Source organism: Cannabis sativa, chromosome 8 (genome assembly GCF_029168945.1).
Source record: "Cannabis sativa cultivar Pink pepper isolate KNU-18-1 chromosome 8, ASM2916894v1, whole genome shotgun sequence".
NCBI lineage: Eukaryota > Viridiplantae > Streptophyta > Magnoliopsida > Rosales > Cannabaceae > Cannabis > Cannabis sativa.
Window position 1 is genome coordinate 13,820,376 of NC_083608.1, and position 72,089 is coordinate 13,892,464.

At 35.0% G+C, this 72,089-nt stretch overlaps 4 protein-coding genes across 4 annotated transcripts; 3 read left to right on the forward strand and 1 right to left on the reverse strand.

Annotated features, from left to right (window-relative positions):
* Positions 1-10,366: 10,366 nt before the first annotated feature.
* Positions 10,367-13,114, forward strand: LOC115720994 (uncharacterized). Its single transcript, XM_030650217.2, has 2 exons — positions 10,367-12,578; positions 12,701-13,114. The coding sequence occupies exons 1-2, from the start codon at positions 12,165-12,167 to the stop codon at positions 13,112-13,114; spliced, it is 828 nt and encodes a 275-aa protein (XP_030506077.2). The 5' UTR covers positions 10,367-12,164.
* LOC133030155 (uncharacterized) lies at positions 13,020-15,373 on the forward strand. The gene is made up of 3 exons (XM_061102404.1): positions 13,020-13,950; positions 14,049-14,175; positions 14,319-15,373. Exons 1-3 carry the CDS (start codon positions 13,778-13,780, stop codon positions 14,835-14,837), a joined length of 819 nt encoding a protein of 272 aa, XP_060958387.1. The 5' UTR covers positions 13,020-13,777; the 3' UTR covers positions 14,838-15,373.
* A 168-nt stretch (positions 15,374-15,541) lies between these two features.
* LOC133030156 (uncharacterized) lies at positions 15,542-16,353 on the reverse strand. Its single transcript, XM_061102406.1, has 2 exons — positions 16,204-16,353; positions 15,542-16,108 (listed from the first exon to the last, which is right to left on the reverse strand). The coding sequence occupies exons 1-2, from the start codon at positions 16,336-16,338 to the stop codon at positions 15,680-15,682; spliced, it is 564 nt and encodes a 187-aa protein (XP_060958389.1). The 5' UTR covers positions 16,339-16,353; the 3' UTR covers positions 15,542-15,679.
* An 8,979-nt stretch (positions 16,354-25,332) lies between these two features.
* LOC115700639 (transmembrane emp24 domain-containing protein p24delta9) lies at positions 25,333-27,508 on the forward strand. Its single transcript, XM_030628251.2, has 4 exons — positions 25,333-25,749; positions 25,865-26,074; positions 26,998-27,074; positions 27,198-27,508. Exons 1-4 carry the CDS (start codon positions 25,543-25,545, stop codon positions 27,340-27,342), a joined length of 639 nt encoding a protein of 212 aa, XP_030484111.1. The 5' UTR covers positions 25,333-25,542; the 3' UTR covers positions 27,343-27,508.
* The last annotated feature ends 44,581 nt before the right edge of the window (positions 27,509-72,089 follow it).

The following is a 72,089-nucleotide window of genomic DNA, read 5'->3' on the forward strand; positions in this document are numbered from 1 at the left end:
GATCACATAGAACATATTCAAAACAACAAAACACTTCAACAAGCTCAAAATCAAGACTTGCCATTAAAGCTCCAAGTTTGAGTTCTAAAACTCAAAACTTGGTTAAACTAATCAACAACCACTAAAACAAGCTCAATTCAACATAACCAAACATAATTTAACTACAGAGAACACAATTTAACTCCAGCAGCAAGAACAACAACTAAATCCCAAAAACATGCATGACTCACTAACTTTAAAATTAAGAAACTAAAAGGGAGTTGCTTGAAACCTTACCTAGAGCTTAAGACCACCAATTTCTTGCAAAAAACAGCTTGAATTTCACAAAGAAACACCAACCCTAGCTGCCCTAGGATTTTTGAGAGAGAGAGAGAGAGAGAGAGAGAGAGAGAGAGAGAGAGAGAGAGAGAGAGAGAGAGAGAGAGAGAGAGAGAGAGAGAGAGAGAGAGAGAGAGAGAGAGAGAGAGAGAGAGAGAGAGAGAGAGAGAGAGAGAGAGAGAGTGAAAGAGAGAGAGAGAGAGCTTCTTTTCAATTTTTTCTTATTTTTAGAAAATGGGTGAAATGAAATAAAAGAATGGTTTTATTAAATTCTTTTTCAGCCAAATACTAATTAATAAAATCAGATTATTAAGTTAAATTAAAAACCACTAAAGACAAAGCATAAATGGGCAAAATGACCATTTGCCCCTTTTCCCACAAAACAACATAAAAGAGCACTTAGGGGTATTTTGGGAAATTATAAAATCCCGACCATACTCGATATTCTCAATATCTAACTATATCGCCCCACTATACTAAAAATACTAGGATGTGATTCTAATAGCCAAACACCGCGTTCCAATGTTGTCGGGCACTGAAAATGTAAAATTATAAAATTTCTATATATGACATATAAAATGCATTTTGAATTCAAATAAATCACCATAAATTAATAATTCAATACTAATAAATAATTTTCATAATTAAATCCTATTTATCTGCCAATTTCCAAATTTATGCTAAGAGGTCTTTACATGAAAGCTTGCAGTCTTACCTCAGGATGACTCTAGGAACTTTGGACAAGTGGATGTTTTTGAAAATGTGATATGTTCATCTTCCATATCATGGAATACGAAAAAGGTGAAAACTTTTTGCACGTGTTGTCATTTTGTTGACTCATAAATTTTACACATCTTTGCAAAGTGTGTGTGGCCTGGGATATCGCAATGACGACTATTTGATGAAAGCGTAAATGTTGAGGAGAATATTAATAATGAGAAAATTCCTTGAATAGCATATGGTACATTTAATGTTGTCCTTTCGGTTCCCTATCCGTTGGATTGGCATTATGCTAACGTAGATAAGATCTGATCCCTTGATTCAAAAGCACACAGATCACTAGCCCATAACCTAAATACAAGAGGGGGAAAACCTTTCATCACTTTTTCCTTCTCAACATTTTGAATTCAAGTTTTGAGAGAAAATAGAGAAAAACCAGAGAACTCCATTTTCATTTTCAGTGGATGTCTGATTTCTTTGACATTGCAATCCACCACTTTTTACGCATTAGAGAACGAGAGTACCCTAACGCACCTCCTTTAAACCCAATAGTAAATGACCCCCATTCACTGGAGCCTTTAGATGTTAAAGCAAACATCAACAGGATCCTAGACTTGTCATTTGCGTACTTCACCGACCATCGCAACTTTTGGTTACCCTCACTTCCTCTTACAAGTAAGTTTCCTTCTGTTGGGGATTATTTTACCAGGATCTAGATTTACTACCATGTATCTTATTTAACATCCTAAATATGAATTTTTTAAAACAATGGAATTTAAACACATATAAAGTTTAAGAAACCTTACATTGGTTGTAGCGGAATTAAATGACTCCTTCCACTCAGATTTCTAACCCTTGTATCCTTTCTGTAGCAAAGTATCACCAAGATATGAGCCCAATTCTCCTTCATTTGATTGGATTCTTCACAGTCTTACACACTATGATTGAGTACTAACTTGCTATGTGTGGGCATGTACTCTATCACTATAAGGGGTTCGAGAAAGAGAGAGAAGGATTCGAAAATTGAGAGAGAAAGAGAAGCTCAAATCTGACTGAAAGGCTTAAGTGCATCAACTGTTATCATCTTTCAATTTGAGTCTATCACTATCTATTTATAGGAATCTTTCTAGGTTTAGGTTTGAATAATTTGGCATTAAAAATTGATAAATAATTAGTAAAATCAAGCATTAGTGGCCGACCATAGTATGTGGGCCCACCACTTGCAATTTTTCCATTAATCAACTATTTATCCTATTCTTTCACAAATGTCATATTTTCTGATTCAACCACTTAAATGTGAAAACTATTTATTTAATAATTAAAATAATTATCAAATAAAATTGACATTTAATATATTTATTAATTTGACTTAATAAAGTCTCTTAATTTACAAATAAACTATTAAATCTCTTTTCTTCACAATTAAGCTTTAGCTTAGTGAAAATTCATAAATAGGACATAGTCTAATTTATAATTATAATTGATTAATTAAAATCAATTAACTGTCTTACAAGCAGTATTGTCTCAACTAGTATGGGGACCATAGGCCTATATAACTGAGCTTCGAATAAGCAGACCTAGAATTTAGCAAGTAAATTCCATAACTTATTAAGTTCTCCTTGCACCACTATAGATTTGGAATTACACTCTCAATTATATAGAACACTCTATATGTTCTAAGATATAGATACGCTATAAAAATTTAACCATCGTTCTAATCCCAATAATCAAAGATCCTTTATAGATGATTTACACCGAGTAAGGACAAATTTATCGTTTCACCCCTTAATGTATTTTATCCTTAAAACACTTAGCTTCCTGTAAATGATTATTCAGTAAACTAATATAATCACTGAAATAAGAGCTCTTCCATTTATCTCTATTAAGCCAAGCTCGAAGAAAATCATCATTTCACTTCTATGTCCAGATAGAAGCTATAGATTCCATATCTATGTTTAGCGTTCCCACTCAATTATACTATCATGTTCCCAAGCTGCACGTGTGACCCGAACCAAATGGTAGGCTTTAACTAACAACTTTAAGAACACTCTTGAGATCGAACCTAACCATGTCAAGATTAAGATCTTTTGATCTAAGATCAACCAGTGATATTGACTTAGAAAGATATAACAATAAGATTATAATATCTTTACCAAGATCAATATAGATTTTAGTCCAATGTATACTCCATACATCTGATACTAGCATATTTTGCCAATGTTTTAGAAAGAACATAACACTTATCTAAGGTGTAAGTAAGCTTTATCGCTGACTATCACATCAGTGTAAATCCAGTGCACTGATAATCATGGGACATTATCTTTTGAAGCATATAATCACAATTACCTTCCACTGTGTTGACATCACTGTAATTGTTAATAACTATATGTTCTAGACTTAACAAAAATTGTATACATTAAACCATAAACATGAAAACTACATGTAAAAATAAATGACTTCTAATCTTCTATTGATAACAAATCAGATTATATTGAAATGGGTTTTATTTAGGGCATAAAATCCCAACAAACTCCCACTTGCACTAACATAAAACAAGTAGTGCATTTCAATCAATCTATTGTCTTGATATCTAAATCAAGTGTAGTGTATTTGACGTAACCCAAATTACAGAAACTGTAAATCTATGGTAAGCAACTGCTTTCTCCACCATTACTTCCTTCGTGTTCATAAAACATTATGCAACATCATTTTTCTATATGTATTACTCCTCTAGGGATACTGAATTCTTCACTGCTTATTAAGTGCATCTAAATAAATAGAAGACATATCTCTAATTCTATCCAAAAATGGAATAGAGATAACACAGTTAAGAACTTTCTTCAGTTTGAATAACTTTTCTAGTGCTTTTCAAAAACAACTAAGTTATTTAGCTTTACTGATGGAACTAAATTATTACAGATAGGTTTTTACATCCTTCTAGAATAATTTCTCCACCCGTGGAGTAACTACAATCTTTAATATGAGTACTGAGTTGGTTTAGATATAAGAATTCTAATATACACTCTTATCATCTAACATATAGGTCACTTTCTTAGATATTTTCTTGATTGTCTCCTAATGTTCTTTGTTTGATTACATCTTAGATGACTCCCACTCAACAGTAGGAGTCTGGTTAAAGTAATACACAAGTGTACACTTAACCTCTTACTATTGGTTCTCAGGCACATCTTATAATGATATATATCTTATTCTGTTAGAAATTATTTTACCAGGATCTTAGATCTACTCACAAGTATGTTGATTAACACCCTAAATATGAACTTTCTAAAACGATGAAATAAACACATATAAAGTTTAGGAAACCTTACATTGGGTGCAGCGGAATAATATGACTCCTTCCGTTCAGATATCTAGCCCTTGATTCCTTTCTGTAGCAGAGCATTATCAATATCTGAGCCTGGATCTCTTTCTCTGATTCTTTGGTGCTGAAACTCCTTCTTGCTGAAAGTCTTTCTTCACGATCTTCCTCACTATAATTGAGGTATCACTTGCTGTGTGTGGACACTATTATCACACTAAGAATTTCGAAATTGAAGAGGGAAGAAGAAAGAGAAGGGTCGACCAAAGATAGGGAGAGAGAGAGGCTCAGTTTTTTCTGAATCAGAAGTGTAATTTTCTTGAAGCCTTCACTATCTATTTATAGCATTCCACTAGGGTTAGGTTTGAATTATTTGGCATTAAAATAATGAAAATATCAGTTTAAATTCCCTACAAAAGTGGCCGACCATGCATAGTGGATTTGGGCCTCACTTTTTGCAATTTTGCAGTTTTATCTTTCTGCATCTGATTTTCTCAAAAACGCCAATTTTCAAATTCAACCATTTAAATGCCAATTCTAACTATGTAATAACTATAAATAATTATTAAATAATATTTTCGTTTATCATATTTATTAATTGAACCATATAAAGTATCATAATTAACAAATATGCACCTAAAACTCTTTCTTTACAATTTCACCCTTACTTAGTGAAAAATTCACAAATAGACATAGTCTAATTTGAGAATTATAATTGATTAATCAAAACCAATTATATGAGTCTTACAAGCAATATTATCTCAACTAGTGCGGGGACCATGGGTCTATATAACCGAGCTTCCAATAAGTAGATCAAGAATTTATTACTAAAATTCACTAACTTATTAATTCTTCGTTGAATCCACGCATAGAACTTAGAATTGCACTCTCAGTATATAGAATGCTCTATATGTTCCACCATATAGACACATCATTAGTTATCCATTATTATAATCCTAATTTGATCAATGATCCTCTATATGAATGATCTACACTGTAAAGGGATTAGATTACCGTTACACCCTACAATGTATTTGATCCTTAAAACACTTAACCCCGTATAAATGATATTTCAGCTTATGTGAAATGAGATCTCCACCATTTATTTTCGTTTGGTCAAGCTCGAAGGAGATCATCCTTTACTTACTATTCGCCAGATAGAAGCTATAGATTCTATGTTTATGTTAGCGCTCCCACTTAATTGCACTACCGTGTTCCCAAAATGTACGTATCACCCTGACCTAAAAGTAGGCTTAACTAACAAATCAAAGAATACGAATAGCCTCTTGAGATTGAACCTAATCATAACAGGATTATGATCATTTGATCTAGGATCAACTAAGCGATATTGACTTGAATAGATATTACGGTAAGTTTAATAAATCTAAGTCAAAGTTCAATATCGGTCCCTTCCGACACATACTCCATGCATCCAACCTGAGCTTTACTTTAACCAATGCTCTGGAAAGAACATAGGATTTCTCCAAATGCAAGTAAACTCTGTTGTAGATTATCATATCAGTAAAACCCTATGTCTGATAAATCTAGGAATCTTTATTCACATAGTCATGTTTACTTTCCAATGTGTTGACAGCACAATAAACAGGATCAAGTATGTGAAAAGGGTTTCAGATGAATTTATACATTATGTACATATAATCATGAAATAAATCATGTGAACCATGCAACATTAAATGTTATTTCTGATCTATATTAATAAGTAAATCTGATTATATTGAAATGAGTTTTATTTATGGCATAAAACCCAACAAACTCCTACTTGCACTAATATAAAACAAAAAGTGCGTTTCAAATAATCTCAACACCCTGATATACAAATCAAGTGTAGTAGTAGTAAACTCCTCGTAATAGGATCTGAAAGGTTGAATTAAACACAACCTTTTCTCCACCATTACTCTTCCTTTAATCACAAAATCATTGATAATGTGAAATTCCTCTCTATATGTCTACTCTCTTGGGATACTGGATTCTATACTTTTGGCAACTACTTTTGGTTAATAGGGAAATAACACTAGTAGTTTAGGCAATTTTGAATGGTGCCAAAAATGTATAGAACTTTCCTTAGACTGAATAAGTACCTTTCCTGCAACTTTAACATTCAGTCCCTTCCTGGTAGACCTAGAGACTTCAGATAGGTTTTTACACTTCTCCAAAATCACTATTCCACCCCCAGAGTAATCACCATCTTATCAGAAAGATTTTCTAGCACAAAGGCAAATTTCGAAATCTGATATGGTGTAGTCTAAGAGTTTTAAACACACCCTTATAGACTAACATATAGTTCCTCTTCTTAATCTTAAGATTTACTTGATTGTCTTCCAATGTTCTTCTCCTGGATTAATCTGATACCTACTCATTACTCCCACTCAACAGTAGGTGTCTGGTCTAAGGCATACTAAAGCATATCTGAGACCTCTCACTGCTGATATAAGAAATTCTTTCATGGCTTTATCTTTTTTGGAATAGTTGAGACTTTTCCTTAGATAAATAAAATCTATGCCTAAGAAGTTGTGAAGCTTCTATAGATTTCCATTAGAAAGAAAATGCTTCAGCATCTTACTAAAGTAAGTTGCTTGCATTAGAGTAAGTAATTACCAGGTATACCATAAGCCATAGGTTTAGATAAACTCAAACCTATAATACTAGGAACAGGAAGTTTTGTTAAGTCCATTGAATAGACATACACGAAATTTCCTTTTATGTCCTTGTAATAGAAAACTTTAGGTTACTCCATGTGAATGGATCAAACTATAGTTCTCTTGGCTTTTCTTCTTAGTTTCTTATCTTGACAATCCATTACTTGTTTAAACTCACAATGGATTTTAATCACTAGTGTCTCCCAAGTCATAAGAAGGTGAGTTCCTAGAAACTCTCCCACTACGACAAGGTACCGTGAATTATGTCTAAGAAAACTAAATGGTATTGATCTCTTCGGTTGTGACAAGACAACAGAGGCAGTGGGATCATCATATGTCAAATAAGATGATAGAACACTTTTGGAATCAAGAAATAAATATCTCCTTTATTTGCTACTTTATTTTCAGACTTAGTCATTTTCTTAGAAAAGTAGTATTTGTTTGAACAAACACTTTCTTATCTATTGACAATGGGATGGTCCACCCCTAATCACTTAGAATAGCTAACAAACCATGGTTAACAGTTCTAGCTTTTCTTAAGATTTTGATTAGGTCATCCATGAATCTAGTAATGATTTACATTAAGTATACAACCATTACATCATTCTGAAATTGTATTACCATAGAAGGTATTAGGCAACGACTAGTAACTAATCATCAATATGCAACTCGAAATTTCTGGGGAGGTAAGTTTGGATATAATTCAAAAATCAATTTAATGATCTTTGAACTGCATATCTACTAACTATTTCTCCACCCCTATCAGTTCGCAAGATCTTTAACCACTTACCTTAATGGATTTAACCATTAATGAAATTTTTCAAACATTTCAAATTTCTTGCTAAAAGGTATAATCTAGAGTTATCGTTTTAAGAATACAACGAAAAACTCATATCCACCCCTGAATGTACATCCATCTGCGAATGAGATGAACTACTTTCAGTGGATATAGGCATATTAACTCTTTGCAGAGATTGATCTTGTCAAATCCACTATGAACAAGATACAAATGCCATAGATTAAAAAAAATGTGGTAGTGTCTTTTGATGACTTAGGTTTAGTTACATCAAAGAATTCTTAGAATAGTGCAAGTGGATTCTTGTCACAGAATACCTAACTCATATTCCATACAGTTTGAATCCATTAATAGAAGATGGATATAAAACCCTTGTGAAGGTGTAACTGTATTGCATCCTGGAATTAGAAATATAAGAAAATTTCTGTTTGGAATCTAAAATTAAAGTCAAAGACTTAAATTTATACCAAATATAATGAGTAATTCTATCTTGGACCACCACTACTAATTTAATTCTAAGTCTGATTTGCCCATACAAGTAGGAGATTTCTAAGATTGAGGATTTATATCAATTGGGAATAGAATTTCGGGTTTATAATCATATTCGTCATTTAATTTCTTAAGAGAAAATATAGAATGACATGAAATGATTTATAGACCATTCATCCAATGATATGTTATTGAGCTTTTCGAAATGAATAAGCTAAGAGGAATTAGGATAATTTCGTTGAATAAATAAGAATCCAACGATGCTTCGATTAGCGAAAGTCAAAGTAATCTTATTTATACAATCTTCTTGTTTCATATCGTAAAAATACTAGTCTAAGGTGTCATCAATTGATGAACAGCTAGATGTCGCATATACAATATTTATCTTTCGAGATCTAACACTATTATGAATGTCTAATGGTGAAAATCCACTAGGGATTTATCTCATTAGATAAACAAGCCAAGTTAGACCAACAATGAAGATTTGAAATTAAACTACAACTTAATAACAGAAAATAACATGGTTCAATATAAATTCATACACAATTCAGAAATTACAAAACATATAGCAAGTAGGAATGACTAGTGAAAATACTAAAACATACAATCCTAAATAATTTCTAAGGTTTTCAACAAACTGATATCAGTGTCCCGTTTAGGCGAGAGTCAAAGCTACCATCCATTGAATAGAGTTGTCAGCTCATCTAAAATGTTAAACATTCTAGCAACCTTTTATTCGATCAAGATTGGAATTCAGCGTTGTCCCGTTTAGGCGAGAGTCAAGGCAATTCTATCTTATGAGCTTCCACCATTGTTTCGCAATTTGCAAGTCAAATATGGTCGTCACCATTAGGGTGATCCATACCATATAAAACACTTACAAACTACTTATCTTTCGAGATTAAACGGTGCGAAATTGATAATGAACGTTCCTCCATTAGGGAGGATTACTCACTAAAACAAACGCGATGTAAAACCAACAATGGAGATCGAATATCTTAATGATAAAGTTCATTATTTAAAGAGAGTTGTATTTTCTTTGATTCTCTTTATTTAATATATTTATTTTAAATATATATTTATTTAATTAAAATTTCCAATTTAGAATGAAAAATTCTAAATATAAATTTTAATTTAATATTTATAAATTTTACTTAGATGGATATGAAAATAACATGAATTATTTCCATCTCAGTAATAATTTCCAATAAATATTTAGAAATATTCAATTTAAGTTGTTACAAAATTAATTTAAATTAATTTACAACTCAAATTTAATTTTCTATAAATATATATTGCATTTCGAAAAATTAAAGTATTCAAGGATACAATTTTCGAAAATGCATGTTAAAATAAAAAAATTAATCCTGGAAAAAATTATTCTAATTTAATGTTGGCCCAAAATTAATTAATAAAATTAATTTACAACAAAAAATATAATTTTTCTATTTAATTAAATATATAAGAAAAATTTAAAATTCAAAATTCCAGCATTTAAGAAATGCAATTTCGAAATTTGATTAACAAAATAAAGAAAAAAATATATTTTGAAAATTATTTAAATTTAGTTGAAAAAAAAAATCAACTAAAATTATTTTCTATTTAATTAAGTGTCATGAAAAAGAAATATTTAAGTATCATGATGAAAATCAACTTAGATATTTAATTTTCAAATTAATTAAATGTATTAAATTCAAGAAATAAATAATTAAGTGTAGAGAAGGCTTAATTATTAATCTCTAGTTTAATACTAGGAAAAATATACTTAAAATAAATTGTACCAAAATTAATTATTTAAATAATTAATTTCACAATTTATAATATTTTCCTATTTTAATATTAGAAATAATAAGTAGTCTAGAGATTACTATCTAGAAAATATCTTATTTGACTAAGTATCTTTTCCACAAAATTAGAAAAAATATCTAATTTAAGTTGTATTAAAAAAAAAACTTAAATATTTTCAAATTTAAATTTAATTAAATATCAAAAATTAAGTTGTAACCACTTAATTTGAAAATATTCCATTTTAAGTTAATATTCGAAAAGATATCAACTTAAAAAATAGAAATTTTTACATGAAAAATCCATTTTACACACTTTATTACAAAATTACCATCACACGCCTATTACTACATTTCTACTTACAAAGTTATTTTTATTACACATTTACCACTTACTCATCATACCATGCATACACGTGTGCTCTCCCCATGCATCATCAATCAAATCATACTCTCTTCCCTCTCTTTTTTCATTTTCTTTTCATTTCATTTTCGATTCTTCATTTCTGTTTTCTAAGTTCATTTGAATTCAAGTAACCTCCATTAACCACCCATAATTTATCACGTTTTTCCCTCTTCTTTTTGGTTCATCCACGAATTTTCAACTTCCTCTTAGCCCACGATTTAGCAACTGTTTTTCCCTCTCTGTTTCAGTTTTTTTCAATCTTATTTATAGGATGGCAATCACTCGTTCATCTTCATCCCCTTCTCCAGTTCTCAAAAAGAAATCAAAAATGGGCAAGAAATCGTTGGCCAACAAATCCAAGGGTAAACGCCCAATCATTGAAGATTTTGATTCTGATTTTGAAGCTCCAATGCCCAAGCGTGTGAGACCCCATTCTTCGAAGAAAACGAAGCTCAACTTGGAGGAGCACACGGTTCCAGAAATTTCTGGGAAAAAATTTCAAAAATCTATTACACATGCTGAAGATCGGACTCAGGTTGGTTTTTAGTTTTATTTTCGTTTCCCCCTTTCCTTCATTTATACTTTACCCAGATTTTGGCGTTTTTATGTTCATTATGCTTTGTGTAATTTTAGGGTTTCATTTGCGCATTTTGTTTCATGTTTTAAAATTTTTTAGCTATTTATTGTTGGTTTTGAACATTTCATTTGATTCTGGTCTGGGTGTTGTTATTTAATTTGGTTTTGTTTTCTTTATTTTCAGTGTTTTTTTGTGCTTACAGGTTATGTGTGTTGTTTTCGTTTTTAGTGTTTTTAATCAGTCGTCTGTAGTTTCTTTTCAGTTTTTTAATAGTTTGTTAATGGTATGTTTTGATGTGTTTTCGATTTTCATTAGGTTTAGTTGTTTGCTGTTATATTTTAGATTTCAAAACGATTTTCAAATCTTTGCTCTATATTTTTCTATAGTTGTATATGTTTTGTAGTTTGTTTGTTGTTTTAATATAGTTTTATTGTTCTTTTTATACTGCATTTTTCGATTTCCTTTAGGGTTAGTTGTTTACTGTTTTTTTTATGTTTCCAAACGATTTCAGGTCTTTACTGTTTTTGTCTGTGTAGTTGTTTGTCATTGACAGTTTGTTTTAGTTTGTTTGTAGTTGTATTACAGTTTTTATACTGTTTCATTTAGGATTTATAATTTATTTTGGCCTTTTTCGTTATGTTGCAGGTTTGGGACTGTAAATTTAGTCCTTCTGATTTTTACAGATCTAAGTGTGTTTGCACCAGTGTTTATTCTGTGATAGATAATATTAAGAACACTTTATCTGTTAATTTGCTTTCTTTGTTTCGTCAAACTCAGTTTGGGCATTTTCTGGATATGCCTGAGTTTGTTTTTCATCCGCAAGTCGTACATAGTTTATTACTAAGGGAAGTTTTACAGCCCAATCCTAAAGAGTTTTGGGCTAAGGTTGCTGGCCGTTGCATACGGTTTAGTGCCGAAGAATTTTATTTGATTTCTGGTTTAGATTGTTTCGGTGATTGCAACAAGTTGTTATTTTAACAGGAAACAAATCAATTGGTAGAAACATGTTTCCGTGGTGTAAAAACTATTGACCACAAAGCCATCGAGGATGCTTTTTTGGGTAGTCGGTGGTGTTTGGATGAGTCTATTGGTTTGAAAATGGCTGTTTTGTATTTCATTCAGTGTTTTCTTCTTAGCAATACTCCTGACAAAGAAGTGTCTAGGTTTGTTCTAGATGTAGTTGATAGCGGTCGGTGGGATGAGTATTGTTGGGGTAGGGAATCATTTGAATTGACAATTGACTCATTCAAAGGTAGGATCGAGCATGGGATCATTATGAAAAATAGAAAGGCAGAGAAGGGAGGCCAATATGATGGCTGGTATAGGGCATTGGGATGTCCTTGGGTTTTCACGGTTTGGTTTTATGAATGCTGTCCTGCAATGGTGAACTCTTTCTATAAGAGAGTTTTATCTTCTATTCCCAGGATTCTGAACTGGAGCAACACCATCGTCACCAAAAATCCAACCCTTCGAGACTTGAAGGGCAAGATTTTTGATTTACCTTTGGAGAAGGTAATTTACAGTTTCTTTACTGTTTTTTTACTGTTTCTTTTCAGTTTTATTTATGTTGTTATTTTTTGGTTTTTCCAATTGTTTTAATTTTTTTTCATATTATGTTTGATTATGCTGTTCAGTTGAAGATAAAAAACATGCGTCCTACTGATGAAGAGAGGCAGCAGCTTCAACTTGACGGTTTATTTCTCGATGAATCTATTGATGAACGTGGTGTAGCGAAGCAATCCTTCGAGGGTGGGTCATCTTCAAAGAAGTCTGATTCAGCAGATATTGATTGGATGAAATCTAAGCTGGAGATGCTCATTTCGAATCAATCATCATTGGCCGAGGACTTCATTTCATGGAGGTGTTTTGTTGATTTTAATTTCAAATCCGTAATGACTGTAATTAAGGATATCCAAGAGAAGGTTAATGCCATTCATTGTCGTCCTTCTGATGAGGTATTTATTCTTATTTTATTGTTTAGGTTTTTTTATATTTTTTTTTGTATAGTTTCTTTACTGTTTTATTTAAGTTTCATTTATGTTGGTTGATACAGGGAAAGTCATCGGATGAATTAGTAACTCAAGATTCTGATGATGATGCTGATGATGATGATGATGATGATGATGCCAAGGATGATGAGAAGCAATTGCCTGATCCAGAAAATATTGATTCCGACTCCGACGATGGTGGTGAGTTGGTTAAAGTTGGTGGGGATGCTGATGATGCTGACAAGGCTGTTACTGTTGTTCCTTCTGCTGATGTGAATCCATCTGAGGATGTTGGAGGGAGTGATAAAAATGTTAAGGATGTTGAGAAGCCGAAGGGCGATGAGTCTCGATTGAAGGGGGACGATTTCTTTGATGGGTTGAGCCAGCTTGAAATAGATGATGATCAAGTTGTGTTGGCTGGCTTGGAGGCTGTTGCTAAAATCCATGTAAGTTTACTTTTAATTGTTTTCAAAAAAAACTAGGTTTCTTTTTGGTTGCTCATTAGTTTCTAGTATGTTTTGCAACTGTTTTAATGCATTCTTTATTTTTTAGGTCCCCGCACCCAATCCAGATGTTGTTGGTGAAAAGTCAGATGCCCTTCATACTGATGAAGAAACTGAGGACACTGTCTCTGATACACCTCTGTTGGATAAGAGGAAGCGTGCTCCGGCCTTGAAATCTCCATTTGTTGATTTCGGGTCTGCTGATGTCGGGAGCACTCCAATGGAGCTTATGTCCTCAGGTTCTCAATCAGCTGGGGATGATAGGGATTTCAAAATGGTGACTTATGTGAAGGGCCTTTATGCTCTTAATGATGCTTTTGCTGATCCCGTATCTACCGAGATTGAGGCAAAATTTGACGCTTGGATTGGTGAAGGATTGCTTAAACATCCTAGGTGACTGTTTTTATTAAATCTGTTTTTGTATTATGTTTTTTTTTTTCAGTTTTATTCCTGTTTTAATGCTATTTTTTGCTGTTTTTTTGTTGTTGTAGGCATTATAATTGTTATGAAGACGGCGCAAAGAAATTTACCCCGGGTTTTAGGCTAGGTGTTGATTATGTTGAGGATAAAACTTGGTTTTACCATTTGGCCACATGCGACATGTTTATGAACGACTCGGTAAAGTTTCCAATTTATATTGTAGTTATGGTAGTTTGTTTTCAGTTGCTTTATAAATGTTTTTTAGTTTTGATACTGCATTTCAGTTTTTTTACAGTTGTTCAACCTTTTCATTTGTGTTTCTGTGTTGTTTTTTTTCTCAGCATATGAACACCATATTCTATTACCTTCGGAAAAAAGGTAAGTATTCTTCCGCTGTGACGTTGAATTTCGCAACTACTGATTGTCTTTTTGATGATTCCATCCAAGCATTGTACCACAAATTTAACAAGGCCAAGTCAATGAAGACTAAGATGTCACACATTCACGCTGCCCACCCAATTGCGCATTACATCCGAGGTATGCGCATTCCCTGTTCCAAGCCTTGGTATGAAGCCGATCATGTGCTTTTCATCATCAATTTAAGAAGGGAAAGTCATTGGGTTTTTGGGCGTCTTGACTTGAACGAAGGGACGTTGTTTCTGTACAATTCTTTGAGGACCGCGAAGATGAATGCCGCAGCTAGGAATGCGATGAAGGCTTATTCCGTGTTGCTGCCTTTGTTTTTCGATTTACTTGGGTTCTGGAAGAATAGAGCACAAGCTCCTGCCTCAGTTTCTGACCCTACAGCTCCATTCAGAATCATGGAGCTTAGTGGTCTTGCGTCTCAGCAGAAGAAGTGAGTGTTTTTTTTAAGTTTCTTTTATGTTGTTTTTTAGTTTCTAAACTGTTTACTTTTTCTCTCTGTTTTTTTATAGTGATTGCGGGGCATATGTTGCTGCCTTTGCTGAATTCTTTATCCACGGAAAGGATGTCCCTGCAGACTTTGACATCGAAGTTTATCGTACCCGACTTGCTTCACTTTTCTTCTCGTACGGACAAAGGAAAATTGACGAAAGTATTGACAGCGAGGATGAGAAGCAAACCAAGTCTTCTAAGGCATATAAATTGAAGAAATAGGATCTTTTAATTTGGTGGCTCTTTTCTGTTATTTGTTGAATCTATTTCCAGACAATTTTTAGTGTTGTTGTTTCAATGTAGGTATTATATTTGATTTTATACTATGTACCTGGTTTAAAACTTTTAGGATATTTGACATTTACTCCTTATAATATCTTTATTGTATAGGTTTGTATTTCCCAAAGTTGTTTGTTTTTTTTAATTGTTCAAGTTCTTATATACGGTCGCACAACTATGGAGAAACTATTAACCAACTGAATACAAACTATGTTTTCATTTTTCCTAAATTGTGCTATGAATGTATTTTTATTCTTCGTATTCCTTTTCCCTTTATTCAAGTTATGTTTTATCAATTATTGACTGACTGCCTTTAAAACTGTAAAGAAGAAGTCATTCCGGTACTTAATATTTTACAAAGGGTCGCAACTGTAACAAAACGATTTTGAAACTATTAAAAAACTGTTTCAAATTTCATAAAAATGAAATCCCATGTATTTAGAACATCACAGATCAACCTGTTTGAATTTGCACACAAAATTAAACAATTCAAATATTTCATATGTATCTATTTTATTGCTTGATTGTTGCATGTCTTTCGATTGTGTCCGTGTTTTCCACATTTGCCGCACCTGTTATGTTTTTTTGTATCCCATTCAGATAAAAACTTTCGTTTCCTTGGTCTTCCAGATCTTATTTTTTGGTTTGGTGGTAGAACAATGATATCTTTTATATTTTGTGGCACATCCCAAGTTGTGTGATTGTGTACCGGATATGTTGAGCCGCTGTATGTTTCAAGCCATGTTCGCGTGGTGTAATAACCCGAACAGTAGTTGTAAACATTCAAGTTCATCTCTTTTATAACAACAAACGCATGAGCACACGGTAACTCATCAAGTTGGAATCTGTTGCAACTGCATGTTTTCTCCTTGAGGTTGATGACCCATGATCTGGTTAGTTCAATGACTTCGAACATGGTCTCGTTTATTGGTTTTACCTGCGGATTAAGTGTAAAACTGTTAATATGTATAACAACGAAAAACAAACTATAAAGAAACTATAATGCAACTAAAATATTAAACATGTCATTACATTTTCTGTCAATGATTCCACAAAGTTGTCGACTAATTTCTTTTCTGCTGTAGGTGTTAAAAATGTTGTTGTTTTCTGTGCTTTTTTCCTGTTTGTGTATGTCCATTGTTGAATCAATGCTCTCAATGACTCCATCAGTGTTGTGATTGGTAGCTCTCTGTTGCCAATTTCTTTGCATTTAGAGATTCGGCAATGTTTGAAGTCATAGTTGAATACTGTTGTTTTTGCGGTGGTATCTTGACCATTTGTGGTATCCAACTTGTTGTAAATATGGTCTTACACGGATGTCCAAGCTGTCCAACTCGCTCATATGGTATTCAAATTTCCTCTCTGTGTATGCTCTGGCTGCAGCGAAGAATGGTTTATCCAGCTTGCTTGCATTCTTCTTGAAGGTTGCTTTTAGGTTGCTTAACAGGTGGTATACACAATAGCAATGTGTGATTTCTGGAAATACTTGACAAGCTGCCTTACTTATGCTCTCATGTCTATCTGAGATCAAGCACTGTTCCTCTCTAATCTCATATGTTTCTCTCACTTTTGTGAAAAACCATTGCCATGAGTTGTTGTTTTCTGAATCCACAACAGAAAAAGCTAGTGGAAAAATGTGCCCATTTGCATCCTGTGTACAAGCAGAGAGCAGTGTACCTCCATATGTTGATTTAAGGAAAGTTCCGTCAACAACTATTATAGGTTTGCATTTCTTCCATCCTTTTATTGATGCATCCAGTGCGACAAACAAGTACTTGAAGCTGTTGTCATCCTCTGTTTCCATGTGCACTATTGTTCCGGGATTAGTTTTTTGCAACATGTGCAAAAAACCGGGCAACAACCTGTATGATTCGTTCGCTTTTCCTCGTAATTCTTCTTGCGCGTGCTCTTTGCTTCTCCATGCTTTCATGTAGTTCATTCTGACCCCATACTTGTGTTTCATTTCTCCTCTGATGTCTTGTGGCGTTTGAGTTGTTTTTATGTTGGTGAACCGTGGCTTGATGTAGTTTCCAATCAATTTCGTTGTAGCTTGTCTCTTGTCGGCAAATCTGATGTTTAGATCACAAGTGTGTATCATCTTTCTGTCGTACTTTCGAATGATGAATGACTTTGTTGGCCCGTTTCTGGATGCTGTTAGTGCCCACTTGCATTTTGGATCCAAACAACAAATCTTGTATGTTCTTGCACATGATTTTTTAACTGTGAATTGGAAGTTGTTCCTAATTGCATAGAAACCAAGCACACTCTGCAGTGTTTCTTTGTCTTTGTATATTTGTGCTTCTTCTATTTCTGGATGATGCGGATCTGTGATTAGTAGTTCGTCATAATCTGTGATTTCGGTTCCTTTTTGTTGTTTTCCAGTTGCTCAACCATTTCCTCTGCCACAAGTTTTGCATAGTCCATGAAGTCAAAACTTTCTTCCCCAAATTCCGGTACTGTTGCTTCAATTATATGTTGTTGATTTGTTGAGTCTTCTGTTGTTGCTGCATTGTATTCGATTGGTTGCAAGGCGCTTCTATGTGTAATTAATGAATTGTCATTTCCAAAGAATGATGCATCGATGGTTGTTGTTGGGTTGTTGATGACATTCACACACATTGGGTATGTTGTGAAGTCGGGGTCTTTCAGTTTGAGTTGTATGTAGAAATGCAGGCTTTGATCATCCTTTATCCTCAATGGTTGGTATCCTTCCTTCACTTGATATTTCAGTTGCAAAACAGTGTTTTCTTGGTTGCACTCCAGGGCATCTTTGAGTTTCTGTTGCAAATCTTCATAGTTACAATTGGCAGAAATGTAGTGTCCACTGGCTTCATAATTTTCATAATTCATTCGATCATCGAATTGTCCATTGTAGAAGACTAGGAATGGAATGTCTTTCCTTTCCTGTGTTTTTGCAATGGTTATTAGTCCGAGCCAACGAATTTTAAAACTGGTTTGATTATGTTATGAAATAGAGTACAAACTTACTTCTATCTCTGTTCCTTTGTTCAAGCATTGTATTTCCTGTCCTGATTCCTGATTTTGCTATTTTTTGGTTGTTAATAAACTACAAAGAAACGAGAATAAAACTATTAAGAAACTTCATTTAAATTTTGGGAAACTAACCATTTCTCAAACTGTTCTGTCCTCTATCTTTTCCACAATAAATTCCTGCAACAACACAGGATGAAACTATTATTAAATGATTATGCAACTGTAAACCAACTTAAAAACCACAATTCTATCCCCAAAATTACATAGTTCTTACTCATTGTCATTTTTCATCATCTTTATTCGAATCAGAACGATTTACAACTATTATAAAACTAATTTGCTACCATTAACATAAATCTTACCTTGTATATATGCTAGCTCTTGGTACTTGTCATTTAACACTTCTTCATGATTTCTAAACCATTTTCAAACGATAATGCAACTGTAAGCCAACGCAAAAAAAATTAAAAAAAAGTTATTAGTATCCCTTGGTTCCTTAATCAGAATCAGTTCTTGTTTATTGGTTTTACCATATGAATTTCCTGTTGCACACCATTGAATCAACCAGAATGCAACTAAAAATACCGTGTATCATTGTTGAAAAAAAATTTCAGTTCATACCTTTTTTTTTGGATTTGAGGGGGAGCTCCAGATCTGTTCAATACAGATTTACATTGCTTCAATCTAAATTTTCGACGCTCGTTTGAGTGATATTGCACTATAAAAACCGAAATCAAATGTTGAATTTCAGTTTCTCCACGGTTGTCCTGCTCTTTTTTTTTAAAAATTTATGTTTAGATCGTTGGATTTGTTCGTTTCCTATTGAAATTCGACGGGATTTACAGTTGTTTTACGTTCGATCTGGTTTCATTCTGGTTGCGTGGTCGACTGCATCGATGGAGCTTCATTCATCCTCTCCGTTTGTGACGTGCGGCTGAAGGTAAGGGCAAGTGGTATTTTTGTAATATTTTCCTTTTGGGCTGTACAAATGTTCATTGGGCCGGCCCACAGTATTGTTGTAATATTTTTCCCTTTTTAGAATATTCCTGTTTTTTTCCCTAAAAAATATCTAAAATATTCCATTTTAAGTTAATATTCGAAAAGATATTAACTTAAAAAATATCTAAAGAATCTTAACAACAAATGCCTAAAATTCCTCAACTTAATTTTGAAATTTTAAATCCAAAAGATATTCAGATTTAAGTTGATTAGTTAGAGATAACTAAATATCAACTTAAATAGGAATATTTAATGAAAAATTTAAATTAAGCTTCAGAAAGAATCTAGATGGTTATGATTCTGTATTTAATTAAATACAAGAAAATACATATAGTTTAGCTTAGAATAAAAAATTCTTTAAACTATAATTTTCTTAAATTAATTTCAAAAATAAATGAAATTAATTATGTTGCTAATCAATTTTATTAGGTTAAACTAGTTTAATTTACCTAGTACAGTTATTCAAATCAGGCAAATGGGCCTTCACAATTGGGGTGGTTCATGTGAGGGGGTGCTGGGTTCAGTATGTCGTACCCACTACTATGGCTCCCAACTCTCACACAAGGCCCAAAATAGAGGAATTTAACCTTAAAATGAACAACTGTTATTAATTGAATAAGCCCAAAAACTAAATGGGCCTAAATAAAATCTATCAAGAACAATGATATTTTATTTAGCAACAACAACCTATATGCATCTATAATGAAATTAAACACATAGGCTCACACAGGCACACTTTGGATGGGTCCTATCATGTTGCTAGGTCATGCACAGATGAAAGAAGATTGTAAATATACCTGTTACAAATTATTTACTTGACCAAGGGAACCATCAGATCATTAGATCTGGCAAAAAGTAACCATGGCTATTTGCAATCAAGCAATAATAGGTTTTAAAAAACTTACAAACAAGCTAAAACACATACTCCTGCAACAAGGTTAGCTGGATAGTTGGATGTGGGATTTATTTAATTTTAAATAAATAATTTCGAAAAATTAAATAATTAAATAAAAAAAAATTTAAAAAAAATTCGAAATTTCAAAAAAAAATTAAATTTAAAATTAAACCTACAATTTTGAAAAATTAGGTTTCAACCAACCTAAATATCATTTCAAAATTTGCTAACTACTTTTAAAAATTAAATGTTATTTTATAAATAAAAATTAAATAAAAAATTAAAAAAGATAAATGAATATCTTTTTCAGATTTTAAATGTAATTTAAATAAATAAAATAACAAAATTTAAAAGTTAGCAAAATATCTTACATCTATTTAAAATTACATGATTATAGTTATCTTATTTTAAATTTAAATAAGGTCAAATTATTTAAAAAAAAAAATTAATTTAAAAATTTAAAATCTGACCTTAAATTTAAAAATAGGATAAGATATAATCAAATTTAAAAATAAGATAGATAATTAAGCAAAAAAGATAGATATTTACTATTTTTAAATTCAAATTACACTAATATCATGAATTAAATTTAAACAATATTAAATAAATTAATTATGATAATTAGAATTGAATTAGGAATAGTAAATGTATAAATAAAGAACTACACAAAAAATCGGAAGTTAATTCCATGAAAAAACATGAAAAAACAAAGAAAAACGAAAAAATTGCGAGCTGTACGGAAGCATACTGTCCATGGGCGCGCATGGGCTGGCTTGGGCGTGAAACCTAGGTGCAGGGGGCTGCTAGCATCCTCTTCGCGCGCACAGGTGGGATTCAGCTCAACCCCGATTTTTTCGAAACTTCAAAAAATCATAACTAATTCAAATTAAATCGAAATTGAGTTCTGTAAAAAAGTAACTTGCTTAATTTTTTCCATACTATCCAATAAAAATAATTCCAGAAACAGATATTCAATTTTTTTTTGCGAAAAAATTCACAAACATCAATCAATCATCAAATAACACTCAATACAACATGATACCATCCAAAACATCAAACAATCGTTTTAAAGTCCAAATTTCTTGCAAGCAAATCAATTACCATGGCTCTGATACCAGTTGTTGGAAATTATTTTACCAGGATCTTAGATCTACTCGTAAGTATGTTGATTAACACCCTAAATATGAACTTTCTAAAACGATGAAATAAACACATATAAAGTTAGGAAACCTTACATTGGGTGCAGGTGAATAATATGACTCCTTCCGTTCAGATATCTAGCCCTTGATTCCTTTCTGTAGCAGAGCATTATCAATATCTGAACCTGGATCTCTTTCTCTGATTCTTTAGTGCTGAAACTCCTTCTTGTTGAAAGTCTTTCTTCACGATTTTCCTCACTATGGTTGAGGTATCACTTGTTGTGTGTGGGCACTACTCTAACACTAAGGATTTCGAAATCTCAATGAGGAAGAGAAAGATGGAGTGGTCGGCCAAAGATAGGAAGAGAGAGAGGCTCAGTTTTTCTGAATGAAAAAGTAGAAAATTTAAGTGTAATTTTCCTGAAGCCTTCACTATCTATTTATAGCATTCCACTAGGGTTAGGTTTGAATTATTTGGCATTAAAATAATGAAAATATCAGTTTAAATTCCCTACAAAAGTGGCCGGCCATGCATAGTGGATTTGGGCCTCAATTTTTGCAATTTTGCAGTTTTATCTTTTCTGCATCTGATTTTCTCAAAAACGCCAATTTTCTAATTCAACCATTTAAATGCCAATTCTAACTATTTAATAACTATAAATAATTATTAAATAATATTGTCATTTATCATATTTATTAATTGAACCATACAAAGTATCATAATTAACAAATATGCCCCTAAAACTCTTTCTTTACAATTTCGCCCTTACTTAGTGAAAAATTCACAAATAGACATAGTCTAATTTGAGAATTATAATTGATTAATCAAAAGCAATTATATGAGTCTTACAAGCAATATTATCTCAACTAGTGCGGGGACCATGGGTCTATATAACCGAGCTTCCAATAAGTAGATCAAGAATTTATTACTAAAATTCACTAACTTATCAATTCTTCGTTGAATCCACGCATAGAACTTAGAATTGCACTCTCAGTATATAGAATGCTCTATATGTTCCACCATATAGACACATCATTAGTTATCCATTGTTATAATCCTAATTTGATCAATGATCCTCTATATGAATGATCTACACTGTAAAGGGATTAGATTACCGTTACACCCTACAATGTATTTAATCCTTAAAACACTTAGCCCCGTATAAATGATATTTCAACTTATGTGAAATGAGATCTCCACCATTTATTTTCTTTTGGTCAAGCTCGAAGGAGATCATCCTTTACTTACTATTCGCCAGATAGAAGCTATAGATTCTATGTTTATGTTAGCGCTCCCACTCAATTGCACTACCGTGTTCCCAAAATGTACGTATCACCCTGACCTAAAAGTAGGCTTAACTAACAAATCAAAGAACACGAATAGCCTCTTGAGATTGAACCTAATCATAACAGGATTAAGATCATTTGATCTAGGATCAACTAGGCGATATTGACTTGAATAGATATTACGGTAAGTTTAATAAATCTAAGTCAAAGTTCAATATCGGTCCCTTCCGATGCATACTCCATGCATCCAACCTGAACTTTACTTTAACCAATGCTCTGGAAAGAACATAGCATTTCTCCAAATGCAAGTAAAGTCTGTTGTAGATTATCATATCAGTAAAACCCTATGTCTGATAAATCTAGGAATCTTTATTCACATAGTCATGTTTACTTTCCAATGTGTTGACAGCACAATAAACAGGATCAAGTATGTGAAAAGGGTTTCAGATGAATTTATACATTATGTACATATAATCATGAAATAAATCATGTGAACCATGCAACATTAAATGTGATTTCTGATCTATATTAATAAGTAAATCTGATTATATTGAAATGAGTTTTATTTAGGGCATAAAACCCAACAGTGTACACTTAACCTCTTACTATTGGTTCTCAGGCACATCTTGTAATGATATATATCTTATTCTGAAACTATTAGTTTCTTCTAGACTAAGTCATCGACATAGCATTTTAGTATTAACATTAATGTAAAATACTTGCTTAAGAATAAGTAATCATTAAAGATACCATAAAACTTTTCATAAGGACTAGGGGTTTTGCCTGTGTCATTCGAATAGACTTTGCGAAATTCTCCTATCTTATCCTCAAAATGTTGATAAGTTAATTATATTCATATGAATGATTAGATTTACTTTCTTAGTTTTATTCTAAAGTTTCTATTCATTTGTAAGAAGAATCTTCTACAGATGAAGAAGATTCTTGGGTGTAAGTGTGAGAGTTGAAACACTTTGTGAGAACTTAACAGAGAATCTCGTCTCGACTGTATTGTACCTATTCTTGCTTAATAATTAAAAAAGATTTTCTGGTGTTCCAAAACTAGAGTAGAGCTATAGATCACATCAATCTATTGGACTTGAACCAATATATTTCTTGGTGTTGATTTTTTTATTTTCTGCAATTACTATTTTCTGGTTTTGTTTACTCTGTTTGCCCTTGTTTTCCCCGATCTCTGCTTAGTGTTTGTAAATTTTATCATTGCTAGTTCTTTGATTGTTAAAAGTTAAGTTGATTTGGCTCTTCACCACTAGTCGAAAATTTTCCCACATATAATAACCCAAAAAGAAGAAAGCATAGGTAGTGAATTTTTAATAGTTTGGACTGCTATCTAACAATCTGACTCTAACTCTACTTTTTGCTATGATATCCAACTTAGCATTAACAAACTGCCTAAGAGCATCTCCAATGGTAGAATTTTAGAAGATATTTGGTGAGGTGGATATTTTATGTGGCAAAATATTGATATGCTATACCATAGGAGAGAAAATGATGTCATTCTAGAAATTTACATTGATACTATGTTGTAGCAGTGATTAGGGGTGTTCAATAAAATTTACAAACCGCCCAACCCGAATAAACCGCCCAAACCAAACCGAATAAACCGACAAAAAATACAAGCCGAAATAATACAATGAAAATCCAAACCGCCCAATGAATATATTGGGTGGTTTACAAATTATTTTTAACCGCCTAATTAACCGAATAAACCGAATTAAACCGATTTATATATTTTTTTAATAAAAGTGTATATCTTATATTATATAAATTACATTTATTAGTTAAACAATTTTGTATTTAAAGTTTGGATATTTTAATTTTTAACTTAAAACTTAGATTTTATAGTTAATAAGTTTTAGTGTATTTGGATATTGAAGTTAAAGTTTAAAATTTATACCATATTATCACTTTTTTTTTTTTAATTATTTTATATATACTCAATTATATTTTTCTTATATGAAAGTTCTTAAAATTAATTTAAACTATAACATTTTTTAGCTTGAAATATAAATAATATATTTTTATTTTTTTAAATTTAATTACTTGAATTTTAGAAACTAACAATAACAATTATAAAAAAAAAAAAAGAACGGTTTGGATGGGTTAACCTGACCAAACCGACAAAATCATTAGGCGGATTGAACTTTTTCGAAATTTTCATTGAGCGGGTTACGATTAAATATTTACAACCCGATATTTATATTGGGTTAATAAAAATATGCTATAACCCGACCAAACCGACCGACGTACACCCCTAGCAGTGATGCTAATTCATTTGTTTAATAAAAAATTGAAGATAAAAAGTTATTATAGCTAAAAATTAGGATATATTAAATAATAGTGTGTGAGATCATAATTATAATATTTTTAAATAGTGCTATACATTGAAGTGTTTTTAGGAGTAAGAGTACAAAAAATAATGTGGAAGAAAAAGAAAATAAAATAGGGGAATTACCACATATATTATTTTTTAAACTTTTTTTTTTTTTTTCAAATTAAGGGTTTGGGTTTCTTGAGTGATTGCAGCGCTAGTTGCAGTAAGAGTTTATATACGATTTTTTGTTGCAATTTAGGTTGCATCGCTAGTTGCAATAGGAATTTCGATATAGAATTCCGTAAAAATACAAAAAAAAAAAAACTGTCTTGAAGTGTAAAAATAAAAAAACTCCAATAAAATTTTATATTTTTAAATAATGTATAAATTTTTAACATTCTTAAATAATGTTACTATTGGAGATGGTCTAATGTGCTAGAATAGAAATTAGAAATAAATAAGAATAAATATTATTGGCTTGAAAAAGAAAGAAGAAAAATGGGAAAAAGCATTACGTGTCTAATCAAATAAGATACAACCACGTGGCGAATTAAACTTTTATATCGGCGCAATTAGATGGCGAAGTTGGGTTTTAATTGGATACGGCCCAGAACGTGAATCTCTATCGTTCTTCTCTCAGATTTGTCTCCGAGAACAACGAGCAAACTCGAACCCCTTTTCTGGGTACGACTTGAGTCTCACCCTTTTTCTCCGCTTCAACAGAAATGACTCAATCAAGTCTCCTTTCCCTCCTTCTAATACTAGGGATTTTATTGTCTACATCCGAGGCTCTCCAATTCGAGCTCCAATCGGGTCATACCAAATGCATCGCCGAAGATATAAAGAGCAATTCCATGACCGTCGGCAAGTACAGCGTCGTAAACCCTAGCGAGGGCCATCCTTTACCAGATACACACAAGATCACCGTTCGGGTCTGTCCTTTTTTTTTTTTTTTTTATTCGGACCCTTGATTTCATTTCGATTTTGAGAACTGGGTCGTCCTTGGTTTTGCATGATTGTATTTAATTTTGTATTGCATTTGTATAGGTTACTTCGCAATATGGGAATAGCTATCATCATGCGGAGCACGTTACGACAGGGCAGTTCGCGTTTGTTGCGGCGGAGGCTGGAGATTACATGGCGTGCTTTTTTGCCCCCGATCACAACCCTCAAATTACCTTCAGCGTTGACTTTGATTGGAAGACTGGCGTTGCTGCTAAAGATTGGTCCAATGTGGCTAAGAAAGGCTCTGTTGATGTAAGGTTTTTTCTCATTTTTATTTTATCTTTTGGAATGAGTAAATTTGATTGATGCATTTAATAATTTAACTTTTATGATTTTTATTTTTGTACTCTGCGCTAATTGAAAATGGCTATTCACGATTTGTGTATTTTTGTTTATTCTTTTGGTGGTGGGAATTTACGGAGCTGAAGTTATATAAATTTGTTTAGGGGCTTACATTTTATCAAATTTACTTGCTGGCACTTGGGTTTATGAATTTTAGAATAAAAGAAAGATTGGCACTTGGGTTCTTTTCCAAATATTGGGTTACTGAGATTCGAAATTTTGATACCTCTGGGTTAAGTATGTACTTAGCTTATTAATTTGTTCAAGTTATCCCATTACTACTTCAATTAATGATTATTTGTTTGTTATTAATGTTATCCACCATTCAATATGGAGATAACCAGTAGTGGTAATGTTGTCCAACTTTTAACTTTAGTAGTTGGCACTTGATAGTCTTGATTGGTGAAGTTGCTGCAAAAGTCTTATCTGTTTTGCTTGAGCTAAGAACAGTGTTATATCGGAAAGCAATTGATGTAATCCTATCTCTTCTTGCACTTGTTTGCTTATTTATTTTGGGTAAATCTCTTCTTGAACTTTACTGACAAGGAAAGACTGCTAAAAACTACAATGGCCTTTTTGCTTGTGCAAAATTATGTATTTGTTCTTCCATTATGATGCTTGTGTTTATCGTTTTATTATAGCTCTGAAGGCAAAATTTCAGGAGAGCTTGTGTAGTACAAGATGTCTTGTAGCTAACTTCTTTCTTTTTTCTTTCACACGATTTGCTCTTATAAAATTGTTGTTGAAGCGTGGATTTTTGGTATGAATATATATTGCCTATTCTTTAGTTTCTTCTCAAGGAACTCATGCCTTTCTATGCTTTTGTATGCCAGGTAATGGAATTAGAGCTCAAGAAATTGTATGATACCGTCACTTCCATTCACGAGGAAATGTTTTATCTCCGTGAAAGGTAAGAGATTGTGTTCTTGTTAGGTTTTTAGCTTTTCGTTTTATTTCTTTTGTTTATTCGGGAGTAAGCAACATGTATAATTTCGTTACATTTCATCTTCAATTGTGGTTATTTTTGTTTCAGGGAAGAAGAAATGCAAGAGCTCAACAAAACAACAAACTCAAGGATGGCTTGGTTGGGTTTTCTCTCGCTTTTTGTTTGCTTGTCGGTGGCTGGTTTGCAATTGTGGCACTTGAAGACCTTTTTCGAGAAAAAGAAGCTTATCTAATGTTATCTTTTTTTTCCTTGTAAATTATTTCAGAAGCATTTAACTCCTGAAATAGATCAATTTTCAGATGACATTGTTAAGTTGGGAATTTCAATTACACTGCCGAAAGGTTATGTTGGTTATATGACTTTATACCATTCGAGTACGAAAGTTTGATTAGGCTCTACTAGCTATGATTTTAATTGGATTCTTTGCAATATTTAAAACTAGTCAACAACCACAGTTAGCAGTGCATATTAAAAAAAGGGAAAAAAACAAAAAAATACCAAAAAGGAAAAAAAATTACAAAAATACTTTGGGCCGGCCCATTAAACATTTATACAGTCCACATACAAATATTTACAAAAATACCACATGCACTAAGCCTTCAGCTGTACAGAGCGAACCATGAAGATGAAAATACGCGCTCGTTTCAAAACCGCAAAACAACCAAAATGAAACCAAAACGAGAAAAATACAACTATTAATTCTGGCAAAATCAACTGGAAAAAAATATCTGCAATGATCTAAACTGAAAATGACGAAAAAAAAAAATCAGAAAAACTGTGAAGAAACTGAAATTACACATTTGTTTTCTATTTTATTCGATCCAAATAAGTCCCCCTAATATCGAAATCTATATTCATGAAATGTAGATCTGTAACAAACAGATCTGGAGCTCCCACTAAATCCAAAACAATGTATGATGTGAAAAATTAAAAAAAAAACCTCATGAATAATACATCTACGTTATATACACTTGCATTTTGATTTATTTTTTGTTTTGGTTGCCTTATAGTTGCATTATCGTTTTATGATAGTTTATATATTATGCAAGAATTTAATTTGATGGGGACTAAGAAATAGTAGTTATACATAGTAAGTTTTGTGCAAATAGTTGCATATTAATTTTATAGTGAAATAACATATGCAAGTAGCAAAACTATAACAAAACTACAAAACAACTGTATGCAAGTGCAAATAGTTGCCTTATAGTTGCATTATCGTTTTATGATAGTTTATATATTATGCAAGATTTTAATTTGATGGGGACTAAGAAATAGTAGTTATACATAGTAAGTTTTGTGCAAATAGTTGCATATTAATTTTATAGTGAAATAACATATGCAAGTAGCAAAACTATAATAAAACTACAAAACAACTGTATGCAAGTGCAAATAGTTGCCTTATAGTTGCATTATCGTTTTATGATAGTTTATATATTATGCAAGAATTTAATTTGATGGGGACTAAGAAATAGTAGTTATACATAGTAAGTTTTGTGCAAATAGTTGCATATTAATTTTATAGTGAAATAACATATGCAAGTAGCAAAACTATAATAAAACTACAAAACAACTGTATACAAACTAAAATACAGGAAAAACTCTTTGAACATCAACATCCATGATAAATCTCATTGTTACCCATTGATGATATAAAAATGGGACTGACCAGGTTAATCTAATCTATTAGCTTTGCCACCTTTACTCATAAATCTTAATCATGTTTGTCCTAATACTTTTCTAATATTAATTTTATAACTCTACTCACGTCAATACTACTATAAGCATGAATTAGATCGTTTTCTTTTCAAATACATATAGAAGGTGTAAAATTTCAAATATGGGAGAAAACCAAAAAGAAACCGAAAACAAACCTCGGTTCGAACATCAGCACCAACATTAGCTTTTTTCCCAGAAACGTTGACAATGAAATCTCTGCATTATTTGTTGAGCAAACATACATAAGAAGCACAATGATTTCTATACTCTTTCTGGCTTTATTCTCTACACAGTCGCTCCATATGTTATCAAGGTCGGTTTCTTCGTAAGAATATATAAGAAACTAGCATTACAATTAAAAATTAAAAATAAAAAGAAAAGAAGAATTGTTATGTAAAAAAATTTAAAATTAAAAACTGAAATAAAATTAAAAATTAAAAATTAAAAATTAAAAACTGCAATAAAATTAAAAATAAAAAGAAAAGAAGAAAAAAAGAGAGTGAAATGATGGATTGATTGATAGAAGTCAATCCTAGACCTAAGCAACAATATATAAGAAACTAGCTTTACAATTAAAAATTAAAAAGAAAAAGAAAAGAAGAATTGTTATGGAAAAAAAATTAAAAATTAAAAACTGAAAATAAAATTAAAAATAAAAAATTAAAAACTGAAATAAAATTATAAATAAAAAATTAAAAACTGAAATAAAATTTAAAATAAAAAGAAAAGAAAAAAAAAAGAGTGAAATGATGGATTGATTGATAGAAAATGAAAAAAGAGAGGGAAAAGAGTATGATTTGATTGATGATGGATGGAATGATGACTAAGTGGTATTTGTGTAATAAAATCAACTTTGTAAGTAAAAATGTAGTCATAAGCGTGTGTGAGTAAATTTGTAATAAATTGTGTAAAATGGATTTTTCATGTAAAAATTTCTTAAAAAAAGGGGTTTTTTCTATTTTAGGTTAAAATTATTTAAAATAAATATTTATACCATCCTAAGGAAAAATAAATATTTATATTTTTACTAATTACAAAAATAATATTTATAAAGTTTTTTTATTACAAAAATACAATGGAGAGATAATCAAGTGTAAAAGGAGAAAGTGAGATCACATGTGAATAGGATAGGAGAGTGAGACTCACACGCGAGTGGGGAGAGTAAAATTTTCTACTGACGCGTCACAGTGTGGCAGTGACTTTGCGGTTGCCACATGACAGTTTGGACGAAGTGAGTTTGGGCGTTGTTGACCGAGGTTTTCGACAACCAATAAAATAATAAAAGATTAAAGAACTGTAAGAAATTAAGAGAAGGATTTTTACGTGGTTGGGGCGTTAATGAGCCTTAGTCCACGAGTCTGTATATTTATGAGTATTTAATACAGAGAATGTTCTTGGTGAGTATTTACTCTTCTTGCACTTATGCAACCCAAAATTCCCAACCCCCATTAATGAGCTTTGAGGGGGTATTTATAGTGTTTTTATGGGGTGATTCCCTGAATTATAGTACATGTATTTTTGTAACTATCAATAAAGTTGGGTATTCCCAATGAATATACCATGGGTAATGCATGGTCAAATCCCTAGGTGCAGTAGGGATTTTATGTGGATTGTCCTTAGTGCCTTTTGACTGATGTGATTCTTCACAGTGTAGCCGTCATTAGACTTAAGTGATCATAGCCTTGTAGGTGCAGATCGGGGGTTGTGTCGTCAGACTTTATTGCGTGTGGCAGTTCCAACACGCTTCCTCCCATGCGGCATTAAATGCGAGATGACTGCTCAGAGGAAGCCTGACATCTCCCAGAGGTGCTTTGATATCACTTAGGCCTCCGAGAGCATAGAGGACTTTGTATGCCTTCACCGGGAGGTAACTCCCGGATAACGCCTTTCTTTATAGGGACTTAGCCATTAATTTGAATGTTTAAGACCTTCGTGTCCACGTGTCCCTGTCTGGTTGGTCCACGTATATTAGGCAAAATCAGGGGCAACATTTACCCCCCAAGCCTTGTTTAATTGAAAAATGAACAAGGCTTGTTCAGATGCCTCCGGTTGGCTCCTCAGTTTCCTGGCACGTGCCTCGGGCGCGTGAAGGTGTAATTAATGATCGCCATTACTGCAGCGATTCACTTTTTGCAGGCGTCGATTCGTTTCACGTCCATTAATTGATACGGCGCATTAATGGGTGTCAGACGGACACTCAAGCGTTTCCACCGCCTTGATGACAAACCAATCTGGCCGTTGGATCTTGGGAATTTGAATCGTGTGCCTTGATTGGTAGGTGATCGTGCCTGTTCCACATGCACTTTCACCTATAAAAGCCACCATTCTTCCTTCATTTGGTTACTTTCAGCCTTTCACCAAATTGCTTCGAATTCAGAGAGAAAAAATCCCTCAAACTAGAAAACCTTCAAACACCAAAGGTTTCTTACTAACCTTCCTTCATTATTGTCAGTCAACACTTCACCGTCGATCAACAACAACCCCCAGTTCTAACACTTTATGTAAGTTTCTCGCATCCCTTACTTTACCGTTTGTGTTCATGGCATGCTTTACTGTTCATCTGTTTTTTCTGGGTTTAATGTTCAAAGTTTCTGGGAATTTTTCGCCTTGAGCTTCTGTGTAACACGTTTAGATTTCTCTTTTCTGGTGTTTGAATCACTCTTATTTTGCACATTGTATTTTTTCAAAGGCCCATCTGTTCTTTTACGTGATGACCTTCGAGGTTACAGAGAAGACTTTGTCTTTCTCGACTTTTACCCTTTCGTTTTCTTTTCTTTTCTTTGCTCATGTGTAATGTCACTATCTGTAAGATTCTTGCACCTGACTTTTGTCCATGAAAACCTTCTAAGGCTTTCTTGTTGACAACCGTCCGGAGGGGGCCTCTTTCCAGCGGTTAGGGGACCCCCATTCCCTTTTTTGACAGGGTTTGGTATGGGGCCTGACTGCTGGAATTTTAAATCTTTTTCAGAACCAAAATGTCTACATCTGGTTCCAAATCTTCCAAGAAGGGAGGAAAACGCCTGGCCACCCTGGAAGAGGTGATGATGGGTCCCGTCGCCCAGGAGGGGTATAAGCCTCGTGCCACGGGGTGGGAAGCGGCCGAGCTTCACTCTACCTTAACTTGCCCTCATCAGGTGGAGCACATTGTGGTGGTGGCCGGCATCAAGCCTGCGATGTCCAGGACGTACCACCGGCTGCCCCGCGACGCGGAGACGCCCAATCACAACTAAGGAGGCTTCGGAGCTTGGAGCCAGACGCATTTGATGACCGAGGCTATGCTTTCCCTTCAGGATTATTTCATTAATTTCCTTGTATTTGTCGGCCTTGCGCCATACCAACTTATTCCACAAGCTTACCGCCTGCTTTCAGGCTTATTTATTTTCTACTTTGCCCGGGGCTGGCCCAGTCCGGCAGAGATATTGTACTTTTATGAACTCGTTTCTGTCCCTAAGAAGGGGGACAAACTTAACGACGACTTTTATGGCTTCCGGGCCCACCCTTTTAATGAGGGTCCGGTCCCCTTTAACTAGCAAAAATACGTCAAGGAGTACCGTCACCGCTTCTTCTTCTCCTCCGGGTTCCTGGCTGTGGAACACCCGGAGCTTCTCACGGAGTGGGTTAGGATCCCTCCTTATGAGCGGTCTGCGCCTACTCAGCTCTTCCTCCAACGGGCCAAGACCTTCGCCACATATGACAAGAAGGACCTTGACGTCGGGGGGTTGGTCACGACGGAGAATTGCCGGAAGGCCAAGCTGATCTTCAGGCACCAGTCGGTGGAGGACTCCAACCTTTCCAAGGTTATCTGCCCGAACGTAAGGGTTCCGGCCGCAGAGAAGACCTTCCGGGAGGAGATCATTGCTACGGCGGAAGAGAAGTACCGAGAGTACCTCTACCGGAAGGCCCAGGAGAAGGCTTATACTAAGGCCCAGGCGGCTGCTGGGAGGCCTCTTCGCGTTGGGAGCCCGGTTGAGAGGAGGACCCAGGCGGCTGCCGGGAGGCCCCTTCGTATCGGAAGCCCGGTAGAGAGGAGGGCCCCCAGACCAAGGCCTACTGTCCAGGTGCCGAATACGGGGGCTCCTGATGCCAGCACTTCCGGTTCTGGTAAGTCTCCTTTAACAATTCATTACGTCCCTCCTGTTCGTGAGTACGCTAGCCTTAGGCCCGTAGGGTCTGATGAACGTCTCCTTAGGTTTAGGATGCCCTCTACTCGGTGGGGGGATCATGCAAAGGAGTATTACTTCTCCAACTTAGGTGATTATTTAGGCCAATCCTGGATGGGTTCGGGACCTCCGGTGCCTGTTCCCTTAGATCCTTCGGCCTATCTTTCTTCTAGCTGGTTCCGTCCCTCGGACAGCTATCTCGGGGACGATGCAGCCAGCATTAAGATTCAGGACTTTGCTACGGCCGAATTAGAGAGTCAGGGTAGGACTAGCTTGATTACTTTTTTAAGTGTTCACTGCTTTCACAGATATTCTAACACTTAACTCTTTTCTTTTGTTGCAGCAGCTAATCCCATGGAGGCGATCTTGGCCACCCTTGCTGGAGCCCACAGTCCTGATGCTTCCCTTCCTCCTGCTTCTTCCTAGATGGTCACCCCCGTGAAGGCTTCTTCCAGTGCCCCTCCAAACACTATTAACTTAGTGGATGAGGAGGAGGTACTTCTTGAGGAAGCTAAAGAAGGTCAAGAAGAGCAATGAGCTCTTCCTAGGGAAGTTGAAGAAAGTGAAGAAGAGCAAGAGGTTGCTCTCGTGCACAAGCGCAAAGGCAAGATGGTAGCAGAGGAGTCCTCCAAACGGCCGCGGAGGGTGGACACTCCGGCCCCGAGCCATGATTCCGGGATCCCTCCCGAGGCGGAGGAGTTTACAGTGCCTCACGGCATTGTGATGACTCCGGTCCCCGGAGATGAGGCGAGGCAAGAGCTTCGGATAGCCAAGTACAATTATGCCCTTGACGAGTACTCCCGGGGGCATGCCGAGGTGGAGGCCTTGAGGAGGGTTTTGCGAGAGGAGGTGCGAAATTTCCTCAACGAGGAGAACTACCAGAATCCGTGGGATCTAAACCTGGACCCCATGACGGACTGGTTCAAACGTTTCCTCGGGCCCACCTTGGCTCCTTTTGCCGCTGAGATGACCGATGAGTACGTCTCCTAGCTGACTCAGTGCGCGCCTAAGCGGTACGCTGCTTGTGCATCCTTGAACTCCGTCTTCCAAGTTCAGGATCTCAGCCACGCCTTGGCCGCGGTAAGTACTTTGTTGATTTACTTCTTTTCTCATTATTTTATTTAAGGCCTTCACTCACTCTTGCTTCCTTTTCCAGATTACTGCAGAGGCCGGCCGCCTTTCCAAAACCATAATTAACCACGGCTTCGTCTTGTCCGAATTTGGGGGCATAGAAGAAGTCGTGAAGATCATGCAGGACCTGTCTGCTGAAAGGCAGGCATTCCAAGAGGAGGCTACGCGACAGGAGGCTCTTGCTAAGGCCAAGTTCGAAGAAGAGGCTAAGCAAAGGGAAGCCCAAGCGGAGGCGATGATCCGAGAGGAGGTCCTTCGGAGGGATAGGCTGGAGGCGAAGCACCGGGAAGCGTTGAGGGCAGAGGGCGAGGCTACTGCCAAGGCCAAACGCGAGCTTCGGGAGGCCAAGGAGGCCTTAGACGAGATGGCCGCCAAGGTGAGGTCCTTAGAGGAATTGCACCAGGCGGACTTGGAGTCCAGGGCTAACTTGGCTGTGGAGTTGAAGGAGCTCAAGGACTTTAAAGACCAAGCCTTGAAGAAGGCTAAGAAAGATGAGCTCCTTTCCCCTATGTCCTACAGCCGTTGCATCAAGCGCTTTGATGACGGCGTCTACATGGCCTGGTCAACAAATGGCCAGAGTATCAAGCTTGACTTCTACCCAAAACCTGCGGAGATGATTGCCAAATTCCGGGAGAAGAAGAAGAAGCTTGACGCCATGCTTGAGGCGCGCATTGGTCCTCGCCTTCCTCCTCGCATTGATTAGGCCGTTCTGAATCCAGCCCATTTCAACCAAGATTTTTCTTATCTTTTTTTTGATTTACAGCTATTTTGCTTTTATTTAAGACAATCTTTATTTAATAGCTGTTTTATTTTCTAAGGGGAGACAATGAGTAAGGCCTGTCCCCGGGCCCTTTGTATATATTTTTTTTGACCTGCCCTTAAGGCCAGGATTTTATATATATATATATGATCTTCTTTTGACGCACATATATTTTTTCTTTCTGGACCTGCCCTTTGGGTCAGGATGTTTTACTTTTGGCCTGTTTTTTGTCTGTCCGTGTGGTATGCCTTAGTACCCCCCTGAGTGGCATGAAAACTTAGTTTTTAAGGCACTCAGTTTTATTTAAAATACAGAGGTTGCATACACTTAGACGGTACAAACCCTTTAAACAAAGCCTAAGTTACATATTTGGACTATTGGTAATATTTTCAGAGGTGATCAACGTTCCAGGCCCTTGGCACAATGGTTCCATCCATCATTTTTAGCTTATAAGTTCCTGAACCAATTTCGTCCTCAATTTCATATGGCCCTTCCCAGTTTGGCCCAAGTACCCCCACTCCGGGTTCTTGGGTGGCCGGGAAGACTCTTCTTAAGACCATATCCCCAATAGTGAATTTTCTGTTTTTAACTTTGGAGTTAAAATATTTGGTCACCTTCTTTTGATAAGCTGCCATTCGTATTTGTGACTCGTCCCGGAGTTCTTCAACTTGATCCAACGCTTCTTGTAATAAAGCTTGGTTGGTAGCTGGATCGGAAGTCGTTCTCCTGTGGGACGGGAACAACGTTTCTACCGGGACCATCGCTTCACAACCGTACGCCATTGAGAAAGGCGAGTGGCCAGTCGTGGTTCTGGGGGTCGTCCGGTAGGCCCATAATACACTTGGCAACTCTTCGGGCCAGTTGTTTTTGCAGGCCATCAGCTTTTCTTTAGGGTGACCTTTAGAATTTTGTTGACTGCTTCTGCTTGTCCTTTTGTTTGCGGCCTTGCCACCGCGGAGAAGCTTTTTACGACTCCGTGTTGGTTGCAGAAGTCAGTGAACTCTTCGCAATCAAATTGCTTTCCATTGTCAGAGACTATTTTGTGAGGCAAGCCATATCGACACACTATGTTTTTGATAACAAAGTCTAGTGCTTTTTTAGCAGTTATAGTCTTCATGGGCTCAGCCTCCGTCCACTTGGTGAAGTAGTCTACTGCTACTATTGCATACTTTACTCCTCCCTTTCCAGTTGGCAGGGACCTAATAAGATCTATCCCCCAGACCGCGAATGGCCAGGGGTAGTCATCAGGGTAATCTCATTGGGAGGAGCTCTCGGTATGTTCGCGAACCTTTGGCACGAATCACATTTTTGGACGTAGTCTATGCAATCTTTTTTCATTGTTGGCCAGAAGTATCCTTGTCTCAATATTTTCTTTGAGAGACTCGGTCCTCCTGTATGATCTCCACAGAACCCTTCATGGACCTCTAGCATAATTTGCCTAGCTTTAGGGTCCGATACACACCTTAAATAAGGCATGCTGAGTCCTCTTCGGTAGAGAATTTTATCCATCATTACATAACGATGAGCCTGATACTGGATCTTTCTAGACAGTGCCCTTTCTTGGGGCGACTCACCTTTTGTTATGTATTCTATGATGGGGACCATCCAGTTGGGTTCTTGCCTAACTGTTACTATGGCCTCTTTTATTTTGATGCTTGGCTCTGCCAAGCGTTCCACGGGTACTACCCCCAATCCTTCAATTTCATTGTCTGAAGCTAACTTAGCCAGGTAGTCTGCGTGAGCGTTCTTTTCCCGGGGGATTCTTTCTACTTTGTAGTCCGTGAACTCGTGGAGCAGTTCCTGGACTATTGTTACATATGCAGCCATTCGTTCGCCGCGTGTTTGATACTCTCTCGATATCTGGTTTACGACCAGTTGGGAGTCGCTGTAGACTTTACTCTTTTGGCCCCCACGGCCTTTGCTAATCTCAGTCCTGCTATCAAGGCTTCATACTCAGCATCGTTGTTCGAAGCTGAGAAGTCGAACCGTAGGGCTGCCTGGAGTCGAAGTCCGGTCAGGGATATCATCGCAACCCCCGCTCCAGATCTGTTTTCGTTGGAGGCTCCGTCCACGAATACTCTCCATGTGGGGACCGATGGTACCGGTGCGTTCGCGGTTGCCTCGGCTTCATTACATTCAGTGATGAAGTCCGCCAATGCTTGTCCCTTTATGGAGATGCGGGGTATGTAGTGTAAGTCGAATTGACTTAACTCCATTGCCCATTTGAGGAGCCTTCCGGATGCCTCTGGCTTTTGCAGGACTTGCCGGAGTGGGTGATTGGTCAACACCTTGATTGGGTGCGCTTGAAAATACGACCTTAATTTTCTTGAGGCCATTAGGAGGCAAAAAACTAATTTTTCGATGATGGGGTACCGTGTCTCTGTTAGTTTTTATGCCCAAAATAAAATTCCATTTCAATGTAATCTATTTTATTCAACATCAATAAAGAAACAAATGTATTTTTCATTCATTTGTGTATGTTTTGGTTCACTTTATCAATTGCTTGTCCATTTGATTTATAAATTCATCTTAAACCCTTTTCACATACTTGATCCTGTTTATTGTGTTGTCATCACATTGGAAAGTACACATGACTATGTGAATAAAGTTTCCTAGATTTATCAGACACAGGGTTTTACTGATATGATAATATACAACAAGAGTTTACTTGCATTTGGAGAAATGCTATGTTCTTTCCAGAACATTGGTTAAAGTAAAGCTCAGGTTGGATGCATGGAGTATGCATTGGAAGGGACCGATATTGAACTTTGACTTAGATTTAATTAAACTTACCGTAAAATCTATTCAAGTCAATATCGCCAAGTTGATCCTAGATCAAATGTTCTTAATCCTCTTATGATTAGGCTCAATCTTGAAAGGCTATTCGTGTTCTTTGATTTGTTAGTTAAGCCTACTTTTAGGTCAGGGTGATACGTACATTTTGGGAACACGGTAGTGCAATTGAGTGGGAGCGCTAGCATAAACATGGAATCTATAGCTTCTATCTGGCGAATAGTAAGCAAAGGATGATCTCCTTCGAGCTTGACCAAACGAACATAAATGGTGGAGTACTCATTTCACATAAGCTGAAATATCATTTATACGGGATCAAGTGTTTTAAGGATAAAATACATAATAGGGTGTAACGGTAATCTAATCCTTTTACAGTGTAGATCATTCATATAGAGGATCATTTATCACTTTAGGATTATAACAATGGATAACTAATGATGCGTCTATATGGTGGAACATATAGAGCATTCTATATACTAAGAGTGTAATTCTAAGTTCTATGCGTGGATTCAACGAAGAATTAATAAGTTAGTGAATTTTAGTGCTAAATTCTTAATCTACTTATTGGAAGCTCAGTTATATAGACCCATGGTCCCCGCACTAGTTGAGATAATATTGTTTGTAAGACTCATGTAATTGGTTTTGATTAATCAATTATAATGCTCAATTAGACTATGTCTATTTGTGAAATTTTCACTAAGTAAGGGCGAAATTGTAAAGAAAGAGTTGTTAGGGGCATATTTGTTAATGATGATACTTTGTATGGTTCAATTAATAAATATGATAAATGACAATATTATTTAATAATTATTTATAGTTATTAAATAGTTAGAATTGGCATTTAAATGGTTGAATTAGAAAAGTGGCCTTTTGAGAAAATCAGATACAAAAGTGTTAAAATTGCAAAATTGCAAAAAGCAAGGCCCAAACCCAATAAGCCATGGCCGGCCACTTTTGTAGGCATGTTAAATTGATATTTTCATTATTTTAATGCCAAATAATTCAAACCTAACCCTAGTGGAATGCTATAAATAGGTAGTGAAGACTTTAGAAAAATTACACTTCTGAATCAGAAAAACTGACCCTTTCTCTCTCTACCTTGGTCGCCACCCTCTCTCTCTCTCTTCTTCCTTCATATTTTGAAATTACCTTAGTGATTAGAGTAGTGCCCACACACAACAAGCAATACCTCAATCATAGTGAGGAAGATCGTGAAGGAAGATCATCAGCAAAGGAGTTTCAGCATCAAAGATTCAGAGAAAGAGATCCAGGTTCAGATCTTGATAATACTCTGCTACAGAAAGGATACAAGGGTTAGAGATCTGAACGGAAGGAGTCATTTAATTCCGCTGCACCCAATGTAAGGTTTCTTAAACTTTATACGTGTTTATTTCATCGTTTTAGAAAGTACATATTTAGGGTGTTAATAAACATACTTGTGAGTAGATCTAAGATCCTGGTAAAATAATTTCTAACAACTGGCCTCAGAGCCATGGTAATTGATTTACTTGCAAGAAATTTGGACTTTAAAACGATTGTTTGTTTTGTTTTTGGATGGTATCATGTTGTATTGAGTGTTATTTGATGATTGATTGGTGTTTGTGAATTTTCATGAAAAATAATTGAATATCTGTTTCTAGAATTATTTTTATTGGATAGTATGGAAAACATTAAGCAAGTTACTTTTTCACAGAACTCAATTTCGATTTTATTTGAATTAGTTAAGATTTTTTGAAGATTCGAAAAAAATCGGGGTTGTGCTGAAACCCACCTGCGCGCGCGAAAATCATGCACGACATGATTCCGCCGAGCAAACTCGGCCTAGCACCTTGCATACGCGCGCGGACGGGTATGCACTGCATCCCGTCCGTACAACTTGCACTTTTTTTGTTTTTCTTCGTTTTTTCATGCTTTTTCATGGAATTAACTTCCGATTTTTTGTGTAGTTCTGTATTTATACTATTACTATTCCTAATTCAACTCTAATTATCATAATGAATTAATTTAATATTTTTAAATTTAATTCATGATATTAGTGTAATTTGAATTTAAAAATAGTTAGTATCTATCTTTTTTGCTTAATAATCTATCTTATTTTTAAATTTGACTATATCTTATCTTATTTTTAAATTTAAGGTCAGATTTTAAATATTTTAAATTAATTCTTTTTTTAAATAATTCGACCTTATTTAAATTTAAAATAAGATAATTATAATCATGTAATTTTAAATAGATGTAAGATATTTTGCTAACTTTTAAATTTTGTTATTTTATTTATTTAAATTACATTTAAAATCTGAAAAAGATATACATTTATCTTTTTTAATTTTTTATTTAATTTTTATTTATAAAATAACATTTAATTTTTTAAAAGTAGTTAGCAAATTTTGAAATGATATTTAGGTTGGTTGAAACCTAATTTTTCAAAATTGTAGGTTTAATTTTAAATTTAATTTTTTTTTAAATTTCATTTTTTTTTTAAATTTTATAAAATTTTCGAAAATATTTTTTAATTAATTATTTATTTTGAAATTAATTATTTAATTTAAAATTAAATAAATCCTACATCCAACTATCCAGCTAACCTTGTTGCAGGAGTATGTGTTTTAGCTTATGTGTAAGTTTTCAAAACCTATTATTGCTTGATTGCAAATAGCCATGGTTAACTTGTTGATAGATCCAATGATCTGATTTTAACTCATGGCTCCCTTGGTCAAGTTAATAATTTGTAACAGGTATATTTACAATCTTCTTTCATCTGTGTATGACCTAGCAACATGATAGGACCCATCCAAAGTGTGCCTGTGTGAGCCTATGTGTTTAATTTCATTATAGATGCATATAAGTTGTTGTTGCTAAATAAAATGTCATAGTTCTTGATAGATTTTATTTAGGCCCATTTAGTTTTTGGGCCTATTCAATTAATAACAGTTGTTCATTTTAAGGTTAAATTCCTCTCTTTTGGGCCTTGTGTGAGAGTTGAGAGCCATAGTAGTGGGTACGACATACTGAACCCAGCACCCCCTCACATGAACCACCCCAATTGTGAAGGCCCATTTGCCTGATTTGAATAACTGTACTAGGTTAATTACACTAGTTTAACCTAATAAAATTGATTAGCAACATAATTAATTTCATTTATTTTGAAATTAATTTAAGAAAACCATAGTTTAAAGAATTTTATATTCTAAGCTAAACTATATGTATTTTCTTGTATTTAATTAAATATAGAATTATAACCATCTAGATTCTTTCTGAAGCTTAATTTAAATTTTTCATTAAATATTCCTATTTAAGTTGATATTTAGTTGTCTATAACTAACCAACTTAAATCTGAATATCTTTTGGATTTAAAATTTCAAAATTAAGTTGAGGAATTTTAGGCATTTGTTGTTAAGATTCTTTAGATATTTTTTAAGTTAATATCTTTTCGAATATTAACTTAAAATGGAATATTTTAGATATTTTTTTAGGTTAATATCTTTTCGAATATTAACTTAAAATGGAATATCTTCAAATTAAGTGGTTACAACTTAATTTTAATTTAATTAAATCTGATTTGAAAGATATTTAAGTTGATTTTTTTTTAGATTCTTCTAAAACAACTTAAACAAGATATTTTCAAATTTGTTCCATTTATTATTCGAATTTATTTTTTGAATTTAATTAATAATTGAAAATTAATTAAAGTTTATTTTTTATTTAAACCAACTTTGATTTGTAATTTTTCATTATGGAACTTGTTCGATATTTATTTGAATTTATTTTTCAAATTAAATAATAATTGAAAATTAATTAAAGTTAATTTTTTATTTAAACCAACTTTAGTTTGTAATTTTTCATTATTATAATATCGAATTAAAATGATTATACAAAATACAGATAATATTTTCAAATAATTAGCTTTTAATCAAGAGACATTCGATCTCCATTGTTGGTTTTACACCGCGTTTGTTTTAGTGAGTAATCCTCCCTAATGGAGGAATGTTCATTAACAATTTCGCACCGTTTAATCTCGAAAGATAAGTAGTTTGTAAGTGTTTTGTATGGTATGGATCACCCTAATGGTGGCGACCATACTTGACTTGCAAATTATGAAACAATGGTGGAAGCTCATAAGATAGAATTGCCTTGACTCTCGCCTAAACGGGACAACGCTGAATTCCAATCTTGATCAAATAAAAGCTTGCTAGAATGGTTATCATTTTAGATGAGCTGACAACTCTATTCAATGAATGATGCTTTGAATCTCGCCTAAACGGGACACTGTATCAGTTTGTTGAAAAACCTTGGAAAATAAACTATGTTAGATTTAGTATTTCTATAACATATGTGATTATTTGTTATTTTCTGAACTGTGTATGAATTTATGAGCCAAAACCTTACTTCTGTTTTATTGATGTGTTGTAGTGTCATTATGAATAATCCTCACCCCGATCCTCTCCTAGTTAATATCTTAGCAAAAGAACTCTATAGTGTGAAAATGCATCCTGGTAGTTTTATAAACTCGTACCTGTTGATGATGAATCTGAAGTTCCAAAAGGCAAATCTACTAGGAATTTATTTATCAAGAGAACAATGGGTCCAACTCATCCTTAGTCTTCCTCCGGAGTATAATGAATTTGTTATCTCTTACATGATCAACAATTCTAACTCCTCCGACATGGACAAGCTCGAAGCTGAATTACGAGCCCATGAACGGAATTTGATTACAATGGGTCCCCCTGGGTTTGCAATTCATAATCGAAGGAAAAGGACTAGGTATGAAGGATCTAGCAAAACTGCTTCTTCAAATACAATTATCAGACATGATCTTCTATGTTTGAATTGTAATGAAAAGGGACATCAAGAAGAACGATGTCCCAAGCTTCTAAACAATTCAAACGAAGGTAATGCTTTTGTCTTTGAATCATGTGTTTTAGAGAATGACAAATCCGTCTGGATTGTTGATTCTGGGTCTACTAACCATGTATGTTCTTCACTGCAGTTGCTTGAAACATGAGAAAATCTGCTTCCAGGAGAGTTAAAGCTTAAAGTTGGCAATGGCAAATTAGTATCGGTCAAAGCTAAAGGAAAAGCCCGCATCAAGTTTCAACAAAAATTTTTAATTTTAGAAAATGTTTTATTTATTCCAAACTTTAGTAGAAACTTGATTAGTGTCTCATGTCTGCAAACACAATCTTATATATTGAATTTTTCGAGTACAAATTGTTCAATTTCTCATAATGGATTTCAAATATGTGTTGCTACAATGGAACAAGGGCTTTATGTTTTAAGACCGAATACACAAATCTCACTTAATAGTGAACTTTTCAATGTAGCTAGACCTAGAAACCTCAAAAGAAAAAGAGATTGATAATGATGATCAAACATATCTATGGCATTTACGTTTAGGTCATATAAGCTTTGATAGACTCAATAGGCTAACCAAAGGCGGTCCATTGACAAATGTCGTCTTAGGTGAACTGCCAGTATGCGAGTCCTGCCTAGAAGGAAAAATGACTAAACGTTCTTTCTCTGCAAAGGGAGAGCGTGCCAAAATCCCTCTAGGGTTAGTACATTCCGATGTCTGCGGACCTTTGAATGTCAAAGCCCGAGGTGGTTATGAGTATTTTGTCACTTTCATTGACGATTTCTCTAGATATAGTTTTCTTTACCTAATGCAAAAGAAATCTGAAACGTTTGAAAAGTTTCAGGAGTTTCATGCTTTGGCCCAAAACCAATTAGGTAAATCATTAAAGATCTTTCGAACTGATAGGGGTGGAGAATATATGGATATGCAGTTCAAAGATCATTTCATTGAACTTGAAATTGAATCCCAATACACTGCCCCAAGCACTCCACAACAAAATGGAGTTGCAGAAAGAAGAAATCGCACTCTTTTGGAAATGGTTAGGTCTATGCTGAGTTATTCAACTCTGTCTACGTCCTTTTGGGGATATGCTATACAGATGGCAAATGACATTTTAAATGTTGTTCCATCTAAAGCAGTCCCTAAGACACCCGTCGAACTTTGGAATGGTCGTACACCTAGTTTACGTCATTACAGAATTTGGGGGTGCCCTGCCCATGTCTTAAGAAAGAAAGAAGGCAAACTTGAATCACGTACCAAAGTATGCATGTTTGTCGGAAATTCTAAAGAGACTAGGGGTGGACTATTTTATAGTCACAAGGATAACAAAGTATTTGTTTCTACAAATGCTACTTTCCTTGAAGAGAACTATATTAAAGACTACAAACCGAAAAGTAAAGTTGTTCTAGAGGAATTGCTATCAGATATAAGTCCTTCCAATGTTCCGTCCTCTTCCACTCGTGAAGAAGACAATCCCACTTCCTCAGTTGAACAAACTGAGAAATCTACTACTAAAGTTTCTGTTCAGAAGATCATCGCACCTCGTCGTAGTGGGAGGGTTTCAACAAAACCTGCTCGTTATGGCTTGGATGGTGAAATCATTATGGTCGTAGGTGACGGTATTGATGACGATCCATTAACCTATAAACATGCAATGGCTAGTCTGCAACGGAAACGATGGTCGGCCGGCATGGATTCAGAAATGGATTCCATGAAAAAGAACAAAGTCTGGGAATATGTAGACGCACCTGACGACTATCATCCGATAGGATGCAAGTGGGTTTACAAGAAGAAAAGAGGAGTTGGAGGCGAAGTCGAAATTTTTAAAGCTAGACTTGTAGCCAAGGGTTATACCCAAAGAGAAGGCGTGGACTATGAGGAAACTTTTAGTCCTGTTGCCATGCTCAAATCCATTTGAATTCTTCTCTCCATAGCTGCTGCTTTCGATTATGAAATCTGGCAAATGGATGTCAAGATTGCCTTCCTTAATGGGGTACTTGAAGAAACCATCTATGTGGAGCAAACCAGAAGGTTATGTTCTTCCTGGATAGGAAAAGAAGGTTTGCAAATTAAACAAGTCTATCTATGGACTTAAGCAAGCTTCTCGCTCATGGAACAAAAGGTTTGATGAAATCATCAAGGCCTACGGCTTTCTTCAGAATGAAGATGAACCTTGTGTTTACCAACTCAAGGAAGACTAAGTAGTAGTATTCCTGGTCCTTTATGTTGATGACATTTTAATTATTGGAAACAATATCAAGAAAATGACTCACATCGAGGAATGGCTTAACACTCAATTCGATATGAAAGATTTGGGTGAGGCCGCCTATGTTCTCGGTATTCAGATTATTAGAAACCGGAAGAGCAGATCACTTGCTCTCTCTCAAATAACTTACATTGACAAAGTTCTAGAGAGATTCTCCATGACTAATACCAATGGGGCAAATATGCCTTCTAGATATGGTATTCGTTTATCTAAGGAACAGTGTCCTACTGATCCTCAAGAGATAGAAGACATGGCAAAAATTCCTTATGCTTCTGCAGTTGGAAGTCTAATGTATGCAATGTTATGCACTAGACCTGACATCTACTATGCAGTTGGAATCGTGAGCAGGTATCAGTCAAATCCAGGACAGGAACATTGGAATGTTGTTACGTATATTTTGAAATACTTAAAGAGTAGAAGAAATTATGTATTAGTCTACAAGGGTGGTGCTCTAAATCCCATAGGCTATACAGACTCAGATTCCCAGGCATGTCTTGAAGACAGGAAATCTACATCTGGGATGGTGTTTACTCTTGGGGGTCGAGCAGTGGTTTGGAGAAGTGCAAAACAAACCGCGATATCGGACTCAACTATGGATGCTGAATACATAGCAGCAGCCGAAGCTGCAAAAGAACTTGTCTGGCTAAGAAAGTTCTTCACCAGTATAGGTGTCGTTCCTGGAATGGAAAAGCCTCTGGTCTTACTTTGTGATAACAATGGAGCAACAGCAAATAGTAAAGAACCTCGAAGCCACAAGAGAAGCAAACACATTGAAAGGAAGTATCACATTATCAGAGAATACGTGGCAAGACGGGATGTACTAGTTGAGAAAGTTGACATAGAGGACAACCTAGCTGATCCATTTACCAAAGTCCTTGTAAAGCCCGCTTAGTTAATTTGGAAATTATCAGTTAATTGTGATTAATTATGAAATTATTTATAGCTATTTAAATAATTTATTATACTGTTATTTATGTTATTCAGTAGCATGCATATTTTGCATTTCCGGTGTCCGGTATTTTGGAACTCGGCGTTTGGCTCAGTAGAAATCACAACTTAGTATGTTAGTAGTTTGGGGACGGGTTTTAAACATTGGGAATGTCGGGAATGGCCGGGAATTTAGAATTTCCCAAAAATACCCCTTTAGTGATTTTTATGTGATTTTATGGAGGAGGGGCAAAATGGTCTTTTTGCCCCATTAGTGTTTTGTCTTTTAGTGGCTTTTTATTTGAAAATTAATTGTTTATTTTATTTATTTGTTGGCTGAAATGAAATGTGTATTAAGTGACTTTTACTCCATTTCCTTCATTTTGCAAAACAAAACCCAACACTTAGAAAAAATTTACAAAACTTTCAAACTCTCTCTCTCTTTCTTTCCTCCCTATTTCGGCTGTGCATGTGGGTGCCAAGGGGTGGATTTTGCTTTGATTTTCTAGTGGATTCTCATTCAAAGCTAAGCATTCTTCAAGCTAGGTTAGCTCCTTTTGTTTTCTCTTGAATTGGATTGAAATTTTGATGAAAATATGATGATTCTTGCATGATTTTTAGTTGCTGTTGCTGCTGTGATTTTGTGTTAATTTATGTGGTTTAAAGCATGTTAATTGAAGTTAAAATGAGCTGTGTTGAAGCATGTTAGATAGGTTATGCAAAGCTTTAAGTTTTCAATGTAAAAATATGTGATTTTTGAGAAATAAGGTTATATTTGGTTGCTGTGATGTTGAGGATGTTTGCTTGAGTTTCCTGAGGTCATTCTAAGCTTGATTGTGTAGAATTAAGTTGGTTTGATTGCTTATTAGGTGGATTTGCTCAAGTTTGAGTTTAGAACTCAAAGCTTGAGCTCCAATGGTGATTTTTGATTCTGTGGTTTCTGGGTTAGTTTGAGGCCTTAGAAATGTTCTAGGGAAGGTATAGAACAGGTCTGGAAAGTTTGGAACCATTTGGGGTTGAATTGGTCGAGTTATGAAAAATTTGGTTTGCTGCCTGCGAGGAACCGGAATTCCGGATGAGGGTTCTAAATTTTCCAGAACCGGAATTCCGGTTGGGCAACCGGTCTACCGGTTATGGAAAATTCAGGGACCCTAGTTTTCCTCGTTTTTATGTTTTAGGGGGTATTGCCATGCTTTTTATCGATAGGGAAACTTTTAGTTCCTAGTTTTAGTCCCCGGGAAGTGATTTAGCGTGTCACTTATAGCGTTGTGATTTTTATGGTTTAGGAGCCAGTAATCCGCCGCTCAGCTTCAGTTCCAGTCAGGTTGACCGGCACACCTGAAATCGGAATCCAGGTAAGATTAGTATAACAGTATGCATATGTAGATTACATGTTTAGCGAGCATGTAGGAAGCCTATTAGATTACATTAGTTGTATGTTGGCTTTGAACCATCCAACCCTGTCACGTCGGTACAGGCTGGAGTATGACCAGCAGCCGGAGTATGACCGGTTTGACCGATCAGGCTGACACTTGGTTGGTAGTTCCGTGCTATTGACGTATCCCGTCGGTACAGGCTGGAGTATGACCAGCAGCCGGAGTATGACCGGTTTGACCGATCAGGAGGATATAGTAACACGTCGGTACAGGCTGGAGTATGACCAGCAGCCGGAGTATGACCGGTTCGACCGATCAGGTTGTTACGTGTCAATAGTACCGTCCCTATGAACGTTCAAAACTCAGTACCATGTTGGACATGGCAAGAAGGGCTCGCACCATGTTGGACATGGCAGTAGCGGGACTCAGTATCGTGTTGGACACGGCAGTTAGAATTATGTATGATATTATTATGCTTTTCTTACTGAGTCTGTCGACTCACAGTTTATGTTCATGTGTAGGTAAAGGCAAGGCTAGCTGATGGACCGTGAGCGAGCTTATGAGATTGTACATGTCGGGGCGGTTAGGCCTGGAGCGTACGATCCTCGGGACAGCAAGGCTGAATTTTTGTAACTGGTCGTTAGACGACTTTTATTTTTATGTAATGGTTAAACAGTTAAACCTTTTTGTAAATGATTTTATAATCGGGATCCCGAGTCTTTTGTAATATGGTTTATAAGTTTAATTAAAAAGCAAAATTTTAATTAATCACGTTTTTCCATAAACCTCGTTGATTAGCAACGAGCTGCACAGCGTTTAAAAATCACGTAATACGCCTAAGGTAGTTAGGGTGTTACAATTTGGTATCGTAGCCGCTGTGTTGTCTTCCGAAGATCGTCACGACATGTACAATCATCATCAGCAGTTAGCTCGGTTCACGGTTCAGTAAGCCTTTATTGCTTTAGTAGTTTATTTTATTCAGTTATGAAAAAGAAAAGCCTGTTAGGAAGCATGTTAGTAGCCTGATAGTAGAATAGGCGCATGTTTCGTTTTTAATTTCCAAATTAAGCGGCATTAGTAAGCTCTCCTTGAATACGACCTGATATGCCAACTCTTGGTTTCGCAGGCGGTTCTAACTAGATGGACGCCAGGCGGACTACCAGGAGTCAGGGCAACTCCGTAGGGTCGAATCAAGCGTCGTGGAGCTCGCCCCCACGTGCTAGGGGCCGAGGTAGAGGTCCCCGAGGCAGGGCTCGTGGCCGGGGTGATGAGAACCCGCCACGGCTGCCTGTGCTCCCCCCGCCCGATCGTGGAGCCCCGACCGGGAGTTGCGGTTTGCGGAGATGCAAGCCCGGATCGAAGAACAAGACCTCGAGATTCGGAGGTTGAGACAAACAGGGTGCTCCTGCAGCTCCTCGTGCCCGTAGTTCCGGTGGGCACCGCCCCTCGCCGCCCAGGCCGAGATAGTTGTGGCGGCCCATAGATTGGAACCATTGTATGAGCGGTTCCGGAAGCAAGCACCTCCGGTATTCCTGGGAGGTCCTGGATGTAATGAAAGCCGAGCAGCTGGCCGACTCGTGATCACCAAGATACTGAATTTTATGGGTGTCACCGGTAACGACAGAGTGGTGTGCGCCACATTTCAGTTCCAGGAGGACGCGCTGGTATGGTGGGACATGGTGTCTCAGATCCATGACGTCACCACCATGACCTGGGAAAGGTTCCAGGAACTCTTCAACGCAAAGTATTACAATGAGGCGGTCAGAAGCGCCAAGAGGAAAGAGTTCGTTCACCTGACCCAGCGGGAGAACATGAGCGTCACTGAGTATACTACTCAGTTTGATCGGTTGGAGAGGTTAGCCTCGGGAATTGTGCCGACCGACTTCAGCAAGAAGGAGAAGTATCTGGACGGGTTGAATCCCAAGATCAGGCATGACCTGATGATCACCACCGACGACAGCACCACCTATGCTCAGATGGTGGAGAAGGCACTGCGAGCTGAGGGCGCAGTGGGGTGTATGTCAGAATCAGCCAGTACTCCGGTGAGTGGCGGAGCTCCTACCCCTCCTGCATCAGGCTATAGCAGGGGGAGTAGCGGTTCGGCCATTGATCAGAGGAAGAGGGCACCCACTACTTCCGGTGGCTCGAGTCAGAACAAGAGGTTCCGGGGGAACCAGAACAGAGGGAGTCGTCCTGGTGGTACTGAGACCCGATTCTCCTATCCCGAGTGCCCTAGCTGCAAGAGGCACCATCGGGGCGAGTGCAAAGGTCAGGGATGCTTTCATTGTGGCATGCCCGGACACTTCAAGAGGGAATGTCCCCAGCTCCGACCAGAGGCACCACGAGCTCCAGCGATACCCACTCCAGCCAGGGTGTTCGCTATCACGCAGGCTGATGCAGATGCCAGCCCATCAGTTGTCACAGGTCAGCTTTTTATTAACAACTCGCTATATTCAGTGCTGTTTGATTCTGGGGCTACACATTCTTATGTGGCGGCCAGAGTCTTTAGTAAATTGGGTAGACCCTATGATAGATATGAATCAGGGTTTGGAACCTTGTTACCTGGCGGAGAATTGGTTATCTCCAATAGGTGGATTAGGTCTATGCCGATCAGGATAGATGGTAGAGAGTTAAGCGCTGATCTGATAGAGATGAGTTTAGTCGAATTCGATATTATTTTAGGAATGGATTTCCTATCTAAATATTCGGCGAGCATTGACTGTAAAAGGAAGATGGTGGTCTTCCAACCGGAAAGTGAAGAACCGTTTGTATTTGTGGGTTCAGTTCAGGGATCTCGGATCCCGGTGATCTCGGCTATGTCAGCGAGAGAATTGTTGCACGGCGGGTGCTTAGGGTTTCTGGCCGTGGTGGTGGACACCACTCGGCCAGATACCATTCGGCCAGGAGACATCAGAGTGGTTCGGGAATTTTTAGACGTTTTTCCCGAAGAACTTCCAGGGTTACCACCTCAGCGAGAGATTGATTTCGTGATTGACTTGGCACCAGGGGTGGATCCGGTTTCCAAAGCCCCGTATAGGATGGCTCCAGCTGAACTTAAGGAATTAAAGATTCAGCTCCAAGGGTTGCTTGACATAGGGTTCATTCGGCCCAGTGTGTCACCCTGGGGAGCCCCGGTTTTGTTCGTCAAGAAGAAGGATGGATCTATGAGGATGTGCATCGACTACAGGGAGTTGAACAAGCTGACGGTGAAGAATAAATATCCATTACCTAGGATCGATGACTTGTTCGATCAGCTTCAGGGGAAGACGGTCTTTTCTAAGATTGATCTCCGTTCGGGTTATCATCAGTTGAGAATCCGAGAGGAGGACATTCCGAAGACAGCTTTCCGCACTAGGTATGGACACTACGAGTTTCTGGTTATGTCATTCGGACTAACCAATGCTCCTGCAGCATTCATGGACCTGATGAATAGAGTATTCAAGGATTTCCTCGATATCTGTGTGATTGTGTTTATCGACGACATCCTCGTGTACTCTCAATCAGAAGAGGAGCATGAGTTACATCTTCAGATGGTACTGCAACGACTTCGAGAACATAAGCTTTACGCCAAGTTCAAGAAATGTGAGTTCTGGTTGTCTCAGGTGTCCTTCCTAGGGCACATTGTGAGTAAAGATGGGATCAAGGTGGATCCCGGGAAGATTGAATCCGTCAGGGATTGGCCGAGACCGAAGACAGTGACAGAGATCAGAAGCTTCTTGGGATTAGCTGGGTACTACCGTAGGTTCGTGGAGGGGTTCTCTAAAATCTCAATGCCCCTAACCGAGCTTACAAAGAAACATCAGAGATTTATTTGGTCAGATAAATGCGAAGCTAGCTTTCAGGAGCTAAAGCAGAGGTTGATTACTGCTCCGGTGCTAGCTTTGCCTTCGGACAAGGAGAAGTTCGTAGTCTACTGTGACGCATCCAAACAGGGTTTGGGGTGTGTATTGATGCAAGCCGATCGGGTCATCGCTTATGCCTCCCGTCAGTTAAAGGATTATGAACAGCGATACCCGACTCATGATTTAGAATTAGCCGCAGTGGTTTTGCACTGAAGATTTGGCGGCATTACCTTTATGGGGAGAAGTGTGAGATCTATACCGACCATAAAAGTCTCAAGTATTTCTTTACTCAGAAAGATTTGAACATGAGACAAAGACGTTGGTTGGAATTAGTGAAGGATTACGATTGTGAGATCCTCTATCATCCCGGAAAAGCCAATGTAGTGGCCGATGCCCTGAGCAGAAAGGGTCCCGGGAAAGTAGCTAGTATGATTCAGATCTCACCTCAGCTAGCAGAGGATATGGTTAGATCCAGCATTGAGTTTGTGGTAGGTCAGCTTCACAACTTGACGCTGCAATCTGATCTATTGGAAAGAATAAAAGTCGCTCAGATGACAGATCCGGAGTTAGTGAAGATCCGAGATGAGGTATTGGCTGGTCAAGCCAAAGACTTTTCGGTGTCAGATAGTGGGATGCTTTTGTATAAAGCCAGGGTTTGTGTTCCGAACAGTGTGGAACTGAGAAATGAGATCTTTGAGGAGGCTCATTCTACCCCGTATTCTCTGCATCCCGGCACCACCAAGATGTACCAAGATTTGAAACCGTACTTCTGGTGGAGCGGTATGAAGAAGAATTTGGTAGAATTCGTGTCGAGATGCCTCACTTGTCAGCAGATTAAGGCTGAACATCGTAGACCAAACAGGTTGTTGCAGCCTCTAACCCTACCAGAATGGAAATGGGAGGATATTACGATGGATTTTGTGGTCGGGTTACCTAGGACCACGGGTTTGTATGATTCCATCTGGGTAGTAGTGGACCGATTTACGAAATCTGCTCATTTTCTGCCGGTTAGAACAACGTTCACAGTGGATCAGTTGGCAGAACTGTACGTCAGAGAGATAGTAAGACTTCACGGGGTACCAAAGTCTATAGTTTCGGACAGGGATCCGAAATTCACCTCCAAATTTTGGCAAAGTTTGCAACGGGCAATGGGTACAAAGCTAAAATTCAGTACAGCATTCCATCCTCAGACAGATGGTCAGTCCGAAAGGACAATTCAGATATTGGAGGATATGTTGAGAGCCTGTGTTATGGACTTTGAAGGCTCATGGAGTAAGTATCTACCGTTGATAGAATTTTCTTACAACAACAGTTATCAGAGTACGATAGGGATGGCTCCCTATGAACTGTTGTACGGTAGGAAATGTAGATCCCCTATCCACTGGGATGAGACAGGGGAGAGGAAATACCTAGGTCCAGAGTCAGTTCAGCGGACCAATGAGGCGATAGAAAAGATAAAAGCTAGAATGCTTGCCTCACAGAGCAGACAGAAGAGTTACGCAGATCCGAAACGCAGAGATGTTGAGTTCCAAGTAGGGGAACATGTGTTTTTACGGGTATCTCCGATGAAGGGGATTAAACGTTTCGGGAAAAGAGGCAAGTTATGCCCTAGATTTACAGGACCTTTCGAGATTCTCGAGAAGATAGGTCAAGTGGCATATCGGTTAGCATTGCCTCCAGCCTTATCAGCAGTTCACAACGTATTCCATGTCTCAATGTTGAGAAAATACGTTTCAGACCCCTCTCATATACTCAGTTATGAGAGCCTTCAGCTACAGCCAGACATGACCTATAAGGAACAATGTACAAGGCAAGTATCCCGGATAGAAAGGATAAAGTCCTTCGGAATAAGACCATAGCTTTGGTCAAGGTTCTCTGGAGAAACAGTAAGGTGGAAGAAGCCACCTGGGAGCTTGAGTCAGATATGCGAGCTCAATATCCAGAGTTATTCAGGTTAGATTTCGGGGACGAAATCCTTTTAAGGGGGGGATAGTTGTAAAGCCCGCTTAGTTAATTTGGAAATTATCAGTTAATTGTGATTAATTATGAAATTATTTATAGCTATTTAAATAATTTATTATACTGTTATTTATGTTATTCAGTAGCATGCATATTTTGCATTTCCAGTGTCCGGTATTTTGGAACTCGGCGTTTGGCTCAGTAGAAATCACAACTTAGTATGTTAGTAGTTTGGGGACGGGTTTTAGACATTGGGAATGTCGGGAATGGCCGGGAATTTAGAATTTCCCAAAAATACCCCTTTAGTGATTTTTATGTGATTTTATGGAGGAGGGGCAAAATGGTCTTTTTGCCCCATTAGTGTTTTGTCTTTTAGTGGCTTTTTATTTGAAAATTAATTGTTTATTTTATTTATTTGTTGGCTGAAATGAAATGTGTATTAAGTGACTTTTACTCCATTTCCTTCATTTTGCAAAACAAAACCCAACACTTAGAAAAAATTTACAAAACTTTCAAACTCTCTCTCTCTTTCTTTCCTCCCTATTTCGGCTGTGCATGTGGGTGCCAAGGGGTGGATTTTGCTTTGATTTTCTAGTGGATTCTCATTCAAATCTAAGCATTCTTCAAGCTAGGTTAGCTCTTTTTGTTTTCTCTTGAATTGGATTGAAATTTTGATGAAAATATGATGATTCTTGCATGATTTTTAGTTGCTGTTGCTGCTGTGATTTTGTGTTAATTTATGTGGTTTAAAGCATGTTAATTGAAGTTAAAATGAGCTGTGTTGAAGCATGTTAGATAGGTTATGCAAAGCTTTAAGTTTTCAATGTAAAAATATGTGATTTTTGAGAAAAAAGGTTATATTTGGTTGCTGTGATGTTGAGGATGTTTGCTTGAGTTTCCTGAGGTCATTCTAAGCTTGATTGTGTAGAATTAAGTTGGTTTGATTGCTTATTAGGTGGATTTGCTCAAGTTTGAGTTTAGAACTCAAAGCTTGAGCTCCAATGGTGATTTTTGATTCTGTGGTTTCTGGGTTAGTTTGAGGCCTTAGAAATGTTCTAGGGAAGGTATAGAACAGGTCTGGAAAGTTTGGAACCATTTGGGGTTGAATTGGTCGAGTTATGAAAAATTTGGTTTGTCGCTGCGAGGAACCGAATTAGGTTGTGCATCCGGAATTCCGGATGAGGGTTCTGACTTTTCCAACCGGAATTCCGGCTGGGCAACCTGCCTCACCGGTTGGGGAAAATTCGGTGGACCCTAGTTTTCCTCGTTTTTATGTTTGAGGGGGTATTGCCATGCTTTTTATCGATAGGGAAACTTTTAGTTCCTAGTTTTAGTCCCCGGGAAGTGATTTAGCGTGTCACTTATATCGTTGTGATTTTTATGGTTTAGGAGCGCAATCCGCCGTCAGCTTCAGTTCCAGTCAGGTTGACCGCACACCCGAAATCTAATCCGTAAGATTAGTATAACGGTATGCATATGTAGAGTACATGTTTAGCGTGCATGTAGGAAGCCTATTAGATTACATTAGTTGTATGTTGGCTTCGAACCATCCAACCCCGTCACGCTCGGTGACATGCCGGAGTATGACCAGCAGCCGGAGTATGACCGGTTTGACCGATCAGGCTGACACTTGGTTGGTGGTTCCGTGCTATTGACGTATCCCGTCGGTACAGGCTGGAGTATGACCAGCAGCCGGAGTATGACCGGTTTGACCGATCAGGAGGATATAGTAACACGTCGGTACAGGCTGGAGTATGACCAGCAGCCGGAGTATGACCGGTTCGACCGATCAGGTTGTTACGTGTCAATAGTACCGTCCCTATGAACGTTCAAAACCCGCACCATGTTGGACATGGCAGTAGTGGCTCAGTACCATGTTGGACATGGCAGTAGCGGGACTCAGTATCGTGTTGGACACGGCAGTTAGAATTATGTATGATATTATTATGCTTTTCTTACTGAGTCTGTCGACTCACAGTTTATGTTCATGTGTAGGTAAAGGCAAGGCTAGCTGATGGACCGTGAGCGAGCTTATGAGATTGTACATGTCGGGGCGGTTAGGCCTGGAGCGTACGATCCTCGGGACAGCAAGGCTGAATTTTTGTAACTGGTCGTTAGACGACTTTTATTTTTATGTAATGGTTAAACAGTTAAACCTTTTTGTAAATGATTTTATAATCGGGATCCCGAGTCTTTTGTAATATGGTTTATAAGTTTAATTAAAAAGCAAAATTTTAATTAATAACGTTTTTCCATAAACCTCGTTGATTAGCAACGAGCTGCACAGTACGTTTAAAAATCACGTAATACGCCTAAGGTAGAGGGTGTTACAGTCCTGGCCTTGACAGCCTTTGAAAAGCACCGTCCAAATTTAGGATTAATTGATATGTAGTAATTAGTTTTATATTAGTGCAAGTGGGAGTTTGTTAGTTTTTATGCGCTAAATAAAACTCCATTTCAATGTAATCTATTTTATTCAACATCAATAAAGAAACAGAAGTATTTTTCATTCATTTGTGTATATTTTGGTTCACTTTATCAATTGCTTGTCTATTTGATTTATAAATTCATCTTAAACCCTTTTCACATACTTGATCCTGTTTATTGTGTTGTCATCACATTGGAAAGTAAACATGACTATGTGAATAAAGTTTCCTAGATTTATCAGACACAGGGTTTTACTGATATGATAATCTACAACAAGAGTTTACTTGCATTTGGAGAAATGCTATGTTCTTTCCAGAACATTGGTTAAAGTAAAGCTCAAGTTGGATGGATGGAGTATGCATTGGAAGCGACCGATATTGAACTTTGACTTAGATTTAATTAAACTTACCGTAAAATCTATTCAAGTCAATATCGCCAAGTTGATCCTAGACTAAATGTTCTTAATCCTGTTATGATTAGGCTCAATCTTGAAAGGCTATTTGTGTTCTTTGATTTTTTAGTTAAGCCGACTTTTAGGTCAGGGTAATACATACATTTTGGGAACACGGTAGTGCAATTGAGTGGGAGCGCTAGCATAAACATGGAATCTATAGCTTCTATCTGGCGAATAGTAAGCAAAGGATGATCTCCTTCGAGCTTGACCAAACGAACATAAATGGTGGAGTACTCATTTCACATAAGCTGAAATATCGTTTATAAGGGGTCAAGTGTTTTAAGGATAAAATACATAGTAGGGTGTAACGGTAATCTAATCCCTTTACAGTGTAGATCATTCATATAGAGGATCATTGATCACATTAGGATTATAATAATGGATAACTAATGATGCGTCTATATGGTGGAACATATAGAGCATTCTATATACTGAGAGTGCAATTCTAAGTTCTATGCGTGGATTCAACGAAGAATTAATAAGTTAGTGAATTTTAGTGCTAAATTCTTGATCTACTTATTGGAAGCTCAGTTATATAGACCCATGGTCCCCGCACTAGTTGAGATAATATTCTTTGTAAGACTCATGTAATTATTTTTGATTAATCAATTATAATTCTCAAATTAGACTATGTCTATTTGTGAAATTTTCACTAAGTAAGGACGAAATTGTAAAGAAAGAGTTGTTAGGGGCATATTTGTTAATTATGATACTTTGTATGGTTCAATTAATAAATATGATAAATGACAAGATTATTTAATAATTATTTATAGTTATTAAATAGTTAGAATTGACATTTAAATGGTTGAATTATAAAATTGGCATTTTTGAGAAAATCAGATACAAAAGTGTTAAAATTGCAAAATTGCAAAAAGCAAGGCCTAAACCCAATTAGCCATGGCCGGCCACTTTTGTAGGCATTTTCAACTGATATTTTCATTATTTTAATGCCAAATAATTGAAACCTAACCCTAGTGGAATGCTATAAATAGGTAGTGAAGGCTTCAGGAAAATTACACTTCCGAATCAGAAAAACTGAGCCTTTCTCTCTCTACCTTGGCCACCACCCTCTCTCTCTCTCTTCTTCCTTCATATTTCGAAATTACCTTAGTGATTAGAGTAGTGCCCACACACAGCAAGCAATACCTCAATCATAGTGAGGAAGATCGTGAAGAAAGATCATCAGCAAAGGAGTTTCAGCATCAAAGATCCAGAGAAAGAGATCCAGGTTCAGATCTTGATAATACTTTGCTACAGTAAGGATACAAGGGTTAGAGATCTGAACGGAAGGAGTCATTTAATTCCGCTACACCCAATGTAAGGTTTCTTAAACTTTATACGTGTTTATTTCATCGTTTTAGAAAGTTCATGTTTAGGGTGTTAATAAACATACTTGTGAGTAGATCTAAGATCCTGGTAAAATAATTTCCAACAGTCTCCGCCCCTATCATGCACTTGCTGACGTAGTATACGGAATGTTGAGTTTTCTCTTCTTCCCGAACTAAGGCAGCGCTGACCGCGTGCTCGGAGACGGCCAAATATAGGAACACGTCCTCTCCGAGGACGGGTTTTGACAGGATTGGAGGCTTGGCCATGTGCTCTTTCAGTTTTTTGAATGCCTCCTCGCACTCGTCAGACCATTCAAACTTCTGGCACTTCTTCAATATGTTGAAGAAGGGAATGCACTTGTCTGTAGACCGGGAGATGAAACGGCTCAGGGCAGCAACCTTTCCGGTTAGGCTCTGCACGTCTTTATGCTTCTTGGGGGATGGCATACTCAGGAGAGCCTGAATTTTTTCTGGGTTTGCCTCAATCCCCCTCTGGCTGACAATGAAGCCTAGTAACTTTCCTGATTTGACCCAAAAGGTGCATTTCTTTGGGTTGAGCTTCATTCCGTATCTCCGGACTACCTCGAAACACTCTTCTAAGTCGTCCGCATGGCTATTGCACGCTTTAGACTTGACTAGCATGTCGTCTACGTACACCTCCATGTTTCGCCCCAAGAGGCCTTTGAACATCCGGTTGACCATTCTTTGGTAGGTCGCACCAGTGTTCTTCAGTCCGAAAGGCATGATCAGGTAGCAGTATACTGTTGGAAATTATTTTACCAGAATCTTAGATCTACTCACAAGTATGTTGATTAACACCCTAAATATGAACTTTCTAAAACGATGAAATAAACACATATAAAGTTCGAGAAACCTTACATTGGGTGCAGCGGAATATAATGACTCCTTCCGTTCAGATATCTAGCCCTTGATTCCTTTCTGTAGCAGAGCATTATCAATATCTGAACCTGGATCTCTTTCTCTGAATCTTTGGTGCTGAAACTCCTTCTTGCTGAAAGTCTTTCTTCACGATCTTCCTCACTATGGTTGAGGTATCACTTGCTGTGTGTGGGCACTATTCTCACACTAAGAATTTCGTAATATTGAAGAAGAAAAGAAGAGGGAATGGTCGGCCAGATAGGGAGAGAGAAGGCTCAGGTTTTTCTGAATCAGAAGTGTAATTTTCGTGAAGCCTTCACTATCTATTTATAGCATTCCACTAGGGTTAGGTTTGAATTATTTGGCATTAAAATAATGAAAATATCAGTTTAAATTGCCTACAAAAGTGGCTGGCCATGCTTAGTGGATTTGGGCCTCACTTTTTACAATTTTGCAGTTTTATCTTTTTTGCATCTGATTTTCTCAAAACGCCAATTTTTAAATTCAACCATTTAAATGCAAATTCTAACTATTTAATAACTATAAATAATTATTAAATAATATTGTCATTTATCATATTTATTAATTGAACCATACAAAGTATCATAATTAACAAATATGCCCTTAAAACTCTTTCTTTACAATTTCGCCCTTACTTAGTGAAAAATTCACAAATAGACATAGTCTAATTTGAGAATTATAATTGATTAATCAAAACCAATTATATGAGTCTTACAAGCAATATTATCTCAACTAGTGCTGGGACCATGGGTCTATATAACCGAGCTTCCAATAAGTAGATCAAGAATTTATCACTAAAATTCACTAACTTATTAATTCTTCGTTGAATCCACGCATAGAACTTAGAATTGCACTCTCAGTATATAGAATGCTCTATATGTTCCACCATATAGATACATCATTAGTTATCCATTGTTATAATCCTAATTTGATCAATGATCCTCTATATGAATGATCTACACTGTAAAGGGATTAGATTACCGTTACACCCTACAATGTATTTAATCCTTAAAACACTTAACCCCGTATAAATGATATTTCAGCTTATGTGAAATGAGTACTCCACCATTTATTTTTGTTTGGTCAAGCTCGAAGGAGATCATCCTTTACTTACTATTCGCCAGATAGAAGCTATAGATTCCATGTTTATGATAGCGCTCCCACTCAATTGCACTACCGTGTTCCCAAAATGTACGTATCACCCTGACCTAAAAGTAGGCTTAACTAACAAATCAAAGAACACGAATAGCCTTTCAAGATTGAGCCTAATCATAACAGGATTAAGAACATTTGATCTAGGATCAACTAGGCGATATTGACTTGAATAGATATTACGGTAAGTTTAATAAATCTAAGTCAAAGTTCAATATCGGTCCCTTCCGATGCATACTCCATGCATCCAACCTGAGCTTTACTTTAACCAATGCTCTGGAAAGAACATGGCACTTCTCCAAATGCAAGTAAACTCTATTGTAGATTATCATATCAGTAAAACCCTATGTCTGATAAATCTAGGAAACTTTATTCACATAGTCATGTTTACTTTCCAATGTGTTGACGGCACAATAAACAAGATCAAGTATGTGAAAAGGGTTTCAGATGAATTTATACATTATGTACATATAATCATGAAATAAATCATGTGAACCATGCAACATTAAATGTTATTTCTGATCTATATTAATAAGTAAATCTGATTATATTGAAATGAGTTTTATTTAGGGCATAAAACCCAACAAACTCCCACTTGCACTAATATAAAACAAAAAGTGTTTTTCAAATAATCTCAACACCTCGATAAACAAATCAAGTGTAGTAGTGGTAAACTCCTCGTAATAGGATCTGAAAGGTTGAATTAAAAACAACCTTTTCTCCACCATTACTCTTCCTTAATCACAAAATCATTAATAATGTGAAATTCCTCTCTATATGTCTACTCTCTTGGGATACTGGATTCTATACTTTTGGCAACTACTTTTGGTTAATAGGGAAATAACACTAGTAGTTTAGGCAATTTGGAATGGTGCCAAAAATGTATAGAACTTTCCTTAGAATGAATAAGTACCTTTTCTGTAACTTTAACATTCAGTCCCTTCCTGATAGACCTAGAGACTTCAGATAGGTTTTTACACTTCTCCAAAATCACTATTCCACCCCTAGAGTAATCACCATCTTATCAGAAAGATTTTCTAGCACAAAGGCAAATTTCGAAATCTGATGTGGTGTAGTCTAAGAGTTTTAAACACACGCTTATAGACTAACATATAGTTCCTCTTCTTTATCTTAAGATTTACTTGATTGTCTTCCAATGTTCTTCTCCTGGATTAATCTGATACCTACTCATTACTCCCACTCAACAGCAGGTGTCTGGTCTAAGGCATACAAAAGCATATCTAAGACCTCTCACTGTTGATACAAGAAATTCTTTCATGGCTTTATCTTTTCTGGAACAGTTGAGACTTTTCCTTAGATAAATAAAATCTATGCCTAAGAAGTTGTGAAGCTTCTATAGATTGCCATTAGAAAGAAAATGCTTCAGCATCTTATTAAAGTAAGTTGCTTGCATTAGAGTAAGTAATTACCAGGTATACCACAAGCCATAGGTTTAGATAAACTCAAACCTATAATACTAGGAACAGGAAGTTTTGTTAAGTCCATTGAATGGACTTATAAATGAAAATTTCCTTTTATGTCCTTGTAATAGAAAACTTTAGGTTATTCCATGTGAATGGATTAAACTATAGTTCTTTTGGCTTTTTTCTCAATTTCTTATCTTGACAATCCATTACTTGTTTAAACTCACAATGGATTTTAATCACTAGTGTCTCCCAAGTCATAAGAAGGTGAGTTCCTAGAAACTCTCCCACTACGACAAGGTACCGTGAATTATGTCTAAGAAAAACTAAATGGTATTAACCTCTTTGGTTGTGACAAGACAACAGAGTCAGTGGGATCGTCATATGTCAAATAAGGTGATAGAACACTTTCGGAATGAAGAAATAAATATCTCCTTTATTTGCTACTTTATTTTTTAGACTTAGTCATTATCTTAGAAAAGTAGTATTTTTTTGAACAAACACTTTCTTATCTATTGACTATGGGATGGTCAACCCCTAATCACTTAGAATAGCTAACAAACTATGGTTAACAGTTCTAGCTTTTCTTAAGATTTTGATTAGGTCATCCATGAATCTAGTAATGATTTACATTAAGTATACAACCATTACATCATTCTGAAATTGAATTACCATGGAAGGAATTAGGCAATGACTAGTAACTAATCATCAACATGCAACTCGAAATTTCTGGGGAGGTAAGTTTGGATATAATTCAAAAATCAAATTAATGATCTTTGAACTGCATATCTACTAACTATTTCTCCACCCCTATCAGTTTGCAAGATCTTTAACCACTTACCTTAATGGTTTTAACCATTGCTAGAAATTTATGAAATTTTTCAAACATTTCAAATTTCTTTGCATAAGGTATAATCTAGAGTTACGTTTTAAGAATTACAACGAAAAACTCATATCCACCCCTGAATGTACATCCATCTGCGAATGAGATGAACTACTTTCAGTGGATATAGGCATATTAACTCTTCGCAGAGATTGATCTTGTCAAATCCACTATGAACAAGATACAAACGCCATAGATTAAAAAAATGTGGTAGTGTTTTTTGATGACTTAGGTTTAGTTACATCAAAGAATTCTTAGAATAGTACAAGTGGATCCTGGTCACAGAATACCTAACTCATATTCCATACAGTTTGAATCCATTAATAGAAGATGGATATTAAACACTTGGAAAGTGTAACTGTATTGCTTCCTAGAAATAGAAATATAAGAAAATTTCTGTTTGGATTCTAAAATTAAAGTCAAAGACTTAAATTCAACCAAATATAATGAGTAATTCTTTCTTGGACCACCACTACTAATTTAACTCTAAGTCTGATTTGCCCATACAAGTAGGAGATTTCTAAGATTGAGGATTTATATCAATTAGGAATAGAATTTCGCGATTATAATCATATGCGTCATTTAATTTCTTAAGAGAAAATATAGAATGACATGAAATGATTTATCCAATGATATGTTATTGAGCTAATTCAAAATGAATAAGCTAAGAGGAATTAGGATAATTTCGTTTATTAAATAAGAATCCAAAGATGCTTCGATTAGTGAATGTCAAAGTAATCTTATTTATACAATCTTCTTGTTTCATATCGTAAAAATACTAGTCTAAGGTGTCATCAATTGATGAACAGCTAGATGTCGCATATACAATATTTATCTTTTGAGATCTAACACTATTATGTATGTCTAATGGTGAAAATCCACTAGGGATTTATCTCATTAGATAAAGAGGCCAAGTTAGACCAACAATGAAGATTCGAAATTAAACTACAACTTAATAACAGAAAATAACATGGTTCAATTTAAATTCATACACAATTCAGAAATTATTAAACATATAGCAAGTAGGAATGACAAGCGAAAATACTAAAACTTACAATCCTAAATAATTTCCAAGGTTTTCAACAAATTGATATCAGTGTCCCGTTTAGGCGAGAGTCAAAGCTACCATCCATTGAATAGAGTTGTCAGCTCATCTAAAATGTTAAACATTCTAGCAACCTTTTATTCGATCAAGATTGGAATTCAGCGTTGTCCCGTTTAGGCGAGAGTCAAGGCAATTCTATCTTATGAGCTTCCACCATTGTTTCGCAATTTGCAAGTCAAATATGGTCGCCACCATTAGGGTGATCCATACCATATAAAACACTTACAAACTACTTATCTTTCGAGATTAAACGGTGCGAAATTTCTAATGAACGTTCCTCCATTAGGGAGGATTACTCACTAAAACAAACGCGATGTAAAACCAACAATGGAGATCGAATATCTTAATAATAAAGCTCATTATTTAAAGAGAATTGTATTTTCTTTGATTCTCATTTTAATCTATTTATTTTAAATATATATTTATTTAATTAAAATTTCCAATTTAGAATGAAAAATTCTAAATATAAATTTTAATTTAATATTTATAAATTTTACTTAGATGGATATGAAAATAATATGAATTATTTCCATCTTAGTAATATTTTCCAATAAATATTTAGAAAAATATTCAATTTAAGTTGTTACAAAATTAATTTAAATTAATTTACAACTCAAATTTAATTTTCTATAAATATATATTGCATTTCGAAAAATTAAAGTATTTAAGAATACAATTTTTGAAAATGCATGTTAAAATAAAAAATAAATCCTGGAAAACTTATTCTAATTTAATGTTGGCCCAAAATTAATTCACAAAAAATATAATTTTCCTATTTAATTAAATATATATAAGAAAAGTTTCAAATATTTAAGTATGATGATGAAAATCAACTTAAATATTAATTTTCTATTTAATTAAATACACTAGAAAAATACTTCAAGCAAAAATATCACCTATCTAGATTTTCCTTTGACTAATTAATTAAATTTCTAATAAAATATATTTTACTTCATTTATTTTAATTAGTCATTAAATGAAAAAATCATTGATTTAAGTTGGTCCAAAATTAAAATAATTTACAACTTTAATCTATTTTTCAAATAAAATTTGAAATTCCACCATTTTAGGAAATGCAATTTTGAAATTTGATTTATAAAATAAAGAAAAAATATATTTTGAAAATTATTTAAAAATAAATTTCAACTAATAATTTTCTATTTAATTAAGTGTCATGAAAAAAGAAATATTTAAGTATCATGATGAAAATCAACTTAGATATTTAATTTTCAAATTAATTGAATGTATTAAATTCAAGAAATAAATAATTAAGTGTAGAGAAGGCTTAATTATTAATCTCTAGTTTAATACTAGGAAAAATATACCTAAAATAAATTGTACCAAAATTAATTATATATAAATAATTAATTTCACAATGTATAATATTTTCCTATTTAATATTAGAAATAATAAGTAGTCTAGAAATAACTATCTAGAAGATATCTTATTTGACTAAGTATCATTTTCACAAAATTTGAAAAAAAATATCTAATTTAAGTTATATTAGAAAAAATCTAGAACTTAAATATTTTCAAATTTAAATTTAATTAAATATCAAAAATTAAGTTGTAACCACTTAATTCGAAAATATTCCATTTTAAGTTAATATTCGAAAAGATATTAACTTAAAAAATATCTAAAATATTCCATTTTAAGTTAATATTCGAAAAGATATTAACTTAAAAAAATATCTAAAGAATCTTAATAACCAATGCCTAAAATTCCTCAACTTAATTTTGAAATTTTAAATCCAAAAGATATTTAGATTTAAGTTGGTTAGTTGTAGATAACTAAATATCAACTTAAATAGGAATATTTAATGAAAAATTTAAATTAAGCTTCAGAAAGAATCTAGATGGTTATAATTCTATATTTAATTAAATACAAGAAAATACATATAGTTATCTTAAAATATAAAATTCTTTAAAATATGGTTTTCTTAAATTAATTTCAAAATAAATGAAATTAATTATGTTGCTAATCAATTTTATTAGGTTAAACTAGTGTAATTAACCTTGTACAGTTGTTCAAATCACGCAAATGGGCCTTCACAATTGGGGTGGTTCATGTGAGGGGGTGCTGGGTTCAGTATGTCGTACCCACTTCTATGGCTCCCAACTCTCACACAAGGCCCAAAAGAGAGGAATTTAACCTTAAAATGAACAACTGTTATTAATTGAATAGGCCCAAAAACTAAATGGGCCTAAATAAAATCTATCAAGAACTATGACATTTTATTTAGCAACAACAACCTATATGCATCTATAATGAAATTAAACACATAGGCTCACACAGGCACACTTTGGATGGGTCCTATCATGTTGCTAGGTCACACACAGATGAAAGAAGATTGTAAATATACCTTGTACAAATTATTTACTTGACCAAGGGAGCCATGAGTTAAAATCAGATCATTGGATCTGTCAACAAGTTAACCATGGCTATTTGCAATCAAGCAATAATAGGTTTTAAAAACTTACACACAAGCTAAAACACATATTCCTGCAACAAGGTTAGCTGGATAGTTGGATGTAGGATTTATTTAATTTTAGATTAAATAATTAATTTCGAAATAAATAATTAAATAAAAAAAAATATTTTCGAAAATTTAAATAAAAATTTTGAAAAAATTCGAAAATTAAAAAAAAAATTTAAATTTAAAATTAAACCTACAATTTTGAAAAATTAGGTTTCAACCAACCTAAATTAGGTTATTTTATAAATAAAAAATTAAAAAAGATAAATTAACATCTTTTTTCAGATTTTAAAAGTAATTTAAATTAATAAAATAACAAAATTTAAAAGTTAGCAAAATATCTTACATCTATTTAAATTTACATCATTATTGTTATCTTATTTTAAATTCAAATAAGGTCAAATTATTTAAAAAAAATTTAATTTAAAAATTTAAAATCTGACCTTAAATTTAAAAATAAGATAAGATATAATCAAATTTAAAAATAAGATAGATTATTAAGCAAAAAAGATAGATACTAACTATTTTTAAATTCAAATTACACTAATATCTTGAATTAAATTTAAAAAATATTAAATTAATTAATTATGATAATTAGAATTGAATTAGGAATAGTAATAGTATAAATACAGAACTACACAAAAAATCGGAAGTTAATTCCATGAAAAAACATGAAAAAACGAAGAAAAACGAAAAAATTGCAAACTGTACGGACAGTATCCCAAGCATACTGTCCTTGGGCGCGCTGGTGGGTGCTTGGGCGTGCAACCTCGGCGGAATGCAGGATTTGCATGAAATCCGCGCGCGCACGAGGGTGCTGCTCAACCCCGATTTTTTCGAAACTTCAAAAAATCATAACTAATTCAAATTAAATCGAAATTGAGTTCTGTAAAAAAGTAACTTGCTTAATTTTTTCCATACTATCCAATAAAAATAATTCCAGAAACAGATATTCAATTATTTGTCACGAAAATTCACAAACATCAATCAATCATCAAATAACACTCAATACAACATGATACCATCCAAAACATCAAACAATCATTTTAAAGTCCAAATTTCTTGCAAGTAAATCAATTACCATGGCTCTGATACCAGTTGTTGGAAATTATTTTACCAGAATCTTAGATCTACTCACAAGTATGTTGATTAATACCCTAAATATGAACTTTCTAAAACGATGAAATAAACACATATAAAGTTTGAGAAACCTTACATTGGGTGCAGCGGAATATAATGACTCCTTCCATTCAGATATCTAGCCCTTGATTCCTTTCTGTAGCAGAGCATTATCAATATCTGAACCTGGATCTCTTGCTCTGAATCTTTGGTGCTGAAACTCCTTCTTGCTGAAAGTCTTTCTTCACGATCTTCCTCACTATGGTTGAGGTATCACTTGCTGTGTGTGGGCACTATTCTCACACTAAGAATTTCAAAATATTGAAGAAGAAAAGAAGAGGGAATGGTCGGCCAGATAGGGAGAGAGAAGGCTCAGGTTTTTCTGAATCAGAAGTGTAATTTTCGTGAAGCCTTCACTATCTATTTATAGCATTCCACAGGGTTAGGTTTGAATTATTTGACATTAAAATAATGAAAATATCAGTTTAAATTGCCTACAAAAGTGGCCGGCCATGCTTAGTGGATTTGGGCCTCACTTTTTGCAATTTTACAGTTTTATCTTTTCTGCATCTGATTTTCTCAAAAATGCCAATTTTTAAATTAAACCATTTAAATGCCAATTCTAACTATTTAATAACTATAAATAATGATTAAATAATATTGTCATTTATCATATTTATTAATTGAACCATACAAAGTATCATAATTAATAAATATGCCCCTAAAACTCTTTCTTTACAATTTCACCCTTACTTAGTGAAAAATTCACAAATAGACATAGTCTAATTTGAAAATTATAATTGATTAATCAAAACCAATTATATGAGTCTTACAAGCAATATTATCTCAACTAGTGCGGGGACCATGACTCTATATAACTGAGCTTCCAATAAGTAGATCAAGAATTTATCACTAAAATTCACTAACTTATTAATTCTTCGTTGAATCCACGCATAGAACTTAGAATTGCACTCTCAGTATATAGAATTCTCTATATGTTCGACCATATAGACACATCATTAGTTATCCATTGTTATAATCCTAATTTGATCAATGATCCTCTATATGAATGATCTACACTGTAAAGGGATTAGATTACTGTTACACCCTACAATGTATTTAATCCTTAAAACACTTAACCCCGTATAAATGATATTTCATCTTATGTGAAATGAGTACTCCACCATTTATTTTCGTTTGGTCAAGCTCGATGGAGATCATCCTTTACTTACTATTCGCCAGATAGAAGCTATAGATTCCATGTTTATGATAGCGCTCCCACTCAATTGCACTATCCTGTTCCCAAAATGTACGTATCACCCTGACCTAAAAGTAGGCTTAACTAACAAATCAAAGAACACGAATAGCCTTTCAAGATTGAGCCTAATCATAACAGGATTAAGAACATTTGATCTTGGATCAACTAGGCGATATTGACTTGAATAGATATTACGGTAAGTTTAATAAATCTAAGTCAAAGTTCAATATCGGTCCCTTCCGATGCATACTCCATGCATCCAACCTGAGCTTTACTTTAACCAATGCTCTGGAAAGAACATAGCACTTCTCCAAATGCAAGTAAACTCTGTTGTAGATTATCATATCAGTAAAACCCTATGTCTGATAAATCTAGGAAACTTTTTCACATAGTCATGTTTACTTTCCAATGTGTTGACGGCACAATAAATAGGATCAAGTATGTGAAAAGGGTTTCAGATGAATTTATACATTATGTACATATAATCATGAAATAAATCATGTGAACCATGCAACATTAAATGTTATTTCTGATCTATATTAATAAGTAAATCTGATTATATTGAAATGAGTTTTATTTAGGGCATAAAACACAACATATTAATAAGTAAATCTGATCTATATTAATATGTATATGTTATTTTTAAAAAAATTAACTATGGAAATTAGTAACTAGTAACTTGCTACTTTGTTTAATAACTAGTAAGTAATTTAATAATTAAAATTTTAATTTGGTTGTATATTGCATTATGTTATAGGCTGTGTGCTAATATTTGAGAGTCGATCGACATATTTCGGTGTTGATCGGATTTGCAATAGGTATATCCATCCGCTAACCTTTTGTTATTATAATTAATTATCAATGCATGCTTAGTTGAGTTTGAATATCTTAAATATTCATCCGTAGTGAAGTAGGTTCTGCGAATACATGTACTTCGGTCGGATTGGTGGATAAATTTTGTATTGTTTATGTTAGTTTCTTTGTTCTGTATTGTTATATTTGTTTTGTTTGTTACTTTAGGCACTTTTAAAATTTTTGGGAACGTCCAATTACAGCTGTTAAGCTGCCAAAATTTCGGTAGAATTTGGATCAAATTTCGGTAGAATTTAGTGTTAGTAGCATGATTATCAACTTTGTTTGTTAATGGTGTAGATATGGCCAACTCGAGTTCAGGATCTGATTCAGACCCAGAGGCAGAGTGTCAAACAGTAATACCTACAAGAGGGCCTCCTCAAATGAATGAAATATCCAAGCTAATGGATCAAGGCAAAAGAGTGGCCCTCGAGGTTAATGACAAAGGACAATACTACGGGAAAAGCTATGCTAAGCTCGTATCCAAGCTAAAGGAAAATCTAGATAGGTGATATTTTTGCTTGAAGTATTTTTCTAGTGTATTTAATTAAATAGAAAATTAATATTTAAGTTGATTTTCTTTATCATACTTAAATATTTGAAATTTTTCTTATATATATTTAATTAAATAGGAAAATTATATTTTTTGTTGTAAATTAATTTTATTAATTAATTTTGGGCCAACATTAAATTAGAATAATTTTTTCAGGATTTATTTTTTATTTTAAAATGCATTTTTCGAAAATTGTATCCTTAAATACTTTAATTTTTCGAAATGCAATATATATTTATATAAAATTAAATTTGAGTTGTAAATTAATTTAAATTAATTTTGTAACAACTTAAATTGAATATTTTTCTAAATATTTATTGGAAATTATTACTAAGATGGAAATAATTCATGTTATTTTCATATCCATCTAAGTAAAATTTATAAATATTAAATTAAAATTTATATTTAGAATTTTTCATTCTAAATTGGAAATTTTAATTAAATAAATATATATTTAAAATAAATAGATTAAATAAAGAGAATCAAAGAAAATACAACTCTCTTTAAATAATGAGCTTTATTATTCGATCTCCATTGTTGGTTTTACATCGCGTTTGTTTTTGTGAGTAATCTTCCCTAATGGAGGAACGTTCATTAGAAATTTCGCACCGTTTAATCTTGAAAGATAAGTAGTTTGTAAGTGTTTTATATGGTATGGATCACCCTAATGGTGGCGACTATATTTGACTTGCAAAGTATGAAACAATGGTGGAAGCTCATAAGATAGAATTGCCTTGACTCTCGCCTAAACGGGACAACGCTGAATTCCAATCTTGATCGAATAAAAGGTTGCTAGAATATTTAATATTTTAGATGAGTTGACAACTCTATTCAATGGATGGTAGCTTTGACTCTCGCCTAAATGGGACACTGATATCAGTTTGTTGAAAACCTTCGAAATTATTTAGGATTGTATGTTTTAGTATTTTCACTTGTCATTCCTACTTGCTATATGTTTAATAATTTCTGAATTGTGTATGAATTTATATTGAACCATGTTATTTTCTGTTATTAAGTTGTAGTTTTATTTTGAATCTTCATTCTTGGTCTAACTTGGTTTGTTTATCTAATGAGATAAATCCCTAGTGGATTTTCACCATTAGACATACATAATAGTGTTAGATCTCAAAAGATAAATATTGTATATGCAACATCTAGTTGTTCATCAATTGATGACACCTTAGACTAGTATTTTTACAATATGAAACAAGAAGATTGTACAAATAAGATTACTTTGACTCTCGCTAATCGAAGCATCGTTGGATTCTTATTTATAAACGAAATTATCCTAATTCCTCTTAGCTTATTCATTTCGAATTAGCTCAATAACATATCATTGGATGAATGGTCTATAAATCATTTCATGTCATTCTATATTTTCTCTTAAGAAATTAAATGACGCATATGATTATAATCCCGAAATTCTATTCCCAATTGATATAAATCCTCAATCTTAGAAATCTCCTACTTTATGGGCAAATCTGACTTAGAGTTAAATTAGTAGTGGTGGTCCAAGATAGAATTACTCATTGTATTTGGTATAAATTTAAGTCTTTGACTTTAATTTTAGATTCCAAAAAGAAATTTTCTTATATTTCTAATTCCAGATACAATACAGTTACACTTTCACAAGTGTTTAATAACAATTTTCTATCAATGGTTTCAAACTGTATGGAATATGAGTTTAGTATTCTGTGACCAGGATCCACTTGCACTATTCTAAGAACTCTTTGATGTAACTACACCTAAGTCATCAAAAGACTCAACCACATTTTTTTTATTAATCTATGGCATTTGTATCTTGATCATAGTAGTTTTGACAAGATCAATCTCTGCAAAGAGTTAATATGCCTATATCCACTGAAAGTAGTTCATCTCATTCGTAGATGGATGTACATTCAAGGGTGGATATGAGTTTTTCGTTGTATTCTTAAAACGATCACTCCAGATTATACCTTATGCAAAGAAATTTGAAATGTTTAAAAAATTTCATTAATTTCTAGCAATGGTTAAAACCATTAAGGTAAGTGGTTAAAGATCTTGCGAACTGATAGGGGTGGAGAAATAGTTAGTAGATATGCAGTTCAAAGATCATTAAATTGATTTTTGAATTATATCAAAACTTACGTCCCCAGAAATTTCGATTTGCATATTGATGATTAGTTACTAGTAGTTGCCTAAATCCTTTTATGGTAATACAATTTCAGAATGATGTAATGGTTGGGTGCTTAATGTAAATCGTTACTAGATTCATGGATGACCTAATCAAAATCTTAAGAAAAGCTAGAACTGTTAACCATGGTTTGTTAGCTATTCTAAGTGATTAGGGGTGGACCATCCCATAGTCAATAGATAAGAAAGTGTTTGTTCAAACAAATACTACTTTTCTAAGAAAATGACTAAGTTTCAAAATAAAGTATCAAATAAAGGAGATATTTTTCTTGATTCCAAAAGTGTTCTATCATCTTATATGACATATGATGATCCCACTGCCTCTGTTGTCTTGTCACAACCAAAGAGGTTAATACCATTTAGTTTTCTTAGACATAATTCACGGTACCTTGTTGTAGTGGGAGAGTTTCTAGGAACTCACCTTCTTATGACTTGGGAGACACTAGTGATTAAAATCCATTGTGAGTTTAAACAAGTAATGGATGGTCAAGATAAGAAACTAAGAAGAAAAGCCAATAGAATTATGGTTTAATCCATTCACATGGAGTAACCTAAAGTTTTCTATTACAAGGACATAAAAGGAAATTTTCGTTTATAAGTCTATTCAATGGACTTAACAAAACTTCCTGTTCCTAGTATTATAGGTTTGAGTTTATCTAAACCTATGGTATACCTGGTAATTACTTTAATGCAAGCAACTTACTTTAGTAAGATGCTGAAGCAATTTCTTTCTAAGGGCAATCTAGAGAAGCTTCACAACTTCATAGGCATAGATTTTATTTATCTAAGGAAAAGTCTCAACTATTCTAGAAAAGATAAAGCCATGAAAGAATTTCTTAAATCAACAGTGAGAGGTCTTAGATTTGCTTTTGTATGCCTTAGACCAGACACCTGCTGTTGAGTGGGAGTAATGACTAGGTATCATATTAATCCAGGAGAAGAACATTGGAGGACAATCAAGTAAATCTTAAGATAAAGAAGAGGAACTATATGTTAGTCTATAAGGGTGTGTTTAAAACTCTTAGACTACACCTCATCAGATTTCAAAATTTGCCTTTGTGCTAGAAAATCTTTCTGATAAGATGGTGATTACT

Bases quoted from the DNA above. Each gene is read 5' to 3' on its own strand.
- LOC115720994 (XM_030650217.2), top strand. From the start codon at position 12,165: ATGGCTGTTTTGTATTTCATTCAGTGTTTTCTTCTTAGCAATACTCCT. The intron at 12,579-12,700 runs GTAATTTACAGT...TATGCTGTTCAG, and splicing joins TTGATTTACCTTTGGAGAAG to TTGAAGATAAAAAACATGCG.
- LOC133030155 (XM_061102404.1), top strand. From the start codon at position 13,778: ATGGAGCTTATGTCCTCAGGTTCTCAATCAGCTGGGGATGATAGGGAT. The intron at 13,951-14,048 runs GTGACTGTTTTT...TTGTTGTTGTAG, and splicing joins GGATTGCTTAAACATCCTAG to GCATTATAATTGTTATGAAG. The intron at 14,176-14,318 runs GTAAAGTTTCCA...TTTTTTTCTCAG, and splicing joins ACATGTTTATGAACGACTCG to CATATGAACACCATATTCTA.
- LOC133030156 (XM_061102406.1), bottom strand. From the start codon at position 16,338: ATGGAGTCATTGAGAGCATTGATTCAACAATGGACATACACAAACAGG. The intron at 16,109-16,203 runs GTAATGACATGT...CTTAATCCGCAG, and splicing joins TGGAATCATTGACAGAAAAT to GTAAAACCAATAAACGAGAC.
- LOC115700639 (XM_030628251.2), top strand. From the start codon at position 25,543: ATGACTCAATCAAGTCTCCTTTCCCTCCTTCTAATACTAGGGATTTTA. The intron at 25,750-25,864 runs GTCTGTCCTTTT...GCATTTGTATAG, and splicing joins CACACAAGATCACCGTTCGG to GTTACTTCGCAATATGGGAA. The intron at 26,075-26,997 runs GTAAGGTTTTTT...TTTGTATGCCAG, and splicing joins CTAAGAAAGGCTCTGTTGAT to GTAATGGAATTAGAGCTCAA.